This window comes from Peromyscus californicus, unplaced genomic scaffold (genome assembly GCF_007827085.1).
Source record: "Peromyscus californicus insignis strain IS unplaced genomic scaffold, ASM782708v3 Scaffold_4__1_contigs__length_199733344, whole genome shotgun sequence".
Classification (NCBI taxonomy): Eukaryota; Metazoa; Chordata; class Mammalia; order Rodentia; family Cricetidae; genus Peromyscus; species Peromyscus californicus.
This window is the reverse complement of record NW_026294562.1, coordinates 150,512,929-150,585,017: the sequence shown is the minus strand read 5'-3', so window position 1 is coordinate 150,585,017 and position 72,089 is coordinate 150,512,929.

Here is a 72,089-nt window from a genome sequence, read left to right as displayed (position 1 = left end):
AAAAGTAGTCTGGGGCGAAGCGGAAGAAATGAAAATCGTTTTAAGTGATGCTCACAGTATTGGCTTCACACACATTGCCCAGATAGAAGTGATGGAAGTCCCAGCAGGAGTCAGCAACTTGGCTTTGTGAATAATCAACTCTATGAGCATAGAGGCAAACTTCAAAGAAGATGAATCTGCATATCCTCTATGGTTCTCCGTACTTCTAAAATGATTTCATCTCAAGTACAGAGTATCTTATAGGTTCTGGAAGGCAAAGACTCTTGATATTAAAACTGAATATCATTTTGACTAGCAATTTGCCCTTCCAAATTCTTGTCTCAGAGACAACTTTCTAGAAGGATTAAACTTTGAAATTGGCTGGTGCTGAATTTGAATCTTGGCTGACCTACTGAAAGCTATGTTACCTTGGGCATGGAAACACCATACAACTTGGTTTCACTATCCTTAATGGAGAGATTTATCCACGCACTCAAGTATTTATTGAACATCTAGTATATGCCACTCCCTATTTTATGTAGAGAAATCTAGACCCTCTTTTTCTGTGGCTAATGACACAACAAATAGAGATAAACTCTAAACAATTAAAATATGTAAATAGATATTTAAGCTTATAATAGATGCTATCGTGCATGAGTCCCCAGCTTGTTTTGGTATTCTTTAACAATAATATATCATAGAATAACTTAAGTTAGTTACATGCACTATATCTATTGATGGTATCATATGAAGAAGTAACAAACAAAACTCATTGTTATTTTATCTAAAAGTAATATTCATTGTAGCAAGGCATGTTAATGTTGGAAATATTGTATTAAAATAACTACAGTTTTTTTTTTTGGTTTTTTTTTTTTTTTTGGTTTTTCGAGACAGGGTTTCTCTGTGTAGCTTTGCACCTTTCCTGGGACTCACTTGGTAACCCAGGCTGGCCTCGAACTCACAGAGATCCGCCTGGCTCTGCCTCCCAAGTGCTGGGATTAAAGGCGTGCGTCACCACCGCCCGGCTTAAAATAACTACAGTTTTAAGCATAAAAATAAATCGAAGAATATCCTCATTGTGCATTTTACTAATTTCTTCAGTGTATGAGTGAGTGAGCATGGTTGTACTCTCTATTTGTCTTCTCATTCAACTCGTTGTGATGTTCTTCGGTATGAATAATAAGTTCACAAGGTAGTACACTGAGTCCTTTGTAGCCAAGAGTTCTGAGTCTACAGTTTCAACCAAGTCTACAGCAGAAGTTTTGTTGTTGTTGTTTGTTTGTTTTGTTTTTTGAGACAGGGTTTCTCTGTGTTGTTTTGGTGCCTTTCCTGGAACTTGCTTTGGAGACCAGGCTGGCCTCGAACTCACAGAGATCCGCCTGCCTCTGCCTCCCAAGTACTGGGATTAAAGGTGTGCATCACCACTGCCCGGCAACAGCAGAAGTTTTACAAAGGGTGTGTCTGCTTTGAATATGCCACACAGGCATGCATTCCATTCCCTGCTACTCTCTGAACAATAGAATTCACCACTTAACATTTACATGGCATTAGGAATTATTAATCCAAGTAATCTTGGAGTGAGTTAAACTACTGGGAAGATGTGCATGGCTTCTATATAAATACTCTACCACTTCATAGCAGGGGACTTGAGTATCAGTGGGTTTCTTATCTCTGTGGGGGAGGGTGTTGTAGAACCACTCTTCTACAGATACTGAAGGATGACTGAAGATGGAAAGGAAGGCTACGCACAGAGCCTTTTCAGATAATCATGGTTGTTGTTGATACTATATGAAATACTTACCAGGTGGCAGTTTCTCAGTCATTACTTGTGGTGTATAATTTAAAATCATATGAATGAACTTCATAGTTCTTTAATTCAGAAGCCAACAATCTGTTCTGCAGCATGAATGGGTCTTCCAATGAGTCATGATTTTGTAACAACATGCATTAGTCATTCAGAAACTACTATTTTCCTTAGTTTATGCATCCTCCATATATTGAAGTATTTAGTTATATAACATCAAAACACACAAATATGTCCATAGATCTCTCAAGAACACCTCAGGTATTAGGAGCTGCTGGTAACATACACATTTTTTTTTCAAAATTCTAATTTTGTTGATAATCTTAAATTTTGTCATTGGAAAGAAGTATCATCAGTTATTTTACTTAATGTGATAGTCCTGTTATGTTTAATTAAAAAATGCCTCCTAAATAGTTGTGTCAATTGTTCCTTTAAATAAACTGCCATTCCACTTTTAAATGGCTGAGTCTATTCTCCACTCAGCCACATGAAGGCTTTTCTTCCAGATGTTCTTCCCTTGTGTGTAGGTGTACAGCAGACATGCTTTTGTGAGTATTCTGGTCGACTCATCACGTAGAAACGTTGAAGACTTAAATGCCCAAGCTTGAATACTTCATAAAATTCACACATTTTACTGTTTCACTCAGAATCTTCTTACATGGCAGTTTTGTGGTTATTTCAGTTTTGTTTTGTATCCTGTTTCTGCCAGGTAGAGAATTCAGGGACCCTGACTGTTGGAGACCGACTCCGGACAACTGTGTCTTGAATTTTGTGTGACCTTCCTTACTTTATCAAACCTTGCAAAAAACAGGTTCCTGGCCTAACCGCGGGCTGTACAACTTCCTGGAGTACATGTTAATCAGCCAGCTGCAGGGGCCTGGGACCAAAGCGACCTCACCCTTCCTTAGGAATTTTCCATTCTTCTCTCCTTTTGCTTCCCCTACTCCCCCTCCCTGCCTGAAGCCCTGCTTATAAACCTCAACACCCAGTCAATAAACGAGACCTTGACGCGACTCAGACTGACTCTGTCTTCCTTTTATGCGCCTGGTCTCCTTTCTCTCTCGCCCCCATTGATCTTTCAGGAGGTGCCTCCTCGGGTCTCCCCAATAACCTGGCCCGCGGGACGGGTCAAGTGGCGCCCGAACGTGGGGCTCCAGGCACGGTGACCTGCCGGACGATGGACAACAGAAGGGGCCCCCGGAGAGGATCAGGGTAGAGACGCCCGGACCGCATCACTCGAGGTAAGTGTGTCGTCCCATCGATCATGGGCAAAAATATATCTAAAGAGGCTGTTTTTCTAAAGGAGATGAAAGGTAATCTTAGGGAGAGAGAAATAAGAGTTAAGAAAAAGGATTTGAGGCCAGGCGGTGGTGGCGCACGCCTTTAATCCCAGCACTCGGGAGGCAGAGCCAGGCGGATCTCTGTGAGTTCGAGGCCAGCCTGGGCTACCAAGTGAGTTCCAGGAAAGGCGCAAAGCTAAACAGAGAAACCCTGTCTCGAAAAACCAATATGTGGAGGAGAAATGTCCCTGGTTAGTGATTAATGGACCAGGAATTCACCCTTTGACTTGGAACAAGGTTGGAAAAGATAATAACAAATTACTCAGAGATGGGGAAAATGTCCCCGATGCCTTTTTTAGTTTTTATGGTGTGATTAGAGATGTTCTAAAGGAGTCACCTGACTTTAGTGTTGATGCTTTCATTCATTCTCAGACACCCATGATCTTTCCAAGATTTTGCATTGCTAGCACAAATGTCAACACAGTGGGGAAAGCAAACAAAATTTTAGTGTTATTATAAAAGTCTCCTTGTTGTTATGGACTCCCCTATGCTCTCAGGCAGCACAGAACCTTTTGTTAAACTCTACTGTATTAAAGCCAAATCAAGGGGAAGGACTACGGGGCAGACCAGAAAGGGCAGGCAGTGACTCAACTCCTGTGCCAGGAAAAGTATCTACCCAAAGGCAAAACTTAAAGGGAGACCAAAATGACAGAAGGAACCAGTGAAAGGGAAAAGATGGAAGGAAAAAAATAAATTCAGAGTTAGCTAGTTTTCAAACTCAGAAATAGGGAATTCAGAGAGATGATCAGGGTTGTGTAGTTGTGAAAATTTAGTAACGGGAGACTTCATCAGGATGAGCCCGGCCCAAGAAAAGCACTACTGTATTCCATTCACAGCTTTGGCACACAAATCAGATGTGTATGAGGGGTTGGCTTCCTATGTTAGCCGGCCTTAGCATCCAGATCCAGTTCATATGGCTGTTTTCTTCCTTACAAAGTGAAATCTGTGTGTTTTATCAGCTTTGAGGTGGGTTTTTCTCTAGTGCTAAGTCAAGCCATAAATGACAGAGGATATTATCTTTTTTTTTTTTTAAGAAAGCTGTGTAATTTGTTGTACCCTAATATTAACCTCAGCAAACTTTAACTTAAGCAATGGATCTAGGGAATACTGTCATTTCCTATAAAACAAAAAAGAAAATGAAATATTTTAACACATAACTCTGAAAGTTGACAAGTGGAAAGCATAGCTTAATGAATGTAAAGGCATTTGAGATGAAAAAAAATACTTGAAAGCAATAAAGAAAGTAAGAGACATTTAAGAAGACAGACAGTTGTTCTGTTCCCACTAATTCGGTCACTGTTTTCTATAAGATAATGAGTTCTTCACCAGTGTCCCCACACATCTTGTGTTAACCAGTGTGATGGCTATTCTTGGTTGTCAACTTGACTATATCTGGGATGAACTACAATCCAGAAATGGAGGGCACACCTGTGATCTGGATCTTGAGGTAGGAAGACAATGTGCCTTTGATCTGGATTTTGAATCTGGAAGACACAGACTTTTGATCCAGATCTTGAGTTGGGAAGACACACCTTTAATCTGGGCCACACCTTCTGTTGGAAGCCTATGGAAGGACAGTGGATGAAAGAAGGGTTTTTTCATTCTTTGTTTGCTAATCAGCACATTCATTATTTCACTGGCGTTAGAGCCCACTTCTTTGGGATTCCAGCATATGCAGAAGACACTCTGAGACACCTAGTCTCATGGGACTGAGCAATTACTAGATTCTTGGACTTTCCACTTACAGCCAGCCATTGTTAGACTGCAGTTTGTAAGGTATTCCAATATGTGTGTGTGTGTGTGTGTGTGTGTGTGTGTGTGTGTGTGTGTGTGTGTGTGTAAATGGAGAGAGGGAGGGAGATCATTCACTCCATTGGCTCTGACTCTAGAGAACCCTCACTAATCCAAGCAGCTACTAGCACATGCTTGGCATCGCAGTACCGTGATATCTAGACCTGATCTAGGACTTATTCATTCATGCACCACCATTAATTTAATCCATTAGAGACTAAAGATTGTTCTAGAAGCTGAGCTACATATATTTAAGGTAAATTTGCCCATTAAGAAACTCTTACTATGGGAGATGAGTTAAACAAAAAAAAGGAAGCATATTTTGTCTGAACCACATCAAAGTAGGAATTTGGAAGAAGGTAGCAAAGACACTAAAACTTCTTTGGAGATGGTGTGTGTGGTAGTTTGAATGTTGCCCCCCATAAGCTCATAGAGAACGGCAGACTTTGAGGTATCATATATGCTCAAGCCACGCTCAGTAACTCAGACCACTTCCTGTTGCCTGCAGGTAAAGATGTACAGTACTCAGCCCCTTCTCCAGCACCATGTCTGCCTGCATGCCACCAGGCTTCCTGCCATGATGTCAGTGGACTAAACCTCTGAAACTGTAAGCTGCTACCTCAATTAAATGTTGTCCTTTTTAAGAGTTACCCTGTCTCTTCACAGCAATAGAAACCCTAGACAGTGAGTGTGTAAGATGACCAAAACAAATTTACACTGTCAAATCACAAACTGCACTGAAAAAATTGGAATTGACAAAGAAAATTCAATTTGGGAATTCTGCAACAACTGAAAGAGACCAGAACTGAGTCTACTCTCAACTCTACTGGGTTAAAGAGAGGGGAAGGTTCTGAGTGTGAGGCCAGCTTAGTATAAAATGGCAGGGTTTGGAGGTAAGTCAAAGGTCACCTGCATTTGCTTAATGATTTTGCCCAAAGGCAAGAAATGAACAAACACATATCTCCCATCTGTATGAAAGAACATGGCTGTACAACTTCTCAAAGTGAGCTTCTCTTGTCCTGCAGAGATGCGGAACCTAAGCTGTTTCCCCTGTGATTAAATCTTGAAGGGGTAGCTTCCAGGCCTTTGAGAACATCAGTGGGTTGAAAAATGGGCAGGACATTGAGGAAACATATATATTTCAAAGAAGCAGAGAGAAGTTGTTTAAGGCAAATGCTCTCAGAAAAGAAAGGGCGGGGCTCTTCTACAGCAGTGGGGGTGAGTGGGTGGAGCCCTAACTCAGAGACACACAGGAAGCCAACAGTATCTGGCTGGCCCAAAGTTGAGGAGATGAGAGTCTAATGTTATTCCCTTGAGGTCTACAAGTTATTTTTTCTCTAATATCACTATTCTTCAAATATGCTTATTCAGCAACAATAATATCTTTTAGAATTATAACGCTGAAAATAAAAGTGAGCTTATCTATGTTTTCAGATCCCTGACATGTTGCTTTTTGAGATCCAGTGACAATAAACCTGTATTCCATCCAGGAATTCTCAGAAATTTCAAAATTATGATTATTTTAAACATGCATACAAAAATCTTCACAGTGTTATTTGGAAAGCTAAAATTCACATTTAAAGACCCAAACACACTGGGTTTAGTAGAACTTGCAGAGAACTACAGCCTACAGATAGCCAAGCAATGAAAAGCGTAAACTTAAATTCCAATCTCCAAGCAAGGTAGTGGTTCCTCGTGAAATCATGTGTGGACACTGCCCATTTAAGGACTTACTTGGTCCAGAAAAATTTTTAAACCTTGAGAGACTATCCAAAGCATCCAGACTTACAGAAAGTTTGTTATATATGTGAACACACCAGTGAGAATTTTGTCTTTCTTAACTCACCCTTTCTTTCTAATTGTTATACAACACCATGAGTACCTTCGTTTCCTCATTTACATGTTTACATGGTGGGCTTGGATCTCCAGACGAGAAAGAACACACTTAGTTTTTGTTTGTTTGTTTTTCTCTAAGATTAGGTGACCTGTTTTTTTATACATTCTAAGTTCGCCCGTTTTCCTGTAAATCTCGTTATTTTATTTTTTAAGAGCCAAATAATGTATGTATCTGATTTTCATTATCCATTCATCTGTTGAGATAAACTTTGAAAACACTCCCTTGTAACACAACTACTTAAAACTAGTCTTCTCCCATTTTTTTATTTTTATTTTTATTTTTTTAAATTTTTTTGATGTCTGTGGTATCTGCCACTTGTCAGAGTCTTGTCTTGAGAAATCTCTAGAATGTGGTGGCCCACCCCTTTAATCCTAGCACTGGGGAGGCAGATGCAAATGGATCCCTGTGAGTTTAAGGCCAGCCTGGTCAACATAGTGAGAGACCTTGTCTATGGGGACATATCCAGGAGAACTTTTTTTTTCCACAGCAAGGCTAATTGTCATTTAGACATAATTTGTGTGTAACACAGTCCTGTCTTCTATGGAGAAATCACCTAGCATGAATCTGTCACAGACTTGAAGCTAAGACAGCAAAATGTTTCTGAAAAAAGTGTTAACTCCGATACCTTTTCTTTTAGGATACAAAGTCCCTGTACCTCCACCCTGTGGGCCCACGTGCACTACATTTGGCACACATTGCAGGACACATTTTTTGTTTGTTTGCTTTACATTCAAATTAGCCTATCTTCTGTGTCAGTTCAGCAATTAAGTCTATTAGTTTCATCACATTTTGGAATTGTCTTTTCTTCCCTTTTTTTCTAGTGTTTTGCTGGATGCATGTATGCATGTGCCCTACATGTGTGCCTGATGCCTGTGGAGGCCAGAAGATTTTAGATCTCCTAAGACTGGAGAAACAAACACTTGTGAGCCCCCAGGTGAGAAGTGGAATCAAGCCGGGTCCTGTAGAAGAGCAGCCAGTGCTCTTAACCACTGAGCCATCACTCCAGCCCTAGGTTTTATTTTCTTAAATAAAATATTTTAATGACTGAACAAGTGAGCATTGCATCCATTCTTGTTTCTGTATAAGCCAATTTCATCCGATATCTGTCAGAAAATTATTTTTAGCAAAACAAGCGCCCAAGATCTCACCACTCCACCGTTATACACTGCCAGTAACATCAACATTCCTTCACTGTTAGAATGATCACTGCCACCCTACTGGAGCACTTAGAATGCATGCCTGACAGAAGATTCATTGTCTCTGTATGTGTGCAAAATGTAAAATGAGTTCTGCTTGAACTCTCTTGATCAGGTTTACAGGGTCCTCTCTGCCTTCGCTGCTCCATCCTAGTTACAGGACTAGGTTCCCTTTGAGGGGCTGGCTATTTTTGCTCATTGTGAATACAGCAAATCTTCATGATACCACCATATTCAGTGGGAGACCTCGTTAGTAATGTTAGTCCTGCTCGGTTTTGCTGAAATAGTCTCCCTGTCTCATCAGCTGTGCATGCTGCTCACTGGGCATTTTTATTTTTTAAGATATGTCAACGAGAACATGATCTAAAAGGAGAAAAAAATCACAGGTTTCTCACTCTAAATAAGAACTCAGGGTTTAGCAACTTCTTAATTAAGCTGAAAAGGACAGGAAATTCTCTGTTCCTCTCTGCACCTTCTTTGGTCCTTAATGAGCAGTTTGGAGATGGAATGTTCCATCATTTGGAAGTCAATATGCTGCCGTCGAAGGGCGTGACTGTGGGTGAGTGATGGACTATACATCCTTATTCCTGGAGTTAATGGATGGAAGCTTTTGTTTAAACTATTCAAAACTTTGATTTCATATAAATAATTGAGCAATTTTTATGAGACAGAGAATTGGAACAGTGCAGTCTAGCCAGTGAGCACCTAGTTTCTACAGCAATAAACATCACATAGCCTGGGAGAAGTGGTTATCACTTCATTCATCTGGGTTTTGTTGAACAGACAGTGCAAACCCCTCTGCGTCTTCCTGGGTCTTTTGCTGTCCCAAGTTCATGCTTTATCTTATATTTATCAAGAGTTCCTCTAAGTGTTGTTGATCTATATCAAGATAGTGTCATGAAAGTTCACTGCAAGGGCAAATGTAAACCATTTATACACTCACAGATGAAATGAAATGGTCGTTTGGCATGTTCGTTTATTTGTTGATTAACTATTTACCAAATACCCACAGTATTCCAGATGCTCTTTTTCAGAGACTTATATTAATCTCTTAAGTGCATAGCTAACACAGAAAGAAATGCACATGGTTGGTCATCACCTCTTAGCTTTTCAATGTACAACTTTTCTCAGAAAATTAACTATGTTCACACAGTAAAGACCTGCATGTCTGAGTGTATTTATATGTGCTTTGTGAGATGTCAGTAATAGGTAAGAACTTGGCTAAAAACTTTTGGTTATGGGTCAATAATATAGGAAAGGGGTTTAGAACAGAAGATACAGCCTTTACAATGACAGACAGACATTGGAGAACATGGCCTATTTGAGCAAGGTCTAGGAGATTAATCTAGCTGAAGGTTAAGCTTCACTGAAAAAAGAATATGAGGCTTGTACCATCATGACTATTCCATAAGCCATGTAAAGCAATAGACCATCAGAGAACTTTAAACAAGGGAACATTCTGATGTTATCATCATGATGGCCATCATCATCATCATCATGCTCAATTTCATCATCATTGTCATCATCATCATCATCATCATTCTCATTGTGATCATCTTAATTTTCACCATCATCATCCTCATCACCTTAACTCTCATCACTATCATCATCACCACCCTCATCATCATGATCAACACCACCTTCATCATCATCATCATCATCTTATCATCATCACCTCCTATCACGCCCACCTGAAACCTGAACTACCATTCATATCTTACGTACTAGTCTATGCTACTTTTGAAGTAGCCCATGTACCTATGCTTACTATGCACAATAGCTGATGCTTTCTGAATGTGAATGTTAGGTTATTCCACTCCCCGCTTCAAAATTGACATTGATTACTATATTAATTTTTCATAACCTTTTTCTAAATTCATGTCTGTTTAGAATCTCAGAATTCAATCCTATTGGAAAATCATGTCTTTAGTTGTCATTGTGAAGAAGAGTTCAGAACCCAGTTGATGTCCATTATTAGAGGAGAAAACAGATTCAGGAAGAAGATGGCCACAAAAAGTGGGAAGCAGAATTTTAACAGTCCAAGGAACACTGAGAATTTAGGAATTACTACCTAGAAAATAGGAAAAGAAGATTATTCTCTAGAAATTTCAGAGACATCATGGCTTCACTTGTATCTTGACTGTGCAATTTTAGCCACTTGAGCTTAACTCTAGAATCCTAGTCTTGGAGCCATGAAAGAAATAGTCTGACTACTTGTAACTATGTAGTTTGTAATAATTTGTTATAGCAAATGTAGAAAACGAATTCAGTTGCTGATGGGTTTCCTCAAACTCCCAAACACAGTGTGTAGTGCAGTCTTGTTCACTAGCCAAATTCTATCTCTCTGGTTAAGCGTTTCTCCTTCACCCAGGCTGTTATTCAGTCCAGTGTGTCTATACTTCGTATTTCCCCTGTGAGTGAAACTCCATCTTTCCTTCCCGGCTCTCCTCAGTACCGCATCCTCCTGGTCAGTTATTCGTTCACCAGTCAGTCTTCTGTAGAAGGTTGGGATCATTTCTGTCTTGTCTCTCTGCTCTGTGTTGTGTTGTTTAAATGCCTATTTCTTTTACCAAACTGCAAGTTTCCTTAAATGGGGATCTGTGTCCTTGAAGCTCTTCATCTCTGTGCTGGTAGTGAGCACACAGTTCAGCATCACCAGACTCCAAGCCATGTTTATAAAGTAAACTATTTAATGAAAGGCACAATGAAATTGGTCCATACTTTCAGCTCTCAGCTTGGTGAGCAAGCAGATGTTTCTTTTTCTACAAAACAATGACAGGAAATGTAGAAAGTCCACCTTTCATGATGTTATCACAGTTCTCTCCTTTTTTTTTTCTTAATAAATTGCAGCTCTGGGAATAAAATTTTAAAAGGCTGTCAAAACTAGACCATTTTCCTGAGAGTGTACTTACTAGATCAGAGTCATGAAAGAACTGGGTCATGAGGAAGAAAAGGAGGTGGGGAACTTTAATATGAATATATTTGCAAGGTGTGGGCACGGCTGGGAAGCCAGTCAAATGAAGAAGGTATTTGATTCACTGGAGCTGGAGTTACAGGCTGTTGTGAGTCACTCACATGGGTTCTGGGAACTGAACTCAGGTCCTCCGAGACAGTAGCACATGTTCCTAACTACTGAGTCATCTCCTCAGGCCCCAGTCAGATGTTTTAAAATCCTATTTTCATGTAAGATGCAGACCACAATTCCATGCCGCCACCTACTCTCTTCCGTTTGACAGATAGATCTTCAAAGTGCAGAAATTCTGTTTGTTGGGGGAGGGAGGTGTCTGGGAAAAGAAATGCTCTTGAAGAGGGCTAGTGGGTTTCAAGGTTCAAGTGTCTACTTCCTTCCAAGTCCTAGTTGGAGCTTCTATCACATACCCGTGTTTCCCCAGGGAAGCCCTTGGTTACAGCAGCCATACTTCAAGTTCATCCTTGTTCCCGTTCCTGGTTAGCCCAATGCCCTGCCTTTTTCTGTGGGGAGCTGCTCTCTGCCTGGCCCCTCGATGCTACGTGTCTGCGGAGGCAGAGGGCGCTCTGCTAGGCTGGGCAGCACATCCTCTTGTATCAATCTGCTCTGCAGACTGAAGGGGAGCAGCAGCGGGCTTTAGGACTTTAGGAGGGGGATTTTCAGCTGAGAAGAAAAGAGGTTTGTCTGCTCCAGCCATTATATCTGATGCCCTCGAGGCAATAGTTAGCATTTTGTACTCCCCACCTGTGCCTGCCTACCAGCCTGCTCCCTGGTGCACGACACGAAATTATTCACGCGCCAGTGTTCAGCCCAATACCCAGATCTTTTAAATTATTTATGCTTTAATCACATTTCATTACTTCTTAACTAAAAATCTCATTTTACTAGGGTAAAGAACCCAATGCAATCTGAGTACTTCCTAGAGCCCTGGAAGAGCTTTATTCAGCAGCCATATTTTAAGGAAGCTACAGAATTAGGACCTGTCCGCAATTTACGTAATAAGGTGTCATCTGGTGATTTATGCCACAATGAAGCCCAGAAGTCAAATTGAGGGCTGACACAAAAGGTAACCTTAAGAAATACATTTGGAAAGTTCTCTCAATTAAGAAATATATGGTGCTCTCCAGCTGTTTGTGTGTTTACAGAAAAAAGAACCTTTGTTCCTCTCCTCTGATATCATGCTTAAATCCAAAGGCTGGGTGATGACTCCCCTCTACGGCAGAGGCGTCACTCTCACCTGGGATTTTGTGAAGGAGAAGGGTTCTGGCAGCGCACCGCATCTTCACAGTAAATTCTTCCAAACCTATCTTCCATAGCTTAAGAGGAGGGAGGACGGAGGAATCCGTGGCTGATATGTGAAAGTAAGTTAATTATAAAATAAAAATACTATAAGCTCCCCCCCCCCCAAAAAAAAAGAGTAAGCATGGCAACCAGGTGATTTTCCTTTTATTTCAGGCTGGAATCAATCTCTGTCCCCCAGCCCCACTCTCTCCCAAACATTTCTCCAAGGAAAGCAAATTCAATACATCTTTGGAATTCTTCCTGAAGGTATTTAGTTAGCAAGGAAATGGAATCGGCTATAGAGACCCCAGGAGCTATGGTCCCAAAGATATCTCTGAGAGATTTTTTTTGTTTGCTTGTTTTTCTCATTGAAAACAAAAAAACAAAAGTCACTGAATCCAGCTTTTTTTCTTGGAATTTGTGTGTGTGTGTGTGTGTGTGTGTGTGTGTGTGTGTGTGTGTGTGTGATTTCTTTATATTAATTCTCTGTGAGCAAAGTAGTTGGGTTTTTAATCTTGTTTGTTTCTTATTTGCTTATTTATTTTTTCCTTTTATTAGGCCTTTTATTATTATCCATCTCTATTTATCTATCAAGTTAATGTGTGTGTGTCTTATCTCTGGTGCACTAGCTATAATTAAAAAATATTTTTATTTTATGTATGAGTGTGAGTGGATGTATGTGCGCAGCCAGATGGGTGCTAGGGACTGAATCCACATTCTTTGCAAGGTATGATTAACCACAGAGTCATCCTTACACCTCCTATACTTTTAATTTAATTTAACTTAGTGGACAGGGTCTCTCACTAGCTTAGAACTCACTATTTTAGACTAGGCTCCCTGCTCAGCAAGTCCCATTAATCTGCCTCTTTCTGCCTCTTCAGAACTGGGATGACAAACACACATTGTCAAGCCTTGCTTTTAGACTTGGGTCCTCATGCTATGGAGCAAATACTTCCTCGGCCCCTTCACTGGCTCCTTTGGTTTTTTTTGTTTTGTTTGGTTTGGTTTGGTTTTTCGAGACAGGGTTTCTCTGTGCAGCTTTGCGCCTTTTCCTGGAACTCACTTGGTAGCCCAGGCTGGCCTCAAACTCACAGAGATCCGCCTGGCTCTGCCTCCCGAGTGCTGGGATTAAAGGCGTGCGCCACCACCGCCCGGCTCACTGGCTCCTTTAAAAACTTATGTAAGAGGCGTGATAAAGAGAAAATATTAGAAGCGTTTGTGAAAGTTCTTTATCTTGCCAAAGCCAAGAGACCTTCCATGCCTGCTGCTAACTGCCTGCCCCACTGAATACGACCTTGTAGTAGACCTCTGTTCTTTGACCTTTATATAACTGTTTTGTAAACTGCAGAAATAGGAATAAAACCCACTTATTTCCCTAATTGCTTTTGGAATTATGTAGTCTTCAACATCCTAGTAAGTATTCTGTAAATAGATATGAGGAAAAGCTTCCCATAAGATCCCTCTCTTGAATATTTCTGTTTCTTATGAGCATTTCAAAGCCTTGAAAGTTTCCCTAGCATAGAAATCTGTGTCTATCTGTGACCCGTCCCGCGGGCCAGGTTATTGGGGAGACCCGAGGAGGCACCTCCTGAAAGATCAATGGGGGCGAGAGAGAAAGGAGACCAGGCGCATAAGGGAAGACAGAGTCAGTCTGAGTCGCGTCAAGGTCTCGTTTATTGACTGAGTATTGAGGCTTATAAGCAGGGCTTCAGGCAGGGAGGGGGAGTAGGGGAAGCAAAAGGAGAGAAGAATGGAAAATTCCTAAGGAAGGGTGAGGTCGCTTTGGTCCCAGGCCCCTGCAGCTGGCTGATTAGCACATACTCCAGGAAGTTGTACAGCCCGCGGTTAGGCCAGGAACCTGTTTTTGCAAGGTTTGATAAAGTAAGGAAGGTCACACAAAATTCAAGACACAGCTGTCTGGAGTCGGGTCTCCAACATATCTGTAGTCTTTAAACTGAACTAACTTTCAAACAGGTCTGTGCTAGATCATGTGGCAACAACAATTACATCCAAACTCCTCTTCTCCCTGTCTTCTTCATGTTTATTGTGGTCTCATGAGAGTAAAGAGGACATTTGCTTCACAGCCATTCAGGAATAACGTGCTGACAGAGTACACATCATCATGAAAACTGCAGGTAATTTTTCTAGAAAGAAAGGGATATGTATAATCCACGGTGGTTTTCATTTTGACTCTGACTCCCTGATCAGAATTAGTCCAAAGAGCCCAGTAGAAGTGGCCTGTAAAACAGGAGCCAGGAGGCACCCAGAGAAAGGCAGACAGCACTCCACAGAAGTAACTGCCAGGATTCTTTTTTTAAAAACACATGTATTGTTATAAAATTTCTTTTTTTAGCTGGGCGGTGGTGGCGCACGCCTTTAATCCCAGCACTCGGGAGGCAGAGGTAGGCGGTTCTCTGTGAGTTCAAGGCCAGCCTGGTCTACAAAGTGAGTTCCAGGAAAGGCGCAAAACTACACAGAGAAACCCTGTCTCGAGAAAACAACAACAACAACAACAACAACAAACAAACAAAATTTCTTTTTTTAATTTTACTTTATTTAATTCACATTTTTTCCATTTATTTTACATACCAACCAGTTTCCTCTCCCTCCTCTCCTCCCATTTCCCCCCACCCACGACTCCCATCCATCCTCCCTCCCCATCCACTCTTCCTCCATATCCATTCAGAAAGGGGCAGGCCTCCCATGGGCTTGAACAAAACTAGGCATATCAAGTTGAGGTAGGACCCAGCTCCTCCCCCTGCATAAAGGCTGGACAAGTTAATTCAGCATTCCCAAAAGCCAGCTAAGCACCAGGGACAGGTCCTGATCTTACTTCTAGGAGCCCCACCAAACAGACCAATGCTACACAACTGTCACACACATGCAGAGGGCCTAGGTCGGTCCCATGCAGGCTCCCTAACTGTTGGGTTCTTGAATCTCCCTTACAGAGTCCTCCACTGGAAAATCCTTCAATAGGCCATTCTAAGAAATCTTCCAGCACTGAAAGCTTTCAAGTCTATGCTCTAAGTATAGGAAACATCTCCCTATGTTCATGTAAATAAAGCAAACACAGTGTTGTTATTGTTCATATTCTTGTTTTAGATTACAGGGAGTCTATATATGTAACATAAATGATAACATCTCATTTTATAAGCTTAGAGCTTGACCAGATGAACCCTGCAATTGGCTGCAGGACTTTCAGGAGAACTGGTTTCTAACCAAACTTACCTTGACACCTATCATTAAACAGATCATGTAGCTTTTGAGTCCAGGTCAAGTCCCTCAGATCAAGAGGGAGGAAAGGGACGTTTTCTTGCAACTAAAGCCTGTTGAAAATCAGGGTGCATTTAGGGAAAACCTGTGTACCAGTGTCCTGTCACCTCCTTTCTTCCCACACTCTAGAGCAGTGGCTCTCAACCTTCCTAATATTGAGACCCTTTAATACAGTTCCTCATGTTGTGGTGACCCCCCCACCAACCATAAAATGATTTTGTCACTACTTCACAATTGTAATTTGACTGCTGCTATGAATCATAATGTAAATATCTGATATGCAGGATATATGACATGCAACCCCCCAAAGGGGTCATGACCACAGGTTGAGAATGCTGTTCCAGTGTCTGATAGGTTTCCACAGTTGCAGAGAAAGGACTCACTCAAGAGAAGTAAAATAGATGTGTGTTCTTACGCAAACTGACATTCTCTCCATTTTGTATTGTTAATTAATCTGAAGCCCATTCTTCATGAAAATGAAAACTGTCTCAGGTGCTGGGCATACAGACACAGTGCTCTCCCAATGTCTCTCATCCCCACCATCTATTGCTATGACCTTTATGATTCACCATAAAGTCTGTGCCTTATGAAAATCTTAAGCCACAGTCTTGTAGAAATGAGAGGCTGGTCTTTAGTGTGGTGTAATTTTCTGCCTTGTTCAGAGCTACAATATATAATATTTGGGCCACCTGCTGAGTTGTCTTCAATAAGAGAAGTTTCAATCTGTCTGCAGCTCACTCTGACCAATTGCCTGGGAAGGACCTCAGTGGCCGAGGTGATATTTAATTTGTCACAGAACAGCCTGAGGCTGTGATAAATTCATAACCTTCTACCTACCTCCCCTTAATACACATGTGACTTGCTGATGTGTTTATAAAGCATTACGGGAACAGAGGCCGGTGTATAAATATTGTGTAATGCAGAGTGGAGCGGAGCAGAGCAGTAGGCATAGGCATGGTGCCTGTATGGCTAATGGGCCACGAATCTGACTTAAATACACATTACACCCTGAGACATTAATCAGTTCCTGGAGCTGGGTGAACACAAGGCTTGTCCTTCAGGGATACAGATGCATATTTTAAAGAAAAGAATTATGATAAGGGGTACATAGCTCTTATGGACCTTGGTGCTCTTAACAGCAGCGAGCCTTTTGTCTCAGGGTTGAATGAAAAGCATTCACAAGAAGATACAAAAGATTCTGCCTGATTTCTTTTTTAAAGAGTGAATACAGTGGCTTTTCATCTTCATGAAACATCAAATTGTTTGACAACTTATTGATTCCCAGATATTCTGCCCTTGAACTCATCATGAAACCCCCTCTTGTATATAAAATCTCTCCGAGGCTGAGTACATCATGAAAAATTAATGAATGTGAAAGTGGAAAAAGAATCCTTTTTCCCTCTTCTCTTGGTGCGTGCCTGTCACATCAAACACCAATGTTTTCTTTTTCTTTACTTAGAGCTGCAAGAGACGGGTTGTTTTATTTTCCATTTTGATTAAAACTCATCTGAAGTCCTTCAAGACCCCAAGCCCATGTGCCCAGCACCATCAACGTGCTTTGACCTCTGTTTTTCCTCGGTGTGCTCAGCCTCCCGAGGGAAAGCACCCTCTGCACTTTACAGATGTGATATCGAATTCGGCTTTAAATTTCTAGTCCATTCAGCTAAAAGGTGACTGAATTGGGATAGAAAAATGAAACTTCTATTTGTAAGTCAGGGCTTTCAGGGATTGTGACAGCTGCTCTAAATGTCTCCAAGTTACCTAACTAAAACCAAGAATCATTGGCCTGTGAAGTGATTGCTTAGGGTTTAGTAATCTAACAAACTCTGTGGAAAAACTGTCTCAGTAGGTGAAAATACATCGCTAAAACAAGGTTCTAAAGTAGAACATACCACATGACAGCTACAGAGTTCCGATCTTCAGAATTGCACTGTGGAGTCCCTGGGCCCAGGTCCAATTTAGTGTTGGGGGAGTCCTGGTGTAGAGTTGGGGCTTCCTTGAGAGCTAGAGGCTTCTCAACGAGAGAGGAGCTCACTTAGAAACTTCTTGGTGTCATCTTTCCAACTCTAGGCAGGGAATGCGTGGATAGCTAAACAGTCATCCTGCACAGGCTAGGGCTCACGCATGCTCAGCTGAGCTGTTGCTGTCTGTATGGTTGTTCTTTCCTTCTTTCAGTCTGCGATGGAACCCAGAGCCTCATGATGCCAGACAATCTACTCTGACAACCGAACCCAAGCCCCAGCCCCAGCCCCAGCCCAAGACCCAGACCCAGGCCCAGCCCCAGACCCAGCCCCAGACCCAGCCCCAGGCCCAGCCCCAGCCCCAGCCCCAGCCCCAGACCCAGCCCCAGGCCCAGCCCCAGCCCCAGACCCAGACCCAGACCCAGCCCCAGACCCAGACCCAGCCCCAGCTCCAGTCCCAGCCCCAGACCCAGCCCCAGACCCAGACCCAGCTCCAGGCCCAGACCCAGCCCCGAGCCTTTGAAGCAGTCTCTCTTCTCTGCCCTCTCGGAACACTCTCAGAGAGCTAGTGCTGTCCCTATGAAAACCTTTTTCAATTCAGTATGGGCATGATTGAACGGCTGCAGCTGCCCTGTCCTCCAATGCAGACATTAGTTATCCTGGCTCAATTTTTGTCAGTTAAATGTAATGCTGTCAATCCCTGATTTTATATTTTGTTTAGATCTGAGAGTGATCACAAAGATATCATTTATTAAGCACACTTTAAGATCTCAATACCATGATCCAGCACTTGTACATTTGTTCATCGTTTAAGCTCTATATTAATCCTCAATTTTAGTGTGTTTATTGGGATAAGGGGTCAACAATATAGTTAAAAAATAATAGTAATTGTGTTGGCTCTGGTAGTATGCTAAGAGCTTGGCTTGATTTATCTCAGTTAATCTGCATTGCAATGGTCTGATGAGCATGTGCATTGTCTTTAGCCCTTAGATGCACAGATGGAATTCGAGTTTAGTACCTTTGAAGTAGAATACGTTCCCGTGTCAACAAATGAACACAAATAATCTACTGTCCACAGCAGCAAAGGATGATGGGATGACAAAGTTCTGAGCTCTACTTCCAATGTGTTCTTTCCCTTCCAAAGATTTCTGTCTGAGTCTCCTGCAGACTTAGCTGGTAGCCCTCTTGGTAATGACAACACCAGTGGACAGGAGTCCAGCTATTCTTGCTCTGATATGAGGAGCAATTCCAAGCTGTTGGACACAGTTGACTCCATTATTCTCCCCAACACAAAGGGCATTTCACTCTATTATTCTTCATCCTTTTAATTTTCCAGTCCAGCCACAAACCATTAATTGCTGTAAGAAGATGCATGAGGTTGGTTAATTTATTATAATAATAATTTATTTGTTTTTCACATTTCTAGAGTCTGGGCATTGCCAAGATCAAAGTGTTGTGATGTCCAGATTCAGATGCAGGTTCCGGTTCTCTGCTGTGAAAATGATAGCCAGGAGCATATCACCCAGACAGAGTGAACTCAGTGTCCTCACTTGGCAGGAGTAGAAGAACACGAATCCCCTACCTGAAGCCCTTTTTATAAGGATTCCACCCTCAGGACTTCATCACCTTTGAATCCCTACCGTTAGTATTGTTACCACATTGGCCACTTCATTTCATCCCATATTTCTGGGGGTACACACAGGGATATGGCAGGCTCGCCTCTCTGTCTTCATGTATCCCTCTCCTGCTCCCCCTCTCTCCGGTCACATCATCCTCCCTGTCTCCACTCTTTTCCACCCGTTCCCCTCTTCCTCTGTTTAATTAACGTCTTTCTAATGTTTCACTTGTCTGTTACTGAAGCCTTGCAGGCGTCATCATCCTTTACCTCCCGTTTCTTGGCTGCTTCAACAACTGCAATTTTATCCCCTTTACGAATCAGCTCAAGCCATTGCTGACAGAAGAGACAGTGTAACGAAACCACCTAGGGAACTCCTCCACTCTCCACACATTCAGGGGATAACTGGAAACAAATCTTAGGGTACAAATAATAATAGGGTGAAAAAGATACCAAGATGCTGTCACATCAGACTCCTAGTATCTTCTAGAATCTTCAACTACATTGGTTAAGTGGCTATGCTTCATCATTATTTCCCATCTTCTAAGACTTATTCCTCTAAGATTTATATTGTTTGATAATAAAACTATAACATATACAGCAAAATATTACAGGATTGGATTAACTTGTTTCCAATGATCCTAACTCATACGCAGTAAATTAATTATTATAATAACATAATTATATAATGTGCATTATAAGATATAAATATTTATAAAATAACTATTATAAAATAAATATAAAAATAAAACAATTATAAAAATAGAACAATAAATTCTTATTATTTCACTTTTTCAAAATTTGTGTTTTCAACATAATATACATTTCAACTAACCAGGTAATTGCTAAATATTGTAAGAATAGATTATCAATTTCAATGAAAAATTTAAAGAGCTGTATAAAGAAAATAATGTTTTATTTTAATGATTCAAATATCTTGTCCTTAATTTCAGCCTAACTGCCTTGAAATCACATACACTATGGGAGATGCTTTAACTTTCTGACCTTAGCTTTCTCATCTAATAAATGGAGATATAGTTATTCTTGACCTTACCCAGTTATGACTCAAATTAAACAGGAATAGTTCTCATCTTATTTTCAAGATAGAATAAGTGTTGTGGTTTAAAATCGGTCCACAAATTCAGATGTGGTGCTCCTTTCCTGAAGACGCAGGTCTCTGCTCTCTGGTCTCTGTGAGTTCAATCTGAATGCATGGATCAGTGAGGCTGTGTGTCTAGCACCTTCTCTAGAAGAAGCCATCTGCATGTTGCTAGTTCCTAAGGCACTTACACTAGGTAAGGACTGGAACTGTGCAATGAACTCGAATCCTCCTGTCAACAACCACACCAGTGAGCTGGCAAAGGGTCCTCCAGACACCAGATGGCTGAAGTGGCTAACATCATGCGTGTGGCTTTGTGAGAACTGAATCAGAGCTACTAAGATGGATGCTTTTAGACTCCTAACACTCAGTAACTGAGATAAGAACCTATTGTTTTAAGTTTGGGCTTCACTGGTTATGAAGTAGATGGTAGCTGATACCATTATCTCCAGTCTTAATGGTCATCACTGCCCCTAACAATCTGGTTACAGAAATGTTTTAGGCACTTGGGCATATTTGTTTTACAATCAAGGCTAGCTAATTTGTGATAATACATAACTGAATTTTGAAATAATTTCTAAGTTCAAAACCAATTATATAGTCTCACTTTATCTAAGAATAGTTTGGTAACTTTATATTCCAGTGAAGAAAGATTACTTTTATGAGATAGAATTGGAGAGTTCATTGAATATATTTTAATAGAGACTTAAACAAGATGACCTGCAGAAAAAGTGGTTTCCAGAAGAATGTAAGACAGCCAAGTATCAGCTGCTCAGGGGAGACACAACAGAACAGCTGAGGAGATATGGGGATAGTGCTCCTTGGTCTTCACTGATGTTCACAGAGAAAGAGTGGGCACGTGTGCTCCCCATCATCCCAGTGCTCTCCATCATCCCAGAGCTCTCCATCATCCCAGCGCTCTCCAGGCACCATCAGCCCATTCACTCCCTTTGATAAGATGGGAACATCCAGGCTCAGCGTGCAAATGGTTCCCTAGGATGGTGTGGGATTGAGAAAGTAGAATGTACTGTATGTTTCCCACCAAAGAAAACACATGATCAATGTCATAGTTATATGCACCAAAATTTTTTGTCTGTCATAGAGATGAGTAGTTCTATTTGTACCTCTGTGTATGTACATACCATATAGCACATGACACACATCATACAATCACACACACACACAGCACAACACACTATGTAGCACACCCCCCCATACAGATACCACACACATACACACTCACACCACACACATATCACACATACACATCACACATATATTACACACACTCACATCACACACATACATCACATACTTCATAGCACATACCAGACACACACTCACACTACACACATACACACATCACACATACACCACACACAGACACACAACATGCTCACATGACACACACATTCACACACACACACACACACACACACACACACACACACACACACACCACAAACTACATAGCACACACAGAATCACGGCTCAAGACCACGTATCAGATCGCAGGGACATCCTTCCGAAAGATATGCAGAAGGTGTTGGCAGAACAAGAAAGGCTGGTGAGCCTGTGTGTGAGCCAGCACAGCTTGGGATAATGGCAGACAAAGGCATCAGCATTCATTAAACCTAGTTCAGACTTATTGCATGGTATCATCAATAAAGTAACATTTTCCAATGACTTGGGCGTAAATGGACAGATCCGTCTGGTGTGTTTGTATTTAGTGGCTCCACACCTTTCCAGTAGCACAGACATTTTTGTTTACTTTCCATACTAAGGTATTCAAATTATCCCTTTCCTCCTCTGGCATAAGCCTTGACATCCCTGCTTTATTGAACAGCCATTCCAGCCACATGTCACTTAAACAAAGAGGATAATATGAAAATATTATTTCTTTGCAAATTGATTCTTGATTATCGTGACATTCCAGCTCTTGCCCCTCACTGCAGGTGAGGTGTGTGGGCTTTGGAATGGGGCCAAGAGAACAAACTCAGGCTGACGAGGTCCTGGTAAGGGGATTCCCAAACCACTAGCCAGTAACACTGTCAAGTTCATCTTAGCTACCTGAAGGAGAAGAAGGCCATCTCTCGAATGACTCTGGGCCACTTGTTAGTCAGACTGACCATGAAATGCTTTGTTTGAGCAGCAGCTGACAGAAAACTTCCAGGGCTGGCTGCAGACTCCTAACCCTGTTGGGCATTGCAGAAAGGGCAGTTGTAACAGTTGAAGGTACATGTGTTAGCAAAGACAGACCACTTGGGGGATGAACTCCTGTACAGGAGCTCCTGAGGCTTCAGAGACAGACCTGCTCTTGAGAGGACTAACTTGCTACTTTCCAGACCTTAGAAAAGCCATTTGCCTCTCAGTGTCTTCAGAACCTGCTCTTAAAATCAGTTAAGGTGATTTAACATCTGCCTAGGATGTCACAGGAAGTTGTTGAAATGAATATATATATATATCCCAATGTGCCATGATAATTCTGAAAATACAAGCAATTAATAATATGCTAGTAAATCAACAACTATAGCTATTGTCTATAGTGGGTAGCCATTCCAACCTTGAGCTGGAAGTTCCAACCCCCATTGAGACTTTGGTAACTGTCACGCCTACAAGGCAGGGCCAAGAGAGGACCCTGAAGACCGGAGATCCGGATGTGCCATCTCTTTTGGTTCCCGGACCCTGGACGCTGGAGGTAGACCAAGAAGAGTTCTCCAGAGAACACTGCCAGACTGTGCTAAGTCCTTCCCAGACCCTGCAACCTACCTATCCCTTCATTTGTAAGATATGGCACTAAATAAACCTCCATTTTAACTACTGGAGTGGCCTTAATAATTTCGCCAATAAGTGTCCAAGCAAAGCCCACCCCATCCTCATTTGTGATAGCAAATCTTGCATGATAGGCAAGATAATACTGATTTGCTATCTCCCCAGGCCCCTTTAACTTTAAAATTTGTTTATTTATTTACACATGTGTGTGTGTGTGTGTGTGTGTGTGTGTGTGTGTGTGTGTGTGTGTGTGTGTGCATGTGTGTGATTTTGGAGTTATGTGCACCACATGTGTGTGGAGCCTCAGAAGCCAGAAGAGAGTGTCAGAGCCTCCAGAACTGGAGTTCCAGGTTATTATACTGAGAACAGAACATTCTCTGCAAGAACGGTAAGTGCTCTTTTTTTTTATTTTGTATATCAACCACAGATCCCCCTCTCATCCCTCCTCCTGCTCCCTCCTCACCTTTCCCTCCCCATCCCTCATCCTCTCCTCCAAAAGGGTAAGTTCTCCCATTGGGGAGACAGCTAACCCTGGTACATTCAGCTGAGGCAGGACCAAGCCCCTCCCCGCTTTATCAGGGGTGAGCAAGGTGTCCGACCACAAGTAATGGGATCTAGAAAACCAACTCATGAAACAGGGATAGATCCTGATCACACTGCCAGGGGCCCCTCAAACAGACCCGGCCACACAACTGTCTGCTGTAAGCAAGGGTCTAGTCCCATCCCATGTAGATTCCACAGCTGTCGATCTAAAGTTCCTGAGTTCGTTTGAGCTTGGTTCAGTTGTCTCTGTAGATTTCCCCATCATGATCTTGACTCCCCCATCCCCCTTGCTCATATAATACCTCTTCCCTCTCTTCAACTGGACTCCCAGAGCTAGGCCTGGTGCTTGGATGTGGATCTCTGCATCTGCTTCCATCAGTTACTGGATGAAGGCTCTATGATGACAGTTAGGGTATTCATCAATCTGATTACCAGGGTAGGCCAGTTCAGGCACCCTCTCCACTATTGCTAGTAGTCTGGGACCATCCTTGTGGATTCCTGGGAATTTCCCTAGCACCAGGTTTCTCCCTTAACCCATAACATCTCCCTCTATCAAGACATCTCTTTCTTTGCTCTTCCACTCTTCCCTCCCCCAGCTCTACCATCCTATTCCCTCATCTTCTCATCCCCCATCCCCTACCCTCTATTATCCACCCCACCCCCTACCCCCACCCCACATCCCCAGTTTACTCATCAGGATCTCCTCTGTTTCCCCTTCCCAAGGTGATCTGTACATCCCTCTTAGGGTCCTCCTTATTTCCTAGCTTCTCTGGAGCTGTGAGTTTTAGTCTGCTTATCCTTTGCTTTACATCTAGTATCAACTTATGAGTGAGTACATACCATGTTTGTCCTTCTGAGTCTGAGTTACCTCACTCAGGATGATACTTTCTAATTCCATCCATTTGCCTACAAATTTGATGATGTCATTGTTTTTTACTGCTGAGTAGTACTCCATTGTGTATATGTGCTACATTTTCTGAATCCATTCTTCAGTTGAGGGGCATCTAGGTTGTTTCGAGGTTCTGGTTATTACAAATAATATTGCTATGAACATAATTGAGCAAGTGAGTGTCCTTGTGGTATACTTGAGCATATATGTCCAAGAGTGGTATCACTGGGTCTTGAGGTAGATTGAGTCACAATTTTCTGAGAAACCACCATACTGATTTCCAAAGTGGCTATACAAGTTTGCACTCCCACCAACAGTGGAGGAGTGTTCACTTGTTCCATATCCTCTCCAACATAAGCTGTCATCAGTGGTTTTGATCTTAGCCATTCTGACGGGTGTAAGATGGTATCTCAGAGTCATTTTGATTTGCATTTCCCTGATAACTAAGGATGATGAGCAATTCCTTAAATGTCTTTTGGCCATTTGAGATTCTTCTGTTGAGAATTCTCTGTTTAGCTCTGTAGCCCGTTTTTTAATTGGATTGTTTGGTATTTTGCTGTCTAGTTTCTTGAGTTCTTTATATATTTTGGAGGTCAGCCCTCTGCCAGATGTGGGGTTTGTGAAGATATTTTCCCATTTTGTAGGTTGTTGTTTTGTCTTATTCACTGTGTCCTTTGCCTTACAGAACTTTTTCATTTTCAGAAGGTCCATTTATTAATTGTTGCTCTCAGTGTCTGTTCTACTGGTGTTATATTTAGGAAGTGGTCTCCTGTGCCAGTGCTTTATACGCTACTTTCTACTTTCTCCTCTGTCAGGTTCAGTGTAGATGGATTTATGCTGAGGTCTTTGATCCACTTGGATTTGAGTTTTGTGCATGGTGACAGATAGGGATCTATTTGCATTCTTCTACATGTTGACACCCAGTTATGCCAGCACCATTTGTTGAAGATTCTTTCTTTTTTTTCATTGTACAGTTTTGGCTTCTTTGTCAAAAATCAGGTGTTCATATGTGTGTGGATTAATGTCAGGATCTTCAATTCAATTCCATTAGTCCACATATCAGTTTTTATGCCAATACCAAGTTGTTTCTATTACTGTAACTCTAAAGTAGAGCTTGAAGTCAGGGATAGTGATGCCACCAGAAGTTGTTTTATTGTAAAGAATTGTTTTAAATACCCTAGGTTTTCTGTTTTCTATATGAAGTTGGGTATCATTCTTTTAAGGTCTGTGAAGAATTGTGTTGTGATTTTTGGGGGAATTGCTTTGAATCTGTAGATTGCTTTTGGTAAGATCACCATTTTTTATTATGTAGGTTCTACCTATCCATGAGCATGGGAGATCTTTCCATTTTCTGATATCTTCTTCAATTTCTTTCTTCAATGACTTAAAGTTCTTGTCATATAGGTCTTTTGTTTGTTTAGTTGGAGTTACCCAAGGTATTTTATATCATTTGTGGCTATTATAAATGGTGATATTTCTCTGATTTCTTTCTCGGCCCCTTAATCATTTGTATATAGGAGAGCCACTGATTTCTTTTAGTTAATATTGTATCCTGCCACATTACTGAAGGTGTTTATCAGCTGTAGGAGTTCCTTAGTAGAATTTTTTGGGTCACTTTTGAAGAATATCATTATCATCTGAAAATAATGAAAGTTTGACTTCTTCCTTTCCAATTTGTATCCCCTTGATCTCCTTATGTTATCTTATTGCTCTGGCTAAAACTTCGAGTACTATATTGAATAAATATGTGGAGAGTGGACAGCCTTGTCTTCTTCCTGATTTTAGTGGAATCGCTTTGAGTTTCTCTCCATTTACTTTGATGTTGGCTGTTGGCTTGCTTTAAATTGCCTTTATTATGTTTAGGTATGTTCCCTGTATTCCTGATCTCTCCAAGACCTTTATCACAAAGGGGTGTTCGATTTTGTCAAAGGCTTTTTCAGCATCTAATGAGATGATCATGTGGTTTTTTTCTTTCAGTTTGTTTATATGGTGTATTACACTGACAGATTTTCATATGTTGAACCATCCCTGCATCTCTGGGATGAAGCCTACTTGATCATGATGGATGATTTTTTTTGATGTGTTCTTGGATTCGGTTTGCCAGTATTTTATTATTTTGTACCAATGTTCACGAGGGAGATTGGTCTGTAATTCTCTTTCTTTGTTGCATCTTTGTGTGGTTTGGGTATCAGGGCAATTGTAGCCTCATAAAAAGAGTTTGACAATATTCCTTCAGTTTCTATTGTGTGGAACAATTTGAGGAGTATGGGTATTAGATCTTCTTTGAAATTCTGGTAGATTTCTGCACTGAGCTTTTTTTGGGAGACTATTAATGATTGCTTCTATTTCCATAGGAGTTATGTGTCTATTTAAATTGTTTATCTGGTCTTGATTTAATTTGGATATATGGTACCTATCCAGAAAATTGTCCATTTCTTTTAGATTTTCCAATTTTGTGGAGTACAAGTTTTTGAAGTATGAACTGATGATTCTCTGGATTTCCTCATTGTCAGTTGTTATGTCTCCCTTTTTGTTTCTGATGTTATTAATTTGGATATTCTCTCTCTGCCTTGTAGTTAGTTTGGATAAGGGTTTGTCTATCTTGCTAATTTTCTCAAAGAACCAACTCTTTGTTTCATTGATTCTTTGTACTATTCTCTTTGTTTCTACTTTATTGATTGCAGCCCTCAATTTGATTATTTCCTGGCATCTACTCCTCCTGGGTGAGTTTGCTTCTTTTTCTTCTAGAGCTTTCAGGTGTGCTTTTAAGTTGTTAGTGTGAGATTTCTCCAACTTCTTCATGTAGACAATTAGTGCTATGAGCTTTCTTTCCTCTTAGTATGGCTTTCTTGGTGTCCCATAAGTTTGGGTATATAGTACATTCATTTTCATTGAATTCTAGGAAGTCTTTAATTTCTCTATTCCTTGAACCAGTGGTGATTCAGTTGAGCATTATTCAGTTTCCATGAGATTGTAGACTTTCTGTAATTTGTGTTGTTGTTGAATTCTAACTTTAAAACATGGTGGTTCAATAGAATACAGTAGGTTATTACAATTTTTTTGCATCTGTTGAGATTTGCTTTGTGACTGAGTATGTGGTCAATTTTAGAGAAGGTTCCATGGGGTGCTGAGAAGGTATACTCTCTTGTGTTTGGGTGGAATGTTCTGTAGATATCTATCAAGTCCTTTTGAGTCATAATATCTGTTAGTTCCCTTATTTCTCTGTTAAGTTTCTGTCTGGCAGACCTGTCCATTGGTAAGAGTAGGGTGTTGAAGTCTCCCATTACTAGTGTATGGGGTTTGATGTGCAATTCAAGCTTTAGTAATGTTTCTTTTACATATGTGGGTGCCCTTGCATTGGGGGCATAAATGTTCAGAATTGAGACTTCATCTTGATGGATTTTTCCTTTGATGAGTATGTAATGTCCTTCTAGATCTCTTTTGATTAATTTTAGTTTGAAGTCTATTTTGTTAGATATTAGGATATCTACACCAGCTTGCTTCTTAAGTCCATTTGACTGGATAGACTTTTCCCAGCCCTTTACTCTGAGGTAGTGTCTATCTTTGAAGTTGAGGTGTGTTTCTTGAATGCAGCAGAAGGATGGATTCTGTTTTCGTATCTATTCTGTTAGCCTGTGTCTTTTTATAGGTGGATTGAGCTCATTGATATTAAGAGATATTAATGACCAGTGATTGTTAATCCCTGTTATTTTTTGGTGGTAGTGCTGTATGTTTCCCTTCTTTGGAGGTGTGGGATTATCTATTGCCTGTGTTTTTCTGGGTGCATCTAACTTCCTTGGGTTGGATTTTTTCCTGCTTTCTGTAGGTCTGAATTTGTGGATAGGTGTTATTGAAATATGGTTTTATCATGGAATATTTTGTTTACTCTGTCTATGGTGATTGAGAGTTTTTCTGAGTATAATAGTCTGGACTGACATCCATGGTCTCTTAGTGTCTGCATAACATATGTCCAGGACCTTCTGGCTTTCAGAGTCTCCATTGAGAAGTCAGGTGTTATTCTTATGGGTCTGCCTTTATATGTTACTTGGCCTTTCTTCTTTGCATCTCTTATTTTTTCTTTATTCTGTATGTTTAGTCGTTTGATTATTATGTGGTAAGGGAACTTTTTTTTGGATCCAGTCTATTTGGTGTCCTGTAAGCTTCTTGTATCTTCATAGGCATTTCCTTCTTTAGGTTGGGAAAATTTTCTTTTATGATTTTGTTGAATATATTTTCTGTGCCTTTGAGTTGGTATTTTTCTCCTTCTTCTATTCCTATTATTCTTAGGTTTGGCTTTTTATGGTGTCTCAGATTTCCCAGACATTTTGTGTTATGACTTTTTGGCTTTATTATTTTCTTTGACAGAGGAATCTACTTCCTCTGTTGTATCCTCCATGCCAGAGGTTCTCTCTTCCATCTCTTGTATTCTGTTGGTTATACTTGCATCTGTAGTTCCTGTTCATTTACTCAGATTTTCTACTTCCAGCATTCCTTTGATTTGTGTCTTCTTCATTGTTTCTATTTCAGTTTTCAGATCTTGAGCTATTTCCTTCACCTGTTTAATTGCTTTTTCTTGGTATTTCTTTAAGGGATTCATTGATTTCTTTCAACTTTTGTTTGTCTTTTTCTTTAAGGGAATTTTTAATTTCCTCTTTAAAGGCCTCTATCATTTTCTTAAAGTCATTTTAAGGTCATTTTCTTCTGCTTCTTCTACATTGGGATGTTCAGGTCTTGCTGATGTAGAACCACTAGGTTCTGGTGGTGCCATATTGCTCTTTATGTTGTTGAATGTTATCTTACACTGGCATCTACCCATCTCTTCCTCCAATTGGTGCAAACAGTGTCTGTGTCTCAGGGAGCAACTCTTGGTCCAATCAGAGCTCTTGGTCCAATCAGAGCTGGTAGAATCTGTCTCAGGGAGCAGCTGATGTCTTGGAGGATGAGTGGGCTTGGGGGGGTGGATTGGGGCTTGAAGGTTACAGGGTCCAGGGGGGATGTTAGTGGTCAGGTCTGCCTGCAGGAGTCCTGCCTGCTGGCCTGCAACTAGGACTGCAATGGGTGGGGTATGTGGTCACTGGTTGTGCCCCTGGGCCTAAAGCCCAGAAGCTGGGGTGATCAGCTAGAAGAACGAAGACTCACCTCTTGGTCCAATCAGAGCTGGCCACTATAAGCGCTCTTAACTGCTGAATGATCTCCACCCCACCCCCTAGAATACTTTTAAGGCTATCAGGGTGAATGCAATTCTTTGAATTCATATGACAACTTAGCATGCTTCTCTGTGTGGTGGTGACGGTATGTGTATAGTTGTGGTATGTGCTGTAGGGGTAGTTGTGGTGGTGTGTAGCAGGGAAAGTAGCAGTGCTTGAGGTGGTGATAGTGATGTGTGTAGGAGTATTGTCATTGTTGGTATGTGTGCATGGGTAGTGATGGTGTGTGTAGAAGTAGTAGTGTATATAGGCATGGTGGTAGTGTGTGTATGGGTGGTGGCTTGTGTAGGAGTAGTGGTGAGGGTGGTATGTATAGGGGCGGTAATGTATGTAAGGATGGTGGTGGTATGTGTGGAGGTGGTAGTATGTGTAGAGTAGGTGTTTGCTAATGGTGTGTGTGTGTAGGAGTGGTGGTGCTGCTGGTGGTGTGTGTAAGGGTGGTCATGTGTGTAAGGGTGGTAATATGTGTAGGGGTGGTGGTGGTATATGTAGGGCTGGTGGTGTGTGTAAGGGTGGTACTGGTGGTGTGTGTATGGGTGATGGTGGTGGTGGTGTATGTAAGGGTGATGGCATGTGTAGGGAGGGGTGGTAGCATGTGTAGGGACAGTGGGGGTGGTGTGTGTGTAGGGGTGGTGATGTGTGTATATGTAGGATGGTGGTAAATGAGAAGCATTTTAAAACAGTCCCTGCTTACTCTCATTGAGCTGTACCCCTGGTGCTAATGTAGTAGGACTGGCAGACGGGCCTTACTGGTGCTTCATAGCTAGCAGAATATTTCTGGGAACAAGAATTCAGACAGAGCATGGAGACATTCTAATGTCCCTGATAGGCACGAGGTTGAGAATGGCCACTACTAGACCCAATTCCAGTAACTCAGTGGAACGAGTGGGCTCCTCGACCTACCTTTTATTTCTCACCTGCCTCCTAAGGCGCATCCTCTTTCTGACGATACCCTTCGCTTAGATCCCAGGCATGCTACCTCGCTTTCTCAGGGATCCCTACTTCCCAGTGTCACTGGCTGGCTTTTCCGTGCTCCTCACCTCTTAGGACCATGACTTGGTATTTGGCACACATCTTCTCTGTCCACTACACTACACTTTTGGTGATCTCACCCAATCTCCCAGCTGTGACAGAAGCTCCAGCCTAGAGATCCAAGATGGGAATCCTTGAACATCTCCTGTTCCCAAGTTCCAAGATCTTGCTCAGGAAACCACTACTCCACCCATCCTCTGGGATGCCTGAGAGAGTGCAATGGTACCATTTCCAAAGTGCACACCCAAGTTCTGCCCTGCCCTGCCTGCTCCTTCTGCAGCCTCTGGCCTTCCACTCACACAGATTACCACACCCACCATGGTCTTCAGTCCTCTCTGTCTTGTGGCGATATTTTATTTGTATGTTAATAACTAAAGTTTGCCTGGAGATCAGAGGAAATGGCAAGCCATTAACACAAAAGTCAGGCAGTGGGGGCATACGCCCTTAATCCTTAATCACGTTACAGGCAGGGTCTCTGTGTGTTCAAGGACACACTAGGGAACAGCCAAGCATGGTGACACATGCCTTTAATCCCAGTACCAACCATAGAGACCTGGAGGTCTGTACAGACAGGCAGTGACAAGGAAGTGAGGTAGCTGGGCTAAGAGCCAATGAGAGGGCAGAACAAGAAGGCAATAAAGGTGCGGGTAGACAGGAAGTAACTCACTTTTGGGAGCTGCAGAGCTGTTGAGGTAAGGTTGGTAGCTCTCACTATTTCCCTGATCTCTAAGGTTCTCACCCCTGTATTTGGCTCTGTGTTTTTTATTTCATAAGACTGTTTAGAAATTCGTCTACACAGGAGAACACTGTGCATTTGAAAGCCAGGGAGACTTTCATGAGCGCTATCTTCAGGCCCCCAGTGTAACCCAGCAGCTGTTCACCATCACCATTGCTTCTTCTCCAGTTCTGTCGTCTACAGTTTACTATTGGATCACTGTGAGAACTGAAACGGTGCATCGGAGAGTGTTACTATTTCCCGGTTAACTGAATAGCTCCCTCAGTTTCTCATCATTCAACGCTCCGCTTTCACCATGGCCTTCAAGGCCCTGTTTCCTCTAAACGCAACCCCTTCCACATCACTCATCACTGTCTGTCTGCTCCATGAGTCTGCTGTTTCAACGGAACCTCTTTTCTCATTAAGACAAGCTGGTCTGATTCCCACAACAGATGAGCTGTCCCCTCTGCTTAACACTGCTGGCTTGTCTCTCCTTTCCCTTCTCATTTTCACTAAGCAACCAGCATTTATTAGCAAGGCCATTGCTCCCTCTCTGAATCTATTGTGACATAGGCACACCTGTCCTCATCCTACACATGTTACTCTCTGTATTATTCTGCCTGTAAAATTGTCTTTCCACAGCACTTACCACCCTCTGATTTAACAGATGGTTTTGAGGTAAATAGGCATAGACACACATATAAATATGCACACTTATGCGTTGCTGTACTGTTTATTATTTATCCTATTGCTTAATTATCTGAATTTTTTCTATCAGAACATAAGCTAAGTGTGCACCTAGATGGCCTTTCTATATTGTTATTGATAGATTGACATGAAGAAAATGGATACGGAATGAATAAATGAATTGAGCTTTATCAAGCTTCAATTACTTCCATAGAGGACACCACTCAACACCATTCTCAGATGTGGCTTGTATTGTAATTTTGGAACTCAGGACACTGAGGCAGGAGGATCACAAGTTTGAGGCAAGCCTGGGCTCTGTATAGTGAGTAGATTGAGGTCAGCTGAGACTCCCAGTAAGACCATGTAGCATGAATCTTAACAGTTCTTATTAATAAGATCAAACCCGAGGCCAGTTATTGGGGTAAATGCTGGAAGGTCAGAGAGACAGAACAAGCCACAGCTAACCTCACCTGACCAACTTCTCAGCTGGTCTTGTTTCCTCAGACTGGAAGCTTCTGTGTCCTCATATCCGAATGGCTCTCAGCTGAACTGCTGCTAGAAGCTTGAAAGCTTAACCAGCCAAATGCTTCTAGTTTCTGGTCCTCACGCCTTATAAACCTTTCTGCTTTCTACCACCACTCCCTGGGATTAAAGGCTGCTTTCTGGGATTAAAGGCGTGAGTCACCATGCCTGGCTGTTTCCAATGCAGCCTTGAACTCACAGATATCCAGAGGGATTTCTGTCTCTGGAATGCTAGGATTAAAGGCATGTGCTAACATTTTCTAGCCTAAGTATCTTGTGGCTTTTCTGTTCTCTGACGCCAGATAAGTTTATTAAAGTACACAGTATTGTGGGGAACACAATACCACCACAAGACCCTGCCTCAAAATGAGTAAATAAATAAATAAAACAATCATCAGTTTTTTCCTTCCATTTGGTTGAGACGAAGCAGGCATGCCCAATCTTTTAATATTGTAACACAGCTTCATCAATATAATTCATGCTGGAGAACTTCACAGTCAAGTACAAAAAAAAAAATCATTAAGGGCTGGAGAGATGGCTCAGCAGTTAACACTAGCTTCTGGTCTTCCAAAGGACCCAAGTTCAGTTCCCAGCTCCCGCACCAGATGGTTCACAACCATCTGTGTGACTCCATGTATTACTACACCTTCCAAACTGTAGCATTTTCATGCAGAGAAATATATACTCCTCAGCTTGAAATGTGAACTGTACTTTATTTACATAAAGTCACCTCCTTTTTTTAATCAGTGAAAACTGAGGCAAGTATTGAAAACTACCAGACAATTCTCAAAGTCCAAAGATGCTTTTCTGACAAACAACGACTGTTCCACGGTATTACAGTGATTAATCAAATGGATGAGGTGTTATTTGCCGGTGTCGGGCAAGGGGCTGTAATTTTTCCAGATGTCTGCTAAGATGAGACTGTAAAGCAGCTCTGTCCCCTCCCCTTTTCCCTCTGCTGACAAATAACCACAGAGGGAACACTCAGAACCTGGAAGAGCTGGGAGGAAGCTCAACCCTTCTTCCCCGACAAGCAGTCTCCCTTAATGGAATTCTGGTCACGTAGCCCAGAGCTCAGAGCTGCCTTAGTTTAATCAGCTTGCTGAACATTAGAGTCAGGAGCAGCCATGTCGATGGAGGCTACACATACATAATTTATTTCCTCTAAATTAGGTCTCGGTTCGTTCCCCTCCTTTGGTGTTACTTTGAAAGCTGCCACGGTGGGAATACAGCTCTGTAACAGGTTTATGTGGGTGTGTATCTCTGTGCACGCTTAAAGAATTCCAGCATACACCTCCAGTACGGAAGGCAGGTCGCTATATTCCAGGTTGCTGACACTGCGTGGCACTGGTATTTAAAGTGAGACCCTCCTCCTCCTCTAGTTTGAAAGAATAGTCTGGGTTGAAAAATGGCCTGCCCTCCCTGACAGACATGGACCAGGCAGCAGCCCTAAGCACACATGTGGTAGGAGAATAGGGTCTGCTTCATTCAGTCCTTCAGGGAGAGGACACACACACACACACACACACACACACACACACACACACACACAAAAAAAAAAAATATGCATTGTTGTGCAGCACAGCAGCTGCACTGGACAAGCAAGGCACACACAAATATAGAAAGCTGTAGAGATTCTGGGCACATTCAACCCAGTGCTTTTAGGAACACCGTGGAAAACACGCAATTGGAATTTTTCTGCTTTTTGTCTATGGCTGAAGAATGACATCTTAGAGTTGGGAATTAGAGGGACAAATCCATCAGGCAAAGCTGACACACTGAGTTTCTCCTGGCATGCATTGCTTCACCATCAGGAATCTACAGCCTGGCCCAGAGAAAAACAGGGAAATCTTAACTCTATTACTTGGTGAGTGGCCGATAGAAGATGAATTTATCTGAATTCTACCTCTGACTTTCAGTCTGGCTGAAAAATTAAAGTAACAGCTTAATAAAATCTGTTTCTTCGAGAGTCTTAAGAATTGCTTTGTTTTGGCAGCTGTATCCACATAAGCCATTACGTCCATCAGGAAGACTGGCCCGGCAGTATCCCCTTGATCATCCCTGATAGGATTAAAGGGGGACCTCATTTTCTAAGGCAATGATGATATTTACAGCCCAGCATCATCAAAAGGCAATTCCTTGCTTATTTGGGATCCGAAGCCTGGCCAGACCTCCCTTGTGACTCATTCAGGATTCATCCGGGCCTTTGTGCTCTGTGCTCTCATGAATCCTTAATTCCATCTGAACTCAGCGGTGCCAGAGTCGCTTTCCGTCAGCTTGCTCGCTCAGCTGACATGTGCCAGCCTCATCTGTGCTAAGCATTGTACCCCTGCTCTGAGACTGAGCAAGTGTTGGGTCACTGCCACAAAGACAAAGGAGGCCAGACTCAGTGTTCACAGTCTGCCTTTAAGAGAAGATAGCCCCCTCATCCTCTCTGACTTGTGGAGCTGCTGATGAAATTTTCTGGGGTGTACCTACCTGACCCAGGTCTTGTTGATATAGCTCCATGGACCCATCAGTGGGGATTAAGCAATGAACCATTAACAGTGTGGTATGCTTACCCTGTATCTGTGCAGAGAAACAGAAGTGGCAGTGAGGACAGGGCACTTGGATGTGCAGCGAAGCGGGTGTCATGGGTCCTTTCTAGGGGTGTTACTGCAAGCATGCTAGAGTCCTGGTTGTAAGTCCAATACAGGATGATACCTTAGTCTGTGGAATCTGCAGCTAAGGTAGCCAGGTGACCACCAGGGTCAGAAATGAGGTGAGTCTTAGATTGAGCTAAAATGCATCCTAAGGACCACAAGATGAGTATTCCCCTACATACTGCAACTAAGCCAGAGGATCACGTGTGAAGCACAGACAGTTGTTTTCAGAGCAGGGTGCAGAAAAGCTGAATGTAAGACTGACACCAAGATGAGGATGCTGAATGGTGACTTTTTAAAAATTTCTTTCCCTCAGAGGCATATGTATGGCCCAGCTTAGCTGCAGGGAACAGGGGCTCGACAATATGAAAAGTATGTAGACAGTATTGAGCTATAAGCCTGAGTTTCCCAGAACCATTTCAGTAGCTGAAGCTAGAGATAAATCAGATGTGGCCCTGTTCTTCATCTGCAAATGGAGATGGAATATAAATTAAAAACCTATCACACTTAAAGGATACCTGGGAAGTAATGGAGTCATTCTGGCGTGATGGCGATAACAATGGCTAGTATTTACGGAAAGTTCACTATGGTCTAGACAGAGATCAAAAGAAGGTAGAAGCTGAAACAATAACCACCTACAGCCTCACATGTAGCTAGTAGTTATGTCTGACTCCTAGGGCTTGTGCCCTGTCCACTGCACAGTCTGTTATGGGAGACACGTACGAAGATTATGAACCAGCAGTGTCGAGAATTATCTGGAGACAGCAAGCTGTGCCCCATGGCCTTCTCAGGAGTCTACCAAGATGAAACATTGGGGGCTTCAGAGGCACATGTTGTGTCTTTGGGTACAGACAAGCAGTGGGCCATAGTGAGCTTTTTATAAGTTGGAAGGACATAAGATTTATCCATGGATTCTTGGACCACTTACCTTCTTCAGTGTGTGGCAGATTCCACTGGAACAAAATGTTAGATCCTGGAGAAACACACCTCAGAATGTTCTACCAGGGAACAGAAGACGAAAAGTAGAAGCATCTAAGCAAGTTTTTGCTTGGAGCAGAAAATTTATAGGACCTTTGTCACATTTGAAGTTTGTTTTTTAAGTGGAAGAACAGAGTGGAGTTTGTTCAACATGACTCCATGTGTGCAACTGAAACCAATGATTGGAGACCACAGAAGGCAGATTGTTGAATATTTATTTTCTAAATCCCAAAGCTAACAAAAATGAGAAGTGGACCTGTGTATGTGAGTTCCTGGTGGCCAGCTGTATTCACATAGTTTTTCCATCTTCTGTTGAGAGACTCAACGTGTAGATTTTCAGGTCCTAAGAGTCATTTGAACTACATATTCATGACAGACACTGGTGCAGTGGGTGCGTTAATCACTTTTCCTCCTCAAGAAAAAAAAAACCTAATAAAGGAGGGAGAGTTTATTTCATTGCATGGGTCCTGAGGTTTTAGTCTATTGCTTGGTGACACCATTGTGTGAGGTCTGAGGTGAAGGAAAATGCTGTGCATAAGAGTGTGTGATTGAGGGAAGCTGTTCACATCAAGGCAGCCAGGAAGCAGTGAGTACAGAGAGCAAGACAACACTGAGGGGCTTCCTCCTCCTTCCAGGGCCCCAGTGCATGGTACAGGCCCATTCACACTCTAGGATGGTTGCAGAGTTCTTCGCACACAGCATTCATGTCACATGGAGAAACCCTCTTAGGCACTCAGGAAATTGTTTTACTAACCTGCCACCTTTCACCCCATTCAACCTGACTGTGGCAGATGGTCAGGATTAATCATGGCAGATGTCAGTCATGGTTATCAGGTATTTCTAACATTTTTGGAGGCAGGGTTTCATGAAACCCAGGGTGACCTTGGAGTTACCATGTAGCTGAGACTATCCATGTCCTCCTAAACCTCTTGCCTCTACCTGGCAGATGTTGGTGTTATAGGTGAGTGCTGCTGACATCCAGCCAGAACCTCTATTTTATTTTATTTTTATTTTTATTTTGCAATACAATTCAGTTCCACATATCAGCCACGGATTCCCTTGTTCTCCTCCCTATGGTCCCCCTCACCTTCCCGCCAGCCCACCCCCCATTCCCATCTCCTCCAGGGCAAAGCCTCCCCCAAGGACTGAGATCAACCTGGTAGACTCAGTCCAGGCAGGTCCAGTTCCCTCCTCCCAGGCCGAGCCAAGCGATCCTGCATAGGCCCCAGGTTTCAAACAGCCAACTCATGCAATGAGCACAGGACCTGGTCCCACTGCCTGGATGCCTCTCAAACAGATCAAGCCAATCAACTGTCTCACCCATTCAGAGGGCCTGATCCAGTTGGGGACCCCTCAGCCATTGGTTGATAGTTCATGTGTTTCCATTTGTTTGGCTATTTGTCCCTGTGCTTTATCCAACCTTGGTCTCAACAATTCTCGCTCATATAAACCCTCCTCATTCTCGCTAATTGGACTCCCAGAGATCCACCCGGGGCCTAGCCATGGATCTCTGCATCCAGATCCCTCAGTAGTTGGATGGGGTTTCTAGGATGACAATTAGGGTGTTTGGCCATCCCATCACCAGAGTAGGTCAGTTCAGGCTGTATCTCGACCATTGCCAGCAGTCTTTGTGGGGGTATCTTTGTGGATTTCTGTGGGCCTCTCTAGCACTTTGCTTCTTCCTATTCTCATGTGGTCTTCATTTACCATGGTCTCCTATTCCTTGTTCTCCCTCTCTGTTGTTGATCCAGCTGGGATCTCCCGCTCCCCCAAGCTCTCTTTCCCTTGACCCTCGCCCTTCATTACCCCCACTCATGTCCAGGCTGTTCATGTAGATCTCATCCATTTCTCTGTCATTGGGCGATCCCCGTGTCTTTCTTGGGGTCCTGTTTTCCAGGTAGCCAACCTGGTGATGCGAGTAGCAGTCCAGTCATCCTTGTTCCACATCTAGTATCCTTCTATGAGTGAGTACATACCATGTTTGTCTTTCTGAGTCTGGGTTACCTCACTCAGGATGATTTTTTCTAGATCCATCCATTTGTCTGCAAACCTCATGATCATTGTTTTTCTCTGCTGATTAGCATTCCATTGTGTGTATGTACCACATTTTGTTTATCCATTCTTCAGTTGAAGGGCATCTAGGTTGTTTCCATGTTCTGGCTATTACAAATAATGCTGATATGAACATAGCTGAACAAGTGCTCTTGTGGTGTGGTTGATCATTCCTTGGGTATATGCCCAAGAGTGGTATAGCTGAATCTTGGGGGAGATTGATTCCCAATTTTCTAAGAAAGCGCCATATTGATTTCCAAAGTGGTTGTACAAGCTTGCATTCCCACCAGCAGTGGAGGAGAGTTCCCCTAGCTCCACATCCTCTCCAGCATAAGGTGTCTTCAGTGTTTTTGATCTTAGCCATTCTGACAGGCGTAAGGTGGTATCTGAGAGTTGTTTTGATTTGCATTTCCCTGATGATTAGGGATGTTGAGCAATTCCTTAAATGTCTTTCAGCCATTTGAGTTTCCTCTGTTCAGAATTCTCTGTTTAGTTCTATAGCCCATTTCTTAATTGGACTGTTGGGCATTTTGATGTCTAATTTCTTGAGTTCCTTATATATTTTGGAGATCAGTCCTCTGTCAGATGTGGGGTTGGTGAAGATCTTTTCCCATTCTGTAGGCTGTCGCTTTGCCTTGTTGACCGTATCCTTTGCTCTACAAAAGATTCTCAGTTTCAAGAGGTCCCATTGATTGATTGTTTCTCTCAGTGTCTGTGCTACTGGTGTTACATTTAGGAAGTGATCTCCTATGCCAATGCGTTCAAGACTACTTCCTACTTTCTCTTCTAGCAGGTTCAGAGTAGCTGGATTTATGTTGAGGTCCTTGATCCACTTGGAGTTAAGTTTTGTGCACGGTGATAGATATGGATCTATTTGCAGCCTTCTACATATTGATATCCAGTTATGCCAGCACCATTTGTTGAAGATGCTTTCTTTTTTCCATTGTGCACTTTTGGCTTCTTTGTCAAAAATTATATGTTCATAGGTGTGCAGATTAATGTCAGGGTCTTCAATTCGATTCCATTGGTCCACATGTTGCAGAACCTCTATTTTAAATCATGAATAGAAGGTCTTGGTTCATGTAAGAAGTGTCAACGTGGACACCACAAAAAGAACTTCTTTTAAAGAGGAAGTTACATTACACTTCTCCATTTGGTTCCCTGTATTGATCTACATACATCCAGGGACCATAATTTTCAGATAGCCTGTATCACTAACCTTAGTGTTTGATTGCATTCATGTCCCCTTTCCAATTAATTTGCTCATGCAGTTAATGTATACTGGGCATCAACTGCATGCTGGGAGCTGTGCTTGACTCTGTGGAAACACAAGGAAACAAAGGAACCACTCTTGTGGCACTCAGGGGAGACTCTAAAAATAAAACAAAGCAATTATCACATTTCATGAATGCATTTGTCTATGTAACCAGTGGCCAGGGTGTTTCTATCTTTGTGATACAGAATCTAGAAGACCACGTTACAGAAACAGGTGCTCAATAGTTTCATTTGTTTGAGTTTGGATGCCAGGGACTGAATCCAAGATCTTAAACTTGCTAAGTGTGCCTCTTCCCCTGTGCTACCTCATCAAACCTCAAAAGTACATTTCAAAGAAGCATTTAAAGCAAGATTTGACTTAGGGATAAAGCATAAGTTATCTTTTTTTTTCTACCATAAGCCATTCAATCTCAGTGGCTTTTCTGAGAATTTGGGTTATTTATTTATTTATTTGGTCTTTTATCATGAGAGAGTTTTTAAAGGTGATGGGTTTCTGGCTGCATCGACAGAAATAACTTCTACAAGAACTGACAGGTGCTTCTCATGTTTTAAGGTACCGGTCTCATGAGAGAGTAGAGAAAACTAAAAGATGCCGAAACCAAGCATGTTAAGAGGGCTTCATACATGGTGTAGGACTACAGACAGCAAACCTGATATATCTATGGACAGAAGACACAATTAAATAATTTTGCTCATGTGGACCACACAGTCTATCCAAGCCATTCAGTTCTGCCATTGTAGCACAAGTGGCTATGAAAACTATGTAAATAATCGATATATTCTTTATGAAGGCCACTATGTTAATCAGACTTTTTTATCACCATGACAAAATGCTCAACAGAACAACGTAAATGGGGGAAGGGTTGATTTTGGCTCATGTCAGGGAAGGTGTGGCAGGGCAGAATAGTTCCCCCTGCAGAGAGGAGACAGTACCCACGACTGCACATAACCTTCCCAAGACCTTAGGGACCTAATTTCTCCAGATTCCATTTTTCAAGGTTCCACAACCTCCCACATAGCACTTCCTACTGGGAATTGTACTCAACACGTGAGCCCGTGGGGACACTGCATATTCAGACCCAACCCCTAACAACGGTCATAAGACTAGCAGAAAGAAATGTGTTGTTTGACTTGGAGTAGACAGGAGCACACCACGTCTATTTTCAAATATTTGACTCATATCCACGATGAGCAGGAATGTGAGCTATATTGTATGACCAGGGGATTTATAAGCAATGAGTGAGATTTTATGCTGATACATTTTTGCCAAGTAAAACAATATCTTATTAATGGAAATTCCAGAGTGGCCCTGAATTTAATGAGTTTGCTATCACTGGACATCCCAGGAAAATATCAGATGCCCACTTCTTTGAATGTTCTAGGACATCTTACCCTATATTCTTTAAATGTCCTTTTTAAATATAGATTCCGTGGTAAATAGAATTTTGTACACAGGGCACAGCATAACTTTAGGCTGACTAAGAGGCACAGGTCACTGGGGCCCAACAATTTCGCACATGGAATTTTCTCTCTGGAAAGTCAATTACTGGCTAGAAAGCAAATTTTGCTAAATATCAAGTATGCCCATTATATTAGTAAGGGAGGCAAAAATAATAGTTAATAATAGGCAATATATCAGTATAGTATGTAGAAACTTGATTTACAGAATTTCAGTATATCTGGGAGTGGACTGTAATTTGAAAAAAAATATGTCTCATAATGCACAATTTAAAAATAAAGGAATAGACTCCTTCCTTTTAGAATTCAATTTTACTTAAATTTTTTAGTTTTCTTTGAACTTGCTATAACATCTTTTTATGTTGTCTTAGGATGTTTTGTATTTATACTAAGTTGTAAATACTAAAAACAACAGCTCTCCCAGCTGGAAGTGTAGATGCATAAAATTAATGATACTGATTTATTCGGAGCCTATTGCCCCCGACACAAATGAGAAGCAGGCGGTGTCTGAAGGATGAACATGACAGGAAGCTAAATGGTTTAAAATTTGTGACTGTTCTTAACAGGGTACCCATGTGTGCCAAACAGGCAGAGCTCCAGCCAGGCTCAGATTGGTTTCCACCTCCCAGCGGAGGGTCGGGAGGGGTGACCAACTCCAATCAATATCCAGTTGTTAAAGTAACAGCCGTATCGGTTCTGGATGGCCGGCTGGGCGAAAACATGTTTGTTCTACTTAATGTGACAGTGTCCTGTCAAATTAACAGCCACGGTGGCAGGAGCAAGCTTGCTTTAATGGGTCCGAGGCAGTTCCACTGAGAATTTATCATCAGCACGCAACCGAGAGGAACCCTAAACCTCATTACTGAGGTTTATTTGCAGATGATAGCTGAACCTATGCCTTGTACAGCAGAATTGTTTGCTTTCTCAGCAATGGCAATGCGGTGCTCTTCATCAAAAGCTGCCCTTGGAACTCTGACACATGATGGTGTATGGGTTCCCAGACACCCAGGGAAATGCAGCTCTCAAGGAATGATGCTCCGGCAGGCACCAAGATGGGTATGCATTGGAATGAACCAAGCACCAGATGCAGAGGTGATGCTGAGCAGGCCCCGTACATGTGTTCACTTTCTCCTTCCTCTTGCTTTGCATTTTTAAAAGCACCATTTCTCCCCAGGTGAACGGATGTTTCAAAGCTAGATCACAGGCTTTCAGATTAACCATATAATAGGGTTGTGTCTGGCTCACACAAAAGGTTTTTAAAAAAACAATGGATTCTCATTTGGAAATAACGCAACTTAACAGTTGATGGTGTATGCTTATCCCCCTCCTTTCCCTCCTTTCTTTGCCTTCCTCCTCCCCTCTTCTCTTCTCCTTCCCTCCTCTCCCCTCACCTCCTTTCCTTCCTTCTTTTCTTTCCCTCCCTTTCCATGACCAACCCCTTCTTTCTTTGTTGATACAAAGTTTTACCCCCTGGCGTTCCCTCTGCAGTCTTGTGATCCATCTGGCTTTGTGTCCTGAGCATTAGGGCTACAGGGATGCTCCACTATGCCTAGCTTTGGATACTTGGTCTCAGCAGAACATGGTAGATTTCCTCATGGTGGTAGTCCATGAAAAGATAACACAGAATGGCAGGAGAGCGTCTGAGGAAAAACATGCAGCAACCACTGTCTGGCAGCCAGGAGACATGACTATAAACCAACTCTGACTCTGGAAAGGTCTTTAGGGAACCCAGTCCTCAGAATTTTCCACCTGAGAAATGAAAAACTATGTGAGATGACCTTTGAAACATCTTAAATCTCAGGTACCTTAGTTAGGGTTTCTATTGCTGTGAAGTGCTGTGGATATCACTCTGTATAAATAAAATGCTGATTGACCAGTAGCCAGGCAGGAAGTACAGGCAGGACAAGCAGCTTCAGCTACAGTGAAGAGACACCATGACCACAGCAACTCTTATAAAGAAAACATTTAATTGGGGTGGCTCACTTACAGTTTCAGAGGTTCAGTCCATTATCATCATGACTGGAGCATGGTGGCATGCAGGCAGATGTGGTGCTGGATCTGAGAGTGCTACATCTTGCTGGCAACAGGAAGTCAACTGACTGTCATACTGAAGGAAGCTTGAGCAAAAGAGAACTCAAAACCCGCCCCCCACAGTGACACACTTCCTCCAACAAGACCATACCTTCTAATAGTGCCACTCCCTTTAGGGGCCATTTTCTTTCAAACCAGCACATCCCACTCCCTGGTCCCCAAAAGCTTATAGCCATATCATAATGCAAAGTGCATTTAATTCAACTTCAAAAGCCCCTATAGTCTATCATAGTCTCAACAATGTTTAAAAGTCAAAGTTCAAAGTCTCTTCTGAGATTCATGCAATCTCTTAACTGTAATCCCCTATAAAGTCAAAACAAAAAAAAACAGATTAAATGCTTCCAACATATAATGGCACATGATATACATTACCATTCCAGAATATAGGGAAGGGAGCATAGTGAGGAAATGCTGGACCAAAGCAAGACTGAAAGCCTGCTGGGCAAACTCCACACTTTGCATCTCCATGTTTGATGTCAAAATGCTCTTCAGATCTCCCACTCCATTCAGGTTTGACTGCAACACACATTTTCCTCTTGGGCAGAGTCCACTCCCTGTTCCACACTGTGCTTCTGTGGTGGTAGGGTTGGCATACCCTTCATTCCTTCACTGTTTATGGCTGGGAGTTTCTGCAACATATGACAGTCTATCTCATAGAACTGAAATGTTTTGTGAGAAACATACAATATTTGTGTGATGTGAATCCTGACAGCAGCAATAATACTATTATGGGAAGCAGTCTCAGAGGCAACACTAATGTTCACATAGGTACCCGTGTACAGAAAGATTTCTCACATACCTTCCATGTCTTGTGGAGTGACTTTACGGACAATAACTTCAATGCAGAACCTCAGGAAGCCAAAGATATCTTTCAAATAAAAGCAGCAGTATTATTCAAGGTCATAAGTACTTTTCACAGAATTTCTATCTAAGGAATCCAGAAACAGGCCCGATTCCTTCTAACCTGCTAGTCATTCCAGGGAACTGTGTGGCCCCTTCTGTTTGCCGACTGCCCATAGATGTGGGATCGCAGATGCCTGATGGAGGAGCTGTTCCTTTGCGGTAGCAACTGTGGTGTGTCAGGGAATGGCACCAGCTTGGTCAAGTTCATTTCTTGAAGCAGGTACAATTCTTTTCATTCTGCTTCATTAAATGTCAAATTTCCCGATAGACAGAAATCTAAACCTGCATTTCCCAAGTGCTGTTAAAGGTGTATTAAATTTTCCGGGGTGAAGCAGTACTTCGAAAGTAAACACAGTTTGAAATTTACCCATTATGGAGCCACCTGAGACCTTAATAATTTCGTAATTTTTTTCCCCTCTGGAAGTGGAAATATTCAGAAGCAAACACAGAATATTTCATTTTACTCTAATTTGGAACCGAGGCAAGGACACAAAATTGCTTCCTGGTAGATAATGACAGAAAAGACACTGACATTTTTTACAGATACTAAGCCATTGTCACACTCTGCCTGGCAGGCCTCATCCCAGCTCACCCAGCTCAAGAACTCACTCAGTCAAAAGCTTGAAGCTGGGGGTGAAGATAGCTAGAGAGTGAAAAGCTCCTTCTGTGCAAGCCTGAGACCCCAAGTCTAATCCATCCTCTGAACCTGCGGTGCAAGGGCGGAACTGACTCCTGAAGATGGTCTTCTGACTTCTACACACCTGCAATGGCACGATTGGCTATACATGCTTACACACACACACACACACACACACACATATACACACACACTCACACACACACACACACACACACACACACACACACACACACACGCATGCACGCACACTCAAAACACACACTAAATAAACACAAATTTTTAAAAACCTTGAAGATGAATCACGTTTGCATGCTATAGTGTCCAGCAGATAACAAGATAATTACAGGATTGTATTGCATTTCAATTTAAAAGACAAGAGACTAAAACTATCAGGAACAAAAGTAAATTAAAATACTAAAGAGTCTTCAGATAAACCTTATTTTAACTCTTCCCCCAGTGTTGGGCTCAAGCTCACGGCTTTAGGTATGTGAAACAAACATTCTACTGTGGAGCTCAAACCTTAGACAGACTAGAGGATGTCTTCCCTAATAAGATCTTGATGGAGTTTAAGAGTCTGATCATCAAAGTTTTGACTTTGCTGGTTCTTTTCTTGCATTGGTAGCCTTGCTGTTGAAAATTGCGAGAGCCTGTCCTCTCACTTCAATTGGCCGTTTACTCGATGCAATGCCAGGAGGCAGGAGGAATCCCCCAAGTCAGCAATCCCATCTACCCCTGCGGGATTCTTAGATTCCGTGCCTGAGCACTTGAAATGCAGTGTCTGCTTTGTGTTAATTTATACTGCATTGGCTGGAACACAAACAGACCAGCAGAGAAGGGGGATAATGAGATTGAGAGGGAGAGATCTGGAGGCTGAAACGAAGCAACCCTGCAAATACTACTTTATAGTTGAAAATTCATATGAACACGCATGGAAGACATCAACCAACTCACAATAAGGGCTTGGTGTGAGGAAGGGCATCAAATGTCAGCAATATTTCTTCTTAATTAATCAACTAAATGGGTCTTCTAAATCTACCGCAGTGAGATTAAACATGGCACCCCAAGTCATCCAGGGTCTTTCTCCCAGGTCAGCTTGTTCTGGGAACACTTAGAGAGGATATTAATACCAAATTGTGGGTACCAAGAACTGATCCCTAAAGACAACTGATATTTCAAGGATATTCTGGGAGAGCGTAATTTTAAAGCAAATCATTGCACCACAGAGCAGCTGTTCCAATCAAACATATGAAAGATCGGTTGGGTTCAGAAATTCAGATAACAGTGAAATTCCTAATCAACTGTAATTCCCAATAAACCAAAAATTTCTTCAAAACTGTCAGAGTGACCTTACCTACTATGCATTCAATATGATACTGAGTTACTATTAAGTTGATAGAGATTAGAGAAAAGAGAACACACACCAGCTTTCAAAGTTGTCTTTCATCTAGGATCTATGGGTAAGATATACTTGACTAAACTGTTAAATATAAAATGTAATCATTACAAAAAGTGCTATATTGGTGATAAAAAGTATAACTTTGTAATGTGTTTACAAATAATATTATCCTGATTTAGAGGTGATTAAAAAGAACAACCATGATGAAAAACTGGAAATCTTTCTGTTTCTCCACTTAGTTATAATATTTTAAAATAATTTATTATTATTATTATTATTTCCATCCCAACTGAAGTTTTCCCTCCCTCTTCTCCAAGTCCCCTCCCTCTACCTCTCTTCTCCCCACCTTCCACTCCTGCTCCTCCTCCTCCTCCTCCTCCTCCTCCTCCTCCTCCTCCTCCTCCTCCTTTTCTCTTCAAAAAAGGGCAGGCCTCCAATGGGTATCAACCAGCCATGGTTTATTAAGTTGCAGTGAGACTAGGCACCTCCTCTCCTGTTAAGGCAGGACAAGGCAACCTGGTAGGAGGAAAAGGTCTCCAAAGCAGGCAACAGAGTCAGAGACAGCCTCTGCTCTCATTGTTAAGAGTCCTGCAAGAAGACTAAATTACACAACTGTAACATATATGCAGAGGGCCCAGGTGAGTCCCATGCAGGCTCCCTGGTTGTAGGTTCAGTCTTTTTGAGCCCTATGAGCCCAGGTTTGTTGATTCTGTGGGTTTTCTTGTGGAGTCCTTGACTCCTCTAGTTCCTATAATCCTTCCTCCCCGTCTTCCACAGGATACCCAAAGCTCAGACTAATGTTTGGAGGTGGGTCTCTGCATCTGTTTCCATAAATTGCTGGATGAAGCCTCTGATGACTGTTGGGCTAGGCAGCAATCCATAAGTATAGCAGAATATCATTAGGCATCATTATATTGACTTTTTGTTTGTTTGTTTGTCTGTTTCTATCCTGGGTCTCTGAGCTATCCAGTCTCTGGGTCCTGATGCTCCAGGCAGTGACAGGGTGGGCTGCCTTTCATGGCATGGGTCTCAGGCCACTCCCACAATTTCAGCGCCACCTTTACCTGAGCACATCTTGTAAGCAGGACAAATTGTAGGACAAAGGTTATGTGGCTGGGTTGGTGTCCCAGTCCCTCCACTGAAGTCTTGCCTGGTCACAGGTGATGGCCAGCCAGTTCAGGCTACATATCCCCTATTGCTAGGTGTCTTAGCTGGGGCCAACCTTGTAGATTCCTGTGAGTTTCCATTACACTAGGTTTGTAACCTCACCTGGAAATGCCCCCTTTTCTAGTTGTCTCTTCCAATACTCTCCCCCTCAGTAACCTGCAACCTGATCCCTCCTGTTCCCATCCCCACCCACCACCAGTCTACCCATGAAATCTATTCTATTTCCCCTTCCCAGGGAGAACCAAGTGTCCTCACTTGAGTCCTCCTTGTTACTTATCTTCTCTGGGTCTGTGGATTATATCATGGTTATCCTTTCCTTTGCAGCTAATATCCACTTATAAGTGAGTACATATCATGTTTGTCCTTCTGGGTCTGGGTTACCTCACCAGGATGATATTTTCTAGTTCCATCCATTTGCCTGAAAATTTCATGATGTCATTGTTTTTAATAGTTGACTTATAATCCATCGTGTAAATGTACCACAGTTTCTTTATCAATTCTTCAGTTGAGGGACATTAGATTGTTTCCAGGTTCTGGCTATTACAAATAAAGCTGCTATGGACATAGTTGAGCAAATGTCCTTGTGGTATGTTGGAACATCCTTTGAGTATATACCAAGGAATGGTATAGTGGGGTCTTGAGGTAGATTGATTCCCAATTTTCTGAGAAACTGCCATATTGAATTCCAAAGAGGCTGTACAAGTTTGCACTGCCACCAGAAATGGAGGTGGGTTCTTCTAGCTCCACATACTAGCCAGCATGAGCTGTCACTTGGATTTTTGATCTTAGCCATTTTGACAAGTGTAACATGGAATCTCAGAGTCTTTGATTAGCATTTCCCCAATAGCTAAGGATGTTGAACATTTCTTTACATGTTTCTCAGCCATTTGAGGTTTCTATGTTGACAATTCTCTGTTTAGATCTCTACCCCATTTTTTAAAATTGGATTATTTGGGGTTTTTTGTTTGTTTGTTTTTGTTTTTGTTTTTGTTTGTTTTTGGTTTTTTTTGTTTTGGGTTTTTTTTGTTTTTTTTTTGTTTTTTTTTTTGGTTTTTGATTTTTGATTTTTCGAGACAGGGTTTCTCTGTGTAGCTTTGCGCCTTTCCTAGCTCTCACTCTGTAGCCCAGGCTGGCCTCGAACTCACAGAGATTCGCCTGACTCTGCCGCCTGAGTGCTGGGATTAAAGGCATGAGCCACCACCGCCCGGCTCATTTGAGTTTTTTATATCTAGTTTCTTGAGTTCTTTTCCCATTCTGTAGGCTGCCATTTTGTCCTTTTGATGGTGTCCTTTGCCTTACAGAAACTTTTCAATTTCATGAGGTCCTATTTATTAAATGTCAGTCTTAGTGCCTGCATTATTAGTGTTCTGTTCAGGGAGTTGTGTCCTGTGCCAATGTATCAAGGCTATTTCCCACTTTCTTTTATCAGGTTCGGTGTGTATTTATGCTGAGGTCTTTGATCCATTGGACTTGAGTTTATTGTAGGGTGATAGATAAGGATCTGTTTGCATTCTTCTACATGACAACATCCAGTTAGACCAGCACCATTTGTTAAAGATGTGATTATTCTCCATTGTATAATTTTGGCTTCTTTGTCAAAAATCAGGTGTCCATAGCTGTGTGTATTTACAACTGGGTCTTCAGTTAAATTCTAATTGACCCACCTGTCTGTTTTTAGGCTAATACCATGCAGTTTTTAGGTTTTTATTACTCTAGCACTGTAGTAGAGCTTGAAATCAGAGACAGTGATGTCTCCAGAAGTTCTTTTATTGTACAAGATTGTTTTAGCTATCTTGGGTTTTTTATTTTTTCCATGAATTTGAATATTGAAGTTTCTTTCAAGGTCTGTAAATAATTGTGTTGGGATTTTGATGGGGATTGCACTGAATATATAGATTACTTTTGGTAAGACAGCCATTTTTACTATGTTAATCCTATTGAACAAAACGAACATGGGAGATCTATCTTTTGATATCTTCTCCAATTTCCTCAAAGACTTGAAGCTCCTGTCATGCTGGTCTTTCACTTGCCTAGTTAGAGTTACACCAGGATATTTTATATTATTTGTGGCTATTGTGAAGGGTGTTGTTGCCCTGATTTCTTTCCTGTCTGTTTATCATTTGTATATAGGAGGGCTACTGATTTTTTTCAGTTACTCTTGTATCCAGCCACTTCGCTGAACATGTTTATGAGTTGTACGAGTTCCTTGGTAGAATTTTTGGGGTCACTTACGTATACTACATATCATGTGCAAATAGGGAAAGTTTGACTTCTTTCTTCCCAATTAGTATCCCCTTGATCTCTCAGCTGTCTTATTGCTCCAGCTAAAACTTCAAGTACTATATTGAATAGATATGGAGAAAGTGGACAGCCTTATCTTGTCCCTGATTTTAGTGGAATTGCTTTGAGTTTCTCTCCATTTAATTTCATGTTGGCTATTGGCTTGCTGTAAATTGCCTTTATTGTGTTTAAGTATGTCCCTTGTATCCCTGATTTCTCCATGACTTTTATCATGAAAGGGTGTTGGATTTTGTCAAAGGCTTTTTCAGCATCTAATGAAATGATTGTGTGGTTTTTGGTCTTTCATTTTGTTTATATGGTGGATTATATTGACAGATTTTCAAATGTTGAACTATCCTTGCATCTCTGGGATAAAGCCTACTTGATCATGGTGGATGATCATTTCAATGTGTTCTTAGATTCAGTTTGTAGTGGGTAGCCATTCCAGCTTTGATCTGGAAGTTCCAACCCCCATTGAGACTTCGGCAACTGTCACGCCTACAAGGCGGGGCCAAGGGAGGCGCCTGGGGACCCGAGATCTGGATCGGTGGGCGCTCTGGATCGGTGGGCGCTCTCTCCGTTCCGGGACCCTGGATAGTGGAGGTGGACCAAGCAGAGCTCCAGAAAACACCGCTGGACTGTGATACACCTTCCCCAGACCCCGCGACCTACCTATCCCTTAATTTGTAAGTTACGCCATTAAATAAATCTCCTTTTAACTACATGGAGTGGCCTTAATAATTTCACCAATATCAGTTTGCCAGTATTATATTGAGTATTTTTGTATCATTGTTCATGAGGCCTATTGGTCTGCAATTCTCTTTCTTGGTTGATTCTTTGTGTGGTGTGAGTATTAGGGTGACTGTGGCCTCCAAAAATGAATCTGGTAATATTCCTTCTGTTTCTATTTTGTGGAATAATTTGAGGAAGATTGTATTAGCTCTTAAGTATTATATTGGCCATAGGATTTTCTTGATTGGGAGACTTTTAATGACTGCTTCTATTTCCATAGGGGTTTGAGGTATATTTAAACTATTTTTCTGATCTTAATTTAACTTTGGTAAGTGGTATCTATCAACAAATTTGTCTATTTTGGTTTTTTTTAGATTTTTCAATTCTACAGAGTACAAGTTTTTGAAGTATGACCTAATGATTCTTGGGATTTCCTTGATGTCTATTGTTATGTCTCCCTTTCCATTTCTGATTTTTTTTAATTTGGCTATTCCCTGTCTGCCTTTTAGTTAGTTTGGATAAGGGTTTGCCTATCTTGTTGGTTGTTTCAAAGAACCAACTCTTTGTTTCATTGATTCTTTGTATTGTTCTTTTTGATTTTATTCTATTGATTTCTGCCCTCAGTTTGATTATTTCCTGCTATCTACTCCTCTTGGTTATGTTTGCCTCTTTTTATTCTAGAGCTTTCAGGTGTGCTGTTAAGTTGCTGGTGTGAGACCTCCCCAAATTCTGTATGAAGGTACTTAGTGATATGAACTTTTCCTCACAGTAGTTTTCATCATGTCCTGTAAGTTTGGATATATTGTGCATTCATTTTCATTGAATTCTAGGAAGTCTTTCATTTCCCTCTTTATTTCTGCCTTTATACAATAGCCATTCAGTATAAAGTTGTTCAGTTTCCATGAGTTTGTAGGCTTTCTGTTGTTTCCATCATTGTTGAAATCCAGCTCTAATCCATGATGGTCTTATAGGATACAGGGGGCGATTTCAATTTTCTTGTATCTATCTGGACTTGCTCTGTGACCAAATATGTGATCAAATTTTGGAGAAGGTTCCATGAGGTGGTGAGAAGAAGGCATTTTTTTTGTGTTTGAGTGAAACAACCTGTAGATATCTGGTGGGTCCATTTGGTTCAAAATGTCTGTGAACTCCAGTATTTCTCTGTTTAGTTTATGGATGGATGACCTGTCCATTGGCAAGAATGGGATATTGAAGTCTCTCACTCTTAATGTATGATGGTCAATGTGTGATTGAAGTTTTAGTGATGCTTCTATTACAAATGTGGGTGCCCTTGCATTTGGGGCATAGATGTTGAGAATTAAAATGTTGTGTTGGTGGATTTTTCTTTTGATGAGTATGAAGTGTCCTTCCCCATCTTTTTTGATTAATTTTGGTTTGAAGTCTATTTTGTTAGATATCAGAATACCTACACCAGCTTGCTTCTTGTGGCCATTTGCTTGGAAAATCTTTTTCCAACCTTTTGCACTGATCTTGAGGTATTTCTTGTATACAGCAGAAGAATGGATCTTGTTTTTGCATTCATTCTGCTAGTCTGTGTCTTTTTTGGGGGGGAATTGAGTTCATTGATATTGAGAGATATCAATGACCAATGATTATTATTTCTGTTATTTTATTATAGTAGTTGGTGGTGGTAGTGTGTGTGGGGATGTTTTCTTTATTTGAGTTATGCTGGTGTGAGATTATCTCTAGCCTTTTGTTTTTGTGGGTGTAGTTATCCAACTTGGGTTAGACTTTTTCCTTCTAGTACCTTCTGTAGGGCTGAATTTGTGGATAGACATTGTTTAAATTTGACTTTATCATGGAATATCTTGTTTTCTCCATCTATGGTGATTGAAAGCTTTCCTGGATGTAGTAGTCTGGACTGGCATTTACAGTCTCTTAGATTCTGCAGGACACCTGTCCAGGCCCTTCTGGCTTTTAGAGTCTCCATTGAGAAGTTGGGTATAATTCTAATAGGTTCACCTTATATGTTACTTGGTCTTTTTCTCTTGCAGCTTTTAGTATTCTTTCTTTGTTCTCTGTGTTTAGTGTTTAGATTATTATGTGGTGTGGGGACTTTCTTTTGTGGCTCAATCTATTTGGTTTTCTGTAAGCTTTTTGTGCCTTTATAGGCATGTTCTTTTGGTTAGGAAATTTTTCTTCTATTATTTTGTTAAAAAATGTTTTCTGGGTCTTTGAGCTGGGAACCTTCCCCTTCTTCTATTCCTATTATTCTTAGGTTTGGTCTTTCATAGTGTCACAGATTTCCTGGATGTTTTGTGTCAGATGTCTTTGAAATTTAACATTTTTTGACCAATGTACCTATTTCTTCTATTCTGTCTTCAGTGCCTGAGATTCTCTTTTCCATCTCTTGTAGTCAGTTGGTGATGTTTGCATCTGTGTTCCTGTTCACTTATCTAGATTTTCCATTTCCAGAATTCCCTCAGTTTGTGTTCTCTTTATTGCTTCTGTTTCTATTTGTATTTCTTTATAGCCTCTATTTCTTGGACAGTTTTATTCATTTCCTTAACTGTTTAGGGTTTTTTCTTGGCTTTCTTGACATTCTTTAAGGCATTTACTGATTTCTTTCATTTTTTGATTGTCTTTTCCTTGTTCCTTGATTTTTAAGGGTTTTATTCATTTCCTCTTTAAGGACCTCAATAAATTTTGTTTTAAAGATGTTTTCTTATGTTTTAATTGTTTTGGAATATTCAGGGTTTGCTGTAGTGGGATGGCTAGACTCTGGTGGTGACATATTGCCCTGGCTGTTGTTGATTGTATTCCTACACTGACATTTAGGCATCTGGATTTGGAGTGACTATAAACGTCTAGGTGCTAATTTCTGGGTTTTTCTTTGTTAGATGAGTGTTTTATTCCTTGGTTTCTGTTTCCTCTCTGGTCTTCTGGCTGGAATGGTCCCTGTTTGAGTAGAAGGTCTCCATCCAAGTTGGGGGCTTGACTTTTGCTGGCATGGATGACCTCTGATCTAGCAGGGGGTTGCCACCCAAGTTTGGGACTGGAATTCTGGCTATGTGCATGGCCTCTGATATGTCTGGGGTCTTCTGGGGTTCAGGATGCTGGCTTCTACATGGTTTTCAGGAAGGAAGGTGGCCTGGTCTCTGGGCTTCAAGATACTGGTCTTGTAGGAGACTTTCACCAGAGGTATGGACCAGGATGTCATAGTTAAAATATTTTTTAAAATGACCTTAAAGCAAAATTATTTGTAAGCCTGAATATTGACTTCCATTTTTTCCTATCTATCTGTCTCTCAGCAAAGTCTTTAAAATCCAAGCTTCCTACCCACATCATTGCCTGTGGGTTTTTATAATCCCAAGAAGATTGTGTATTTGTTCCTCAGTTTCACTCCCAAAGATATGGATATTCAAGTTTGAGGTCTGGGTCTTAGCTGTAAAACATTTTGACAAGCTGAAGGATGTTGAGCATCCTTTTGCTATGGATGTTGGGCAAGAGTGGGTATATGCTCTGTTGTGTTTTTTTATTGAAACATATTCCTATTAATTAGTGTGTGTGTGTGTGTGTGTGTGTGTGTGTGTGTGTGTGTGTGTGTAGAAAAATAGAGAGTTCATATGCATATGTGTTCTTTTTGCTTTAATCTAGGGATCACTATCGGTTGTGTGATTTAGTCTTGCAAGTATATTTGAGTATATGTGAGTGAGCATTTATGCTCTGTCTTGTTTTAATCTAGCTGGCCATCACTGGTTATGTGATCTTGGAAGACTCACTAAGTGGTTTCTGAGACTTGGTTTCCTCTTTAGTCAGTTCCTGGACAGGTTAGGAGAGAGGAAAACTTTCTAGAGAATGAGCATACAGTCGTACATCAGGGTGATTGGTTTATTCTGTGGTCATTAGTTCACTCCTAGAGCAAAGATGGAGCAGGGGTAAGATGATATTTCATTCTGGCACTCAAGTGGTATAGCCCATGTTTAATACTTTTTGACCATCTTGAAGATTTCAAGCTTCATCCACATTACTGAAACACATTTCTCATTTTACTCTAAGAAACAAAGTTGGTGAACTAGCTGCATAAATAGCTCTGGAAAGTCAAGCCCAAAGACTTGTAATAACAAAAAAAGATGGTGTATTAGATGAATACTCCTATGTTAAAATCAGATTCTTTATAAGCAGATATCCCCTGGATTTAAACATCTGGCCAGATTCATTTTCTCTTCTTATCTTTATCTGAAAGGGAATGGAAGAATTCTTTTGCCTTGATATAAAAAGAACAATTCCTACATTAGGGGTCAGTAAGTTCAAATTATGTTCCTGTTCTCTACTAATTAACTATGTCACCATTATGTCAGCTAATGTATTTGTTTTTCCTTTGTAAAATGAATGGGATGTATTGGATAAACCCAGGCTTCTCAAATTTGATACTCCCTAAGCTTCCAGAGGAAACAGCAAACTTGAATCCCAGCTAATTTCACACGATGTCCCACTTTTCTCAGTCTCTCCTTCCCAAGGAATATCAGAGAACATTTGTCCCTTTCCACACAAAGAATATTTTTATTCTGTTCTGCAATACATACCTAGTGGGCTATTTTTCTTGCTAATTTAGGTCACACCAGGTTATTGTTATAATCCATCTGGGTGACAGTAATAGTAATAGCCACCACTTTTGGACCAGTTCATGCTGGGAGCTATGCTAAGAACTTCAACATATGAACTCATTCGATATCCATCACGGCTTTATGAGCTCAACATCGTGATGCTTATTTTATAGAAAAATGCACTGAGGCAAAAGGGGGTTCTGCAGCATGGACAAAGTCACACTTGTCAAACACCAGAATAGTCATTCGAAGTTCAATGGTATTATAACCTGGTGTCAGTGTGCTAAGGCATAACCGACAGTGAGTGTAGGGCTTGTAGACGATGGTGGGAAGAGGAGAAAGGCCGTGCGGTAAAACCCTGGTACTCAGATCCAGTCTGTCCTGGACACAGGACAGGTAGTCTCTTCAAGCCACTGAAAGTCTGAGTTGTGTCCCCTAGACTAGACTGCTCTCACAATTTGATCTTTGGGATTACCTGCCCCAAAATTGTGCCTATAAATATAAAACCAACACAATGAAATCATTTCTTGTAAAGCGCTTCTGCCAAGAAGAGCTAAGTTAACATTTGCAAGCACATGTGCTGCAGCAATTTCATGGGGTAATGAGTTGGCTTCGACTAAAGATGTTTTATTTTTACAGGGTTGGCGCTGGAACCGGAGGCTTTATGGGCAGGCAGGGAAATACCTGACTTCTTCAGATGGCTTTATTGAACCACCTGCAGCTGAATTTTCTAGGAACTCTGGATTTAACTAATGTGGAGTTCAGTGGGCTGTGCCTGAAAGGCTGGGACATGATTGAATGAGAGTCAGGAACAATGGTTGAGGAGTTGTAGTTTAGGAAAAATAATATGAGTTACAATGGAAGAAATATAAAACTTTTATCAGATCCTTTAAATGTGAGTGAGACTTAAATTCGTTCATCAAACTCAGTAGAAAATACTGTGATTCAAAATGCACAATAGAGGTCCAAAGCTAGGTCTGCTATAGCAAATAACTGAGTTCAGTTCTCAGCATCCATGTTTGGCAGTTCACAGCCTTCAGGGCATGTGGCACTCTCTTCTGGATCCATGGGCATCCACACCCACATGTGCACACACCCACACAAACACAGACATAAAAAATCTAAATCTTCAAAATGCACAGTAAAGCTGAGTGTGATGGTACATGTCTGTAATCCTATCAAGCTGACAGGTGGGAGCAGGAGGATTAGGAGTTCAAGGTCATCCTCATCTTCATAGTAAGTTTGAGAGGCTATCCTGGGCTCTATGAGACCCCACATCAAAACCAACAAAAGCACAAACAAATAGTGGCGGTGTCTGTTGTCAAAGGGCTCAGGATCCACTTCCTGTTCATCTCCTCAGATGCCAGGTTCTGCCACCCACCCACTTCTATCCACTCCTGCCTTCCTTCGGGCACGACTTTGATCTCGGTATTAACACAGCCTTGTCTTCAGGTTACCTTGCAACGAGAGGCGAGCATGTGATGTAATTCTGACCCGAAAGATTTTCAGGAAGTTAGCTGAGATTTCCAGCAAAAAAGCTCTTTCCTGATACTCTATCTCAAGGGAAAAGAATTAGTAATTTGAGTTGAGATTGGGTTTTAAATTTTTACAGTTTACAGTCATAGAGGGCCTTGTACATGAAGTGAGACGTTAGGTAGAAATTTCGGGATAAAGTGTGTCAGTCATGACAGGTGCTTGAGAAAGACTTTGACTAACTTTAAATTTCAAAGTCAGGTCTACTTCTAAAAAGTATATTCATCAAAAGCTTCATCATTTAAAGAAATAGACTGGTTTGCAAGAATTCTGGGGGACTGTAGAAAATGATTAGAGAACTTTAAATGGGAAATCAAATGTTATATTACATTAAAATAAAACACTACAGGTAGAATGATTAGAAATTGGAAGTATGGAAAACATTAGGTGAAATCAACAGGAGATCTAAATACCAGGAAGCTTTAATACAGGTTAGAAGTTACCTAGGGGATAGAGAGAATGTGTCTTAATTGTGAATTCTGTAAGACTAAATGTTAGAACTAAGTAGAATATCTCAGGAATGCCTGCGAAGAATACGTGTGTTGCTTCTGGACAAGTCTGCTATGTAGAATCTTGGTTGCTGTTGGTATTTCATGTGTCAGTTTGCTTGGATGTTTGGTTAAATATAGCAGATGTTTCTAAAATGATGTTTCTAGGTGAGATTAACATTTTAATCAGGAGAATGAGGAAGGAGGAATGCTGCTCCAGTGTGGTTTGACTTCATTTGATCCACTGGAACCTGTAGTAGTCAGTATTGATTCTTAACTCTAGAGTCACCTAGGAGACAAACCTCTGGGTATGCCTGTGAGGAGTTACATAGAGTAGGTTAGCCTATGAACATTCCTGTGAGGGGTTATATAGAGTAGGTTAGCCTATGAACATGCCTGTGAGGGGTTACATAGAGTAGGTTAGCCTATGAACATGCCTGTGAGGGGTTATATAGAGTAGGTTAGCCTATGAACATGCCTGTGAGGGGTTACATAGAGTAGGTTAGCCTATGAACATGCCTGTGAGGGGTTATATAGAGTAGGTTAGCCTATGAACATGCCTGTGAGGGATGACATAGATTAGCTTTGCCTATGGACATTCCTGTGAGGAGTTACATAGATTAGGTTAGCCTATGGACATGCCTGTGAGGGGTTACATAGAGTAGGCTAGCCTGTGGACATGCCTGTGAGGGATGACATAGATTAGGTTAGCCTATGGACATGCCTGTGAGGGGTTACATAGATTAGGTTAGCCTATGGACATGCCTGTGAGGGTTTACATAGATTAGGATAGCCTATGAACATGCCTGTGAGGGGTTACATAGAGTAGGTTAGCCTGTGAACATGCCTATGAGGGATGACATGGAGTAGGTTAGCCTATGGGCATGCCTGTGAGGGGTTATCTAGATAAGCTTAGCCTCTGCCCACACTTGTGAGAGATTAGCTAGATGAAGCTAGTTGAGGTGTGAAGACCTACCTTAATTCCGGGTGGAACCATTCCATAGTAACATGGGGCTTCTTTTCCTCAAACCTCATGAGCCAATGACATCTAATAAATTTCTTAATATATATCTATGCACACATATATATGCATATGTATATGCATAATTTTCATGTATAGTCTCCCTCCTCTCATATATGTATTCTTTGGCTAACCACGACTCTAACATCTTGTTAATAGTTTGTTTTGCTACCTCTTCCAGAAATATTTACATTTTAAAAATATTATCAGAATTTCCAGAAACAATTTTTTAAGGGAGACAACCTTGTAAGGTATTTGTATTGGCTGGTTTTGTGTGTCAACTTGACACAAGCTAGAGTCATCAGAGAGGAAGGAGCCTCTGGTGAGGAAACGCCTCCATGAGATCCAGCCGTAAGGCATTTTCTCAGTTAGTGATATCAGTGGGGGAGGGACCAGCCCATGACAGGTGATGCCATCCCTGGGCTGGTAATCCTGGGTTCTACAAGAAAGCAGACTGAGCAAGACATGTGAAGCAAGCCAGGAATCAGCACCCCTCCGTGGCCGCTGCATCAGGTCCTGCCTCCAGTTCCTGCCCTGGTTGAGTTCTTGTCTTAACTTCCTGTGGTGATGAACAGCAATGTGGAAGTGTAAGTTAAACAAACACGTTCCTCCCCAACTTGCTTTTTTGTCACGGTGTTTTATTGCAGCAATAGAAACCCTGACTAAGACAGTATCCCTTAAATGTTGGAAGTCAAATTAGGTTACCACCTCAAATAATTAAGATATCAGTGTCTATTTGAACCCTCATCCCAGTGAATATGGGTTGCTTTATTAATCAGAAAGTTAATTAAGCTTGTATAGCCCGTCTTCTTCACCAATACAGTATTTGTCTTAAATTGCTGCAAGAATGCCCCATGAGATGGGTGCTATTATTGTTTGCATTTAGAGACAAAGGAACTGGGGTAAACATGGTTTGAGCTATTTTCCCAACACGAAACTGAGCAAGCAAGAGCTCCAGACACAGGTCTTGGAACATACACTTGACTTCCATGCTGTGCTGCTCTACTCTGTTGCATTTGTCACCCTGTGTCCTGTGAATGAGGACCCACCTTGGAATCTTACTCTGTTTTCTGTGTTAATTGGACCTTTATTCCAGAAGAAGAAAGGAATCTCTTGATGTCATCCATATATTCTTAACAGCTACTGTTTACCAAACACCTGTGCACTCAGTTTGTGGTTCAAAGACAAGCTCCTTTAGGGGATGGATAAAAACCACATACATGCCACATGTCTGAAATTTCTCTTGCAATTTGGGGGGACTGAACAACCTCTCTGTAGGCAATTCAGATGCCTCACCTTAAGAACACCCTACAATAACTCCCTAGTTACTCAGGACAATCCTGGGAAGTAGGTGTCTTACCTTTCTACCAACAAAGAACTAAGATCAGGATTTTGCAATAATTTGTCGAATTTTATGTGGTCAATGAAGAACGGTAGTGAAACTAAACCCAGACTAATGTCAATCCAAATTTGGTCCAGTGTGATAGGATTGCCCTTAAGTTTGGTTTTAATTACCTTAAAAATAAAAACTTTATCATTTGGAATCTAATATTTTTACTTGAATTTCAGAAAAATTAAAAAGGAAAAATAGCTCCATTTTTCATGTGTCCTGCAGCAATTATAATTTGAACTTTGAAACCTGAACTATAAATGATTAAATGCCTGTCTGCTAGGACATTCTGACTTTAGAAAATAATGCCTCATTAGCTGACACAGAAAGACATTGCTGATGTTTGCCTTACTTTGATTTTGGAAACTGGGTTCTGGGGTTGTTTTGATGCAACCGTGGGCTGACAGGGCTTATGGGAAGTTAAGTCAGAGCAGGGTTTATTCTGAGCTATGTCTAGGTGCAAGAGTTCATTCAAATCGTGTCAAAATTTTATAGCATAACACAAATACTAAATACTAGTACTAATACTAATTATCTAAAAATAGACAACACCTTGAATGAAAATGGAAATGAATTCAGCTCATGAACTGGGGCCAGGCCTGAGGGGATTGTGAAGACTCTGGGGCCTTGAGAAAGTTAGTATGGCAGTAACAACAGTTCCACGCCTGCCTGAAAAGTTCTAATTGAAACAGAAATGTCAAAGAACAAAGAGTATGTTGCTGTTTATTCCTCATCCCATGGGGAAGAGTCTGGAAGAAAAGTGAATAAATTAATGCAATTTTCAACATGAAGTTTAAAACACAGTGAAATGTTACCTACAAATGATGGCTGGGCTTCTGCTGGGTCCTGTTCCTGAGTAGCTGGGGTCCTGATCAAAGGTGGTGACAGTACTGTGCACGGGTGGCCGAGTTCTTCTTCCTGGGCTATTATGGACCCATCGTTTCCATCTCCATCTCAGTGCTGTGTAGGATGTTAACTAAGGGTTTAAATTCTTATTTTCCTTAATACCCAATTTGTTTCAGTAGAATTTACCTACCAAATCACCTTGGTTCCTTTGACTGAGCACCAACTGTCTCTAAATACAAAGGGAATAAATGTTTCTAAATTTGGTTTCATTGAATCTTGTTTGTCTTTATGTCAATCCCACTATTCTAATTACTGTAGCCTAATAATAAGCTTTGAATTCGGGTGGGTTAAGTCCTACACTTTTATTCTTCTTTTTAAAGGTTTTCATATATATTCAAAACCCTGTGTGTTCCTAGACCATCCCTGTAAGGCTCCCGTGGTCATACATGCTAAAGAGGCGATCTGTTCCCATTGCTACACACCTGCAGAGTACTTTCCCCCAACTACTGGGCTCTCTTCTCCACACACATTAGGCTCACACCCTCTGATCTGAGCTGGCAAAACTATCCAGAGCATTCCCTGCCTCACCTGGACATAAATCCAAAGTAACCTACCACACTTGCACAGTAAGACAAATCCTTGGAGAAGATCTCTCGCTACAAAAGCCAAACTATGAAAAAAATGTCAAGAACAAAAAATGCAGGGACTTGGTGACTTGCAAAGGAACCAATTCCCTAGCAACAGACCCCAGAGTAAATTGATAAAGTCTGAAAAAGAATCCACACTTAATGTTTTTAAGAGAAAATGAGCAGCCAAGACTTTACACCAAAAACACAATCTTTCAGAACTGAAAGAGAAAGGAGGATCTCCTAAGACAAGGCCATTTATACTCCCAAATAAATTTTAAGTCTTTGTCTATTTAAACACTTTCTGCTGTGTTTTTGTTTGGAATTGTCCATAGATCAACCTGGAGAATTTATTTCTTAGTAATGACTCCTGCAGTATTTGAGCATGGAATTTCTTCTCATTTATTTCAGATATTACTTTATTTTTTCAGCAATTCTTATAATTAGAATATAGAATTCTGTGTGTTTATATATGTGGTCCCCAGCTGGTGGTGCTCTTTGTGGGGGATATATGACAATCAGGTGAGGTCTGATGGACAGAGGTGGACACTGGGGGTGGGTCTTACAGCTTGTCTCTGCTTCCTGTCCAGTCACCCTCTTTTCCTAACTGGAGCTATACAAAAAGCAGCTGACCATATTTTTATCATTGAGCATTGATTACATCAAGCCTTCTACCAGATCCTCCCAGATGTGATAGTCTCTAACTCCTGAGCCGTGAACTAAAATAATTCCTTTCTCTCTCTTAGTTTGACTCTGACAGACATTCCATTCCAATGAGGAGGGAAGTAATATAGAAACATTTTGTAGGTTTTAATATGCAAGTATATGAGACACTCTGTTGCTGTAGCAAAACACCCGAGGCTGGAACATAAGAAGAAAGGAAGTTTGCGTGCCTCGCGATTCCACTGACTGGCGATGATGGTGACTTGGCTGCAGACAAACATGTCAGAGGAACAGAAAAAGCAATCAGCCTCGCTCTTCTGTTGTCAGAAGAACAATGTCACTTCCCAAACCAGCACAATTTCTAAAATCATGCCACCAAGGCCAGTTACCTCCCAGGAGGCCCTGTTGGCTAGTGTATTGGAAACCAGATATTTTAGTTACTTAACTGGACAAGTGGTTTGATGGTTCTCATTCTCTCCAGATTGTACCTTTGGTGTTTTCTCATATAAACCATCATCTCACCTTTGAACACATATTTTTCTCCATTTCCTACTGTCTGTGTTTTGTTATTATGTTTTTCCTAATTTCTCCTCAATGAACTAAGGAAAGTCAGCATTACAACATTAGAAGAAATAGAAAACAAGCCAATCTTTTGGTTGCTAACAAGAAAGGGATACTAAATGTCTGAGCACTGAAGATGTGTTTTTCTATAAAGGTGTGGCCTTCCTCTTAGTGTTTAACATGGTCTAATAAATAAAATTGGCTAATTCCTGTCAATTGCTATTACCAAAATGTATGTGAGTTTGTAGAATGGAAGACTATTCCTTTCAATTATTTTGAAACTTGGTCCCACTCTGTAGCCCAGGCTGGCCTTGAACTCAGAGCAATCCTTCTGCCTTCATCTCACAAGTGCTGAATTACAGGTGTGAAACCTTCTTTGTAGTAGTTAGCTTAAAGCAAAGACTATTACTCGAAAGTGTGTTAAAGCTGGCCTCTGCTGTCTTTACCCTAGTAACTTCATTGAGAGTGGACTTTTCATCACTGATTTAATTGTATTTGAGGTCCTTGGTGTTTGACTTTGCTTCTGTGTCAAAGTTAACTACAAATCTGTTAAAAAAAAGAAAAACATGCCCTACAATTTCAAATTTGCCTATTTTCCACATTACTTTGGAGTATATATTATTGTTGATAGTCCTCCTCTGGGGGTTGAAAGAGATGTTTCTCTTCATAAAAAAAAGTATTTATATTAATTAATTTTCTTGAGGTGCCTCATCAAGACTCAACATTTCTGTCTTCCTCTGCAAATGCATATAATGAAGTTCAAGACCTAATGTGTCTGTTTGGAGACAGGGCTTGTATAGCCTTTCCATCTGCGGTTCTCAAAATTTAGCTTTGGAGCCTATTTCCCAATGCACTTAGTATAAAGGAGTACTCCTAGGGAAGTAATTAGGTCATTGGTGTGGGACACTCATTGATGAATTAGTGCTTTGGAAGAGGTCAGAGAGGAGGCGCCAAGCCCTTCACCATTTGGAGGCACAGCTAGAATACATCTGTGCAGATGGACTCACCCTAGACACCCAGACCCCTTCACCTCGGTCTTAAACAGCCCATCCCTCACTACCTTTTAATGAATAAATTTCCATTCTTTACAAATTATCTGCTGTAAAGAAACTAAATTTAGCAGCTCAAATAAGATACAGTCTCTAAGGAAAGAATTAAGGCTAAATGAGTCCGTGGTGTGAGGCCATAATCGGGTAAGACTAGTGTGCTTAATTGAGACACATTAAAGCCTCTCTTCTCCTCCAATCCCCTCCCCATCCTTCCTTCCTCCTTTTGTCTTTTCCTCTCTCCATCTCCACACAAGCATTAAGGAAGGCCCCATGAAGACATATTTGCCTCGTCAGGAGGAATACCCTCATTGGAAGCAAACAAGCTGGAATCCCGACATTCTAGTCTTCAGAGCTGTGTGAGCAATTACGTTTTTGTCGCCTAAGCGTCTGTGTCAAGTATTTTGTTTTAATTCTCTGACTGACAATGCACTGCTTCAGAGAAGCCAACAGAAACTTATTCCATACCTGTAGCATCGTGGTCCTGTTTGGGTTGCTAATTGGTGAGTTTTTCCACTGAGTCCCGAGTTGAGCTTCCTTGCTTTGCTCTAGACTGCATTGGCTTTGTTGAAGATCGCCCTATTAATGCCAGTCTTTACTCAGGGCCCTCAGTTCCTGGGTTAAGCCTCTCCTGTGCCACTGATTTACCTGTTAGAGGGAAATATCTTTAGCGATGAATTAAATATTTAGCTGGGGACCTCATGAGCAGCACGAGAGAGAGAGAGAGAGAGAGAGAGAGAGAGAGAGAGAGAGAGAGAGAGAGAGAGAGCAGTTTGGTTCTTCCTGGTGGTTTACAGTAAACTGAGAAAACAGATAAATTGACTGAAACTGAATTGCTAAGCAAAAAGGAAGTTTAAGCCATGAGCCACATGGCAAAGTATAGATTTATAGAAATGGATTAATTTAAGATGTAAGAGCTAGCTAGCAAAAAACCTGAGCCAATAGGCCATATCATTTGTAATTAAAATAAGTCTCTGTGTGTTTATTGGGGTCTGAGTGGCTGTGGACCAGGTGGTACACAGGAAAACTTCCAGCTATACTCAGCCTTGTCCATATTGGGGAGGGGACACATTATAAATAGAAAAGAACATCAAGGAGGTGACTGAACTTTTTCTTACTTTTTTTTTTGTTTGTTTGTTTGTTTTTCGAGACAGGGTTTCTCTGTGTAGCTTTGCGCCTTTCCTGGAACTCACTTGGTAGTCCAGGCTGGCCTCGAACTCACAGAGATCCGCCTGGCTCTGCCTCCCATTTTCTTACTTTTTGATGGACTTATATGGTTCAGTCTGGTCTCTTACTTGCTATATTTTTTTTTAAGAAAGGCAATATTTCCTTAGGGATTTAGAGATATCAGGTTTCCTAAACAGTAGTGTGTGTCCATGGGTGCTATGGGGGTGGGGATTCCAGAAACTTCAGGGTTCTGACTCTGACCAGGCCAGGGCTTAAATTCTGGAACAAACTGGCAGAAATATAACTACCACTTGTAACTCTATTACTGAAGAACTCCCTTCACAAAATATCAACAAAAAAAAATGAATGAGCTTATTTTTCTAAGCAAATAAAGCATTTCCTAAATTTCATTTATACCAACTCTATAGCAGAATTAGTTGCTGATTTTTAGAAACAGCTCCTGCTTAATGTCTTTATGAACAAAATTTTCTGTTTCCACTAAATTGCAGTTAAGTCATCCCAGGGTCTCTGAGCATGGTTAATAAGCAGAAAAATGTGAAGAATGGATCTTGAGGAGGAAACTCAGGTCATAAATATGGTAGCCTCGTATAAACAACAGTAACTATAGGCACTCAGGGTAATGGGATCTAAAATACCCTCTACATGTAGCTTAGTTCTAACCCTCCTCTTGCTCTCTTACTCATATACTTTTTGTGCTCTTGGAAGACCTGTGACCCGTGACTTTGAAGGCACCCAGAGTTGGAATACCAGATGGGAGTCCAGGGCTCAACTTGGTCATGCTTTTGTGTTCTGCTTGGAGACTGTCGTTCATCTTACAGTTCTGCTGCCAAAATGGCAGGAGATGATTAAACTGAGCTATCCCTGAGCATTTACATTCCTCTGGAAATGAACATCATAATTTTTAAATGTATATGTTATATATACATTGAGAGAAAGAGAGAGAGAGAGAGAGAGAGAGAAAACTTATTTAACCTGGGCCAAACTCTATGTAGAGAATACTCATTGCGCCAGGTTTCTGGAGAGTGAGGGGATTTTGGATTCTGGAGGAGTTGGGGACAGAAAGTATGTGGGATTATCTTTCCTTGGTATATGACTTTGACACATTACAGAACACCAGGTTCTCTACCTGAGGACAGAGACTATTTCATGTTCCAAGAGACTGAAACATAAAGCACACACGTAGTATGGAACCCAGCCCTAAAAGGTCAACCATGTTCATTCACTTCCTTACTTAATTATTAACTATATGGCTATATATTTATAAAGCTGTAAGGGATGTTGAAGGTCTAACAACTGTGTTACCAGTATGTAAGCAAACCAGAAGATACTGAGTTTGTCCAATTCACATAGACATGGACTCAAGACCCTATTGCATACTGGACATGTAGCCAAAGCGGATGTCGTCTTTGTTTTGCTATGAAATAAAAGCGGATGTCGTCTTTGTTTTGCTATGAAATAAAAAGACAGCTGTGGCCCATGTCTGTGCTATCAGGGCATGGCTGTCTGTTTGGTGCTTGAAAGAATTCCTAGTGTCAGCATTCTCTCGGCCTTCCTGCTGCCTGTCTGAACGGAGTCCGCCTCTACCAAGCCATCTTTGTTGTCCTGCTTGCTGACCCAGCCATCTGCCTCTAGCCCTCCCGCTCTGCCCAGGTAGAAAAGCCCCAGCACACAGGCAGGGCAGGCCACGTGTATGAAGGAGGCAGGCAGGGTTTCAGGCTCCCGGAGACGGGTAACATGAGACAAAGGGGCAGAGGTCCCACCAAAAAGGTCAGACTTTCACGGATTCTAAGGCAGAAACTGTCTTTCTTTGTCTACAGGGACACACGTGAGCTTTCTGTCTAAACCAGACTCGGGAAGCCAAATAGCAGGAAAATGAAGACTTAATAAATTCTGCTTTCAGAGGTGTGACTATAAAATTAACGAATGAGTCACACCCTACTGTTTAGTCTATGAAACCAGGACTGGCTTTTCTTTTGTTTCTGTTTCTCCTTTCCTTCCCAGAGGAACACAGATGATTTAAGAAGCCTTCAAACACCACATACCTAAAATAATAAAGCAATTTAGAAGGGAAAAGAAATCTGCTGAAGGTGTAAAAGCCCCTCCAGGCTCCATGACTGTGGCGAATTCTGTCCTCGCTCTCTAAATCAGAGCGAAGCGCAGTACAGAAATGTTTACCTTCGTCTGATCTCTAATTCCTTAAATTTATGTGGAATCATGCCCAGATGCTCTGGAAACAAGCCTGGAAAAGCCTGGCATTTTAATTGATCCCAGAGCTTCTGGCTGCACAGCTCCTGCTGGGATGAAGTCTGTGGCTGACTCCACAGAGCCCCTGCCTGGTTGCCTGCCTGGTTGCCTAGCCACCGGCAGCCGGCCAATCAAGGTGTCCATACACGGGGAGGGAAGTAACCAATCAATTTTTTAATTTCCTTCTGTACACTGAAGTGAATCAGGGTGGATTTGAAATCTCATTAGTCAAAATAAGACGTATAGTATGCATTTTAACACATGTATTAGTTTAATACATTGGGTGCTTAGAGATAAATTCTGGCGAGTATTTGGAAGCACATTGCAAACAAGCATGAAGCAAAAATCAAGAACCTTTTCAAAAAATCATAATTATAATCTGAGTGGTTCAATCCATGTATAAAATTTCAATACCATGGAGTCCTCCCTACAAATTACCACTGCCTTCTTGAAAATGCATTTAATGTAGAGTCTTTTTATAGAAACCTTGTGGGTTCTCATTTCCAAACCATCCCAATTTGGCAAGTGACACCGTATCTTAATTTTGCCATCATTACCTAATTTATACAGTTGTATTATCAATTATAACTGTTTTTAGTGTAATTTAAATCCTTTCCTCCTCTACTTCACCTGATTTCTCCATTCTCATGGTTTACCCTGGTCCTTTGGTGGCTTCCCCGTCGGATTCCCAGTCAGTCTCTCATCTCATATCCTTCAATCCCTCCTATAAAATTCAATTATCATCGTGTTATTTCTCTTCTGGAACGTTTTACTCAAATGAGACAGACCTGGAGAGCTACGTCCACTTACTAATTGGCATATTCCTGTGTTTTTTAGTCTGTTTCCTCACCTGTAAAGATGGAGACGCCTCGACAACAGAAAATAATATCTACAGTATCTAATCCAATTCATTGTGTAGATTACATGTATTATGTTGTACATATTCTGCTACTTTTGTTTTCATTACTGTTATTTGATGGATTATCTTCTTTGTTAACTTTAAAGGGAATTTCATGGTCCTTCATCATCTGTTCATCTGGACCCCACCCCAATCTTAATTGTTCCCAATACCATTCATCTTACACACCAGACCTCTATGTGCCCACCACTCTTTGAAGATCACTAAGTTTCAAATTTATTATGGTGTATTTATTCGTGTGACACCTACCTTTTACTGATTCTTAGAACCCAAATTCCAGTGTGTTCTGCTCCTCGACAGAAACCATATTCAATCACCTCAGAGGACTTGTCTCTGTGTGCTTATATATGCTGCTGGCCTAGCTAATGAGTTAAGCTTGTTCCTTGGGCATCATGCAAGCTTCCATTTATTATTCTGTTCTTAGTGCCTCACATGTTAGTATGATGTAAGTATTTGTTGAGAGAATGGTGTTGGGTTATTCTACTGAAATGGGATATATTCTTTCCTTTCTGTCTGTGTGTGTCAGGCGTGGTGGTTTAATGGAATAGTTATAGTCCATTAGGAAAATGATACTGAGAAGCAGGACCGGACATTCGATATTTGATTCTCAACAAATTCCAGGAAATCACTCCTCCTCTAAAGGCCTCTGTGTCCTTATTTGTAATAAAAAATAGTACAAGTAGGTGTATCTTTAAGATTTCAACATGTCACCAGCTTCTGTGGGACAACACTGAAGGTGTTATGGTATCAACACAATGACTGTACTTAAAAAAAACCATTTAGGGTTTGTATAGATGGATTGGTAACTTGAGTAACAGGATCCTCTTTTGTTTTCTTCTTGAGTTCAGCAACATAAACATTTCTTATGGTACTATTATGAACTTTACTGTGTGTCTGTGAAAGAGAGAGAGAAAGAGGGAGAGAAAGAGAAAGAGAGACAGACAGACAGTGACAAAGACAGAGACAGAGTCTCACTGCAGCTCAAACTGGCCTAAAGCATGTGGCAATCTTCCTATTTCAGCTTCCTCGGTGTTGGGATTATAGGTATGAGGCACCAGGCATGGCTCCCAAAATGGACATTAGAAGGATCATTTTTGTATCTTTTAAAAATGTATAGACTTTTCAGTTTAAACAAGGACTCTGACGGGTATCATGTGACAAAATGGAGAATGGACAAGGGGAGGTCTTGGTCTTCACGAAGCTTACATTAACATGAGAACACACGCTCTACATGCGTGTTTTATACTAAACCATACTGTAGACTTTATATCTCACAGATGTGCCTATACAAAATGCAATGAACACTCTTGTACTGTGTTTCATGCTCAATAAATTTCATGGCATCTTTTAGTAGAATCCTATCATTTGTTTCAGAACCACATAAGTATATTTTCCGAAAAGCAGAATAAAATATGACACAATTGACTGTAAGAAAAAAAATCAGAAGCTATGTTATACCAACATGTGATTATCAATTACTTTAAATGTTTGGAAATTTTCATGTTAGGTCCACAGCTACTAAACCATAGGTCAGAATGACTTACAGCGACTACATTTTCAAAATGGCAACCGGAAGAGAGGATGAAAGGTGATGTCAGAAGGATGCCCTTTGCGTTTATTATCCAGGGGTAAAAGTCAAATGGACATCTGGAAACTCTATGTGTTATAACCCCGAGAAAATAACCTAGGCAAGGATTTTAATCTTTCCAAGTCCCAATTTCCTACCCCTAAATAATACAATGATAACAGCAAGCAGCTCACAGAGCTGTTTGGAAGATGATGTAATACCATCCCATCAAAGCATTCAATCTTCTGCTTGGAAAACAGAGTCCTCTGAAAAATTCAGAATCTTGATCTTCCTGGGAAGGGGGATCGTGTCTCCAATGGCACGGAATCGCTGCACTATCGCTTGAGACATGTTTTCAGTGATGCGAACCACACACAGGACACTTTGTAGCCGTCTGCTGTGCCCTCGCTTTGTCTCAGCTGACATGACTGCCCTCTCCTCAGAGCCATGCTAAGCTTGCCGGAAGCATCGTAGTTCAAATAGACAGGAGCAGGGAACGAGATGCCTGCCAAAGGAATGAGTGTTGCCTTCATTAGCTGCTATTAGATGCAGTTTGCCACCAGCACACGAGCTGGCCCTGCACAATGTCAGAGAGCTGAAACCCTTACGCAACAGCTGACCTTACCTCCAAATGGCTGCAGGGATTTCATTCAGACACAAATCAAATCTGGAGGCATGCTCCCTAGAGAATTGCTACCAGCTCTGCAGCAGCCAATAGATGCCAGAGCAAAGGGCGTAGGGCCAGAGTCTATGAGTTACTGTGGGCTGAGCCTGGGCAACCTAGGAGTTGCTATAGGCTAAGCCTAAGGAATCTATGTCAGCCCAGGACATCTAAGATGAGCTGGTAGAGGGCAGTGAGCATGAAGTAAACTATAACAGTCGACCTTCATGAGTTGAATAGAATGAAGAAATGTTTCTAAATGATGATATGGGAGTCTTTCCAATATAAGTTCTTGCCTGTTTAAATCAATGACTTAATGAGTGATTGTGATTGAATGAGTCCCTATCTGGAGGCTGAGGGCATCTTCCATCTTTGGAAGCACCAATTTATTTATGTATTAGACTTACTATATGCTGCATGCCATATGTTCCAGAAATTCACCCACTGGCATGATACAATAGATCACAAATAATTCTTAGATTAGTAGAAAAGGGTATGGCTCTGTAATTTTGAACCAACATGGCTAGTGCAGAAATGTCACGGTGGCTCCTAGTATGAGTGACACTAGAGAAAAAATTATTTTGGCTGGAGGAAAGGAAGAGAAAGGACAGTAAGATTTAGTGAGGAATTCACTTGAGGAGTTGAGTTTTGAAAGTGACAAATGAGTTCGATAGGAGGGTAAAAGTGTGCTCTAGGCAGAAGGAATAGCATTCCCACTCACATGCAGTGTGGGAAAGACACCAATAAGCGGAGTTCACTGAGAAAGAGCATGGGCATTAAAAGGAAAGACTGGAAAAGGCTTGGGCAGTCCCTAGAAAGAGAAAGGAACTGTTCCTGCTAGGTCAACAGTGCTGGTGTTTGTTAAGGCTCTGAGTTTGGCTCACACTCCATCAACAGTCTCTGTCTATTGCTCTGCAATACTAAGCATGGTCTCCCCTTAGAAATGGTTTCCTTAGCTATAGGTCTTTATATACCTCCTAAGGTCATGAAACCCTTGAAGTGAGCAATTAAAGGTTGTAAAGCCCCTCTGTCATACTCTTTTCCTTTGGCAGTTTCTTCCATACAGTGTTTAAGAGGGCACGACTTCGTTCATGCATTCACCCAATTACATGCAGATTGATTCAACGGCCACAAAACACCTACAAAAGAGCAAGGACTGAAGCAACTGGAGTGGCCATTCCGACTCTCCCCTGCCTTCTCTGCCTGTCTCCTCTTTTCTGCATGTAATTCCACCCGATCAGCTTTCCTTTCCTCAGATATGATATACCTCGTGTGTACCGGGCCCCAGTGTTGCTTATTCCCACTGGAAGTGCACGGTATCGCAGTCCCAGGATTTACCCAGTTCCTTCAGTAAAGACTCCACTGTAGGAAAGATCTCACTTGTGTACTTACAAGAATCAGCTGGACCCTGAGAGTCTACTGGAGAACTGTGGACTCGTTGAAAGATACTGAAACAACTCACACGTTAAGAATTTCACATGAAGTCAGCCACTGCCATGAAATTCCAATTCTCTGTTTACTTCAAACTCAAATTTTAAATCTTTACTTTTGGAATGAAGGCAATTTATGAAAATATGCATTATGCATTCATGGCATTATGTTTCCATGAAAATTGAGGGGTTTGGATAAAAAGATAAAATTTGATTAATTAATAAACTTCCAAGTTCCAATGACTATTGATTACTTCAAGATCATAAAATGCAAGATGTGCAATGGAAATTTAATAATAATTTTGAAGAATAATGTGAATGTTAATATATAAGAATCCTATCTTCCTAAGTCGTATGTGTTGATGGCAAACAGGAGACTGAGGAGGAGCATTGAGAGTCTGAAGCTTGCCTGGGCTTCATAGTGAGAACGTATATTTAAAACTATAAACCCAAACAAAACATAAACTTGTCCTCACTGTTATAGGTGATATTCAAAGCATTGTTTGTTACTATTTTTGGTGGGAGTATAACCAACACTATGTGGAACAGAATTCTCACTCATATATTTCTGATGGTACTTATCTTCTCATTTCTGATGGTATTTGTATTCTCACGAGTCTCTGTTTTCTAAGATAGACATACAGCTGTCATGTCCATAGAACCAGGATGTTTTATGAAAAACAAGTATGGTGATATATTGTATACCCCAATAAAGCTTGCCTGGGGATCAGAGGACAAAACCAGCCACTAAATTAGATATAGAGGTCAAGCAGTGGAGGCACACACCTTTAATCCTATCACTGGGGAGGTAGAGATCCATCTGGATCCCTGTGAGTTCAAGGCCACACTGGGAACAGAGTCAGGCAGTGGTGACATACACATTAAATCCCAGCACTTGAGATCTCATGCCTTTCCTTGGGAAGGACACAGACCTTTACTCCCAGGATGTAAGATGGCAGGGCACAGAAAGGTATATAAGGCATGAGGAAACAGGAAGTCTCTCTCTTGAAGCTGAGGATTTTGTAGAGGTAAGAACGTGGCTGGCTTGTTCTGCTTCTCTGATCTTTCAGATTTCACCCCAATATCTAGCTCCAGGTTTTGTTTTTCTTTTTTATTAATAAGATTGATTAGCAATTTGTATCACAAACAGGGC